The sequence below is a fragment of the Schistocerca serialis genome, chromosome 9 (genome assembly GCF_023864345.2).
Source record: "Schistocerca serialis cubense isolate TAMUIC-IGC-003099 chromosome 9, iqSchSeri2.2, whole genome shotgun sequence".
NCBI lineage: Eukaryota > Metazoa > Arthropoda > Insecta > Orthoptera > Acrididae > Schistocerca > Schistocerca serialis.
In genome coordinates, this window is record NC_064646.1 from 340,021,895 (window position 1) to 340,093,983 (window position 72,089).

A 72,089-nucleotide genomic window follows, 5' to 3' on the forward strand; every position below is an offset into this window, starting at 1 on the left:
ATATGGCTGACCTTGCTGCGATCGTGGCTTGTGCAGCGACAGTAATGATGAGAAAAATTGAAAGAGCAGACGTTGGAGGAAACGTGAACTATTTGTGGACGGACCTCGTTTCGGCAGTAATTTAATTTCGACTTTCAAAGTAGAAGACAGCATGTTTTTTCCCAACATCACTCTCTGATATTTAATATTTTTTGGCCAGCTCCTTGGTAATCAACTTCTTCTTGCTGCTATTTTTATATTCGGAATCACTAATTTCCCACGAACATGACGCTAGGTGAAAGTCTTCAGTACGATGTTAAACTGTCTCTATTGGCCGCATCTTCATAACTGATGTTTAACGATAAGAAAAACAAAAATAATAAAAAATAGACGAATTGTCCCCACGGCGCGAAGAGAATAACGGCAGGCTTTGTCTACCAGCACACTGCGCAGTGTCCTGCAATTATGTCTAAGGATTGTCCCACGTATCTCATTTTCGAATGGGAGTCAAAAGCTCTGCTATTTTGTTGAAAAAGTATGTCTATAAAAAGAAATGTCTCTAATTAGAAAACATACAAAATCGCTCAGTTGTCTGTAGACACTTTTTAGATACAAAAATAGCTCGCCTTTGTGTACTAGTCTGCAAAAGGTCATAGTAAACAGTGATAATAGCAACTATCTTTTTAAAAACAATTTAGTTTCGTGACCGAAACACAAGCGATCCCGGATGTTTGTACTTTTCAGTAAATTTCAATTTCCTTCTTTCAGAGGATACTTGAGGAGCGCCGGAACAAAACCCAATATATCCACTTTTGCTGTATTCGCGTGTTTGAACTGTAGGGGAGATACGGGAGTAATAATACATGCTGCCACAAAATAATTTTCAGCACAACGTTACATCAAGTGTTTTATGGTGTGTTTCTTCTTTTTATAGCTTGTGGAGGCATTTAGAGATCACTATTTGTTACTTTCTGTATTAACAGCAGATGTGGATTTATCGGTTTTTATTCCGGCGCTCCTCAATTACTCTCAGGTTGGGAACCAATGGCGTAGAGCAAGACAAAAGCAACGTACCCTGGGTTTCCCGACGCCTTGGTAGCGTCCTCCGCGGCGGTGGTGGAGGGTCGGTACCACAGCTGCGCAGCGCGCTACGCCGATAACGGAACTCGGGCAGCGACAACGAGCAGAATTTTACGATTGCGCAGTATTGCACAATGCGCCGCGCCTTTGTCGACGGCTAGCGTCGCGTGTGACGTCAGCGATCGGTACCGGACCCCACGGCGGACGTACGTGCGGGCGGAAATGGTGCGAAAACACGGCCGGCGGGGGGGCGCTTTGTCCGCGGATCGCCTAGAGCAGCCGCGTCTATGAAAGCCTAGAGCGGCCGCAGCTGCTAGCCTAGGCGCACAATGGCCGCTTTGTGTGCCCTCGGCTACCGGTCGCCGGCGGCCGCGTTGCGTCTGCGTAGAGTAGAGTAGACGGTGCAACAACAGGCCAGCGGGGCTCTATTATCCTAGTTTGGTCGATACGTGCTAAGCCGTAATAAAACGTAATTGTGATTTAGAAGACGATACGTACGATGGACATTCAATAATTAACGAGACAAAATGACGTAGGAGAACAGACTATTTTTACAAAACCACTTCTCGGTGCAATCACCACCAATATTAACCCGTAACTTACGGCGTGACTTTCCTGTAAAGTACATTACGAGGTGGCGGTCTATGGGACCTCTACGTTTAATCCGAGATTTAAGGCACAAATCATTTGAGACTTTTCATTTACGTTTTGTAAGGTTTATTTTTACAACTATTTAAATGTTGCTTAAACACTCCTTGTTTGTTTTATAGCACTAAATAAGCCTGCAGCGTTTTACTATTTACCACAAAAATCACATACTTTTGTATAGTTTTTTTTAAATAGTACACATAAATGGACTGTTAGAGAACTGAATTTTAAATTCTGAAAAATTGTACAATCTCTGTAGCAAGTAAATTCTCACATAAAACTAAATTACAGGGCTTTAATTTTCATATATAAATTCCACTCGACAGGTACAAAAGGAAAGTCTGCAACATCGACAGCCAGTGCAGGAATCTACATTTTTCTTATCACTACTCAGAAAATATGTGATTTTAATTCATACTTGAAGTTTATTGGAGAAACATAAATCCCCATTACAATTGTGCTGCAGTTCTTCTTCGTATTGATGCTCTTGTTTGACAGCAAAGCTGTAGTCATTGGCTATTACAAAATCGTCGATTTTTTTGTCTGTTTCTTAATCTCGATCTATTTCACTGTCACCTTCCTCCATCCACCGTCTAACAATTTCATCAAACTCGATAAAGTTAAAACTGACACGACCTTGCGAACACATTTTGTACTATACGGCACTGTATTGAAAAAAACAGGTACATAGTTCACGACGCTCGGTTTATGAGACCCTAACACCACTGAATAACACGTGTCGGCAACAAATAAAGAAGGCGATAACGCAACCGATAGCAAAACATTGTAGGGTTGGCAGTTGGAGGAGGATAGGAGGAGTGTAGAAGCATTCCGCCACAAATGATCTTTGAGAACGAGTTCGACGATTTTTGCGCCGTCTGAGAGCCCACATCTAGTGAGTTATGGGTTGAAACGTCCCAATGGTGAACTAGTTTTTTATAACTGACGCTTCGTTGTATGAACAACTTCCACGCAAAATTTTTTGACCACCTCGGCCGGCCGAGCGGTTCTAGGCGCTTCAGTATGGAACCACAAGACCACTACGGTCGCAGGTTAGAATCCTGCTTCGGGCATGGGTGTGTGGTGTCCTTAGGTTAGTTAGGTTTAGGTAGTTCTAGGGGGACTGATGACCTCAGATGTTAAATCCCATAGTGCTCAGAGCCATATGAACCATTTTTAACCACCTCATTGTTGTTGAATTTTTCTCTACGTAATGCCTCCTTGAGTGAACCAAGCAAATGAAAATCCTAGGTAGCCAAATCTCGACAACAAGGAAGGTAGTCCCCGACCAATTTTTTTTTCTTCGATGGCTGCTTTGGTCATCTGGGCCGTGTGAGGGCGAGCTTTGTCGTGCAGCAATATGACGCTTTTGCTTTGAGATTAGCGATGTTTTTCTCTCATTCTTGGCTTTACTTTGTCCATCAACATGTCAGATTAGTAGGCACTGTTTATTGTACGCCCGCCGATCCACCAAGTAATCGCAAAAAGGCACACTTTGCGCACTTCAAAAGATGGTCAGCATCATTTTTCTCGTTGATGCTTGCGTTCTGAATTTCTTTCGGACAAGCGACCTGGTGTGCTTTCATTCTATGCTTTGTCTTTTGGATTCTGGTTTAAAATGGTGAATCAAAGTTTTTTAACGCTTTAAAATCTTGTTTAGACACTGATCTTCTTCCCTTTCATAGCATTCTTTCAAATCTGTACACACTTTGAGTCTTGTTTCCTTGTGTCGTTGCGTTAACTCTTTTGAGACCCATTTTGCACTTGTTTTGCTGTACTTGACCTTGTTACTGATAACGTTATGAACTGTGCTAACACCTAGTCCAACTGCTTTTGCTTTACGTTTTGAACTTCAGTAAGAAAAACACAATTCTCTCGCGTTGTTCAACTAATGTGGAAACTTTAAGCGGACATGCCATCATTAAATGCAATATTGAGGTTGTAAACGAAACAAAACAACTTTTATTCGTCAGCTGTCCTCAGTACATCCCAGTGATGCCAATCTAATGTCTTGAAAATACAAAACTCCTCCTACAAACTGTTTCGTTTCTTCATCAATTTGTCTCTTTAATTATTGAATGTCCCCCTACATTGTTGCGAGAAGGATTTGACAGACTGAAAGACCAATTCAGAACAAAGCACCGGACTTCAAGAAGAGTGTAATAATAATTCCTGTTCCAACGAAAGCAGTAACTGATTGGTGTTAATCGAACCATCAGTATAATAATCATGGTTCGTAGACACTGACACACATGAATGGAGAAACTAGTAGAAGCCGACCACGGGGAAAGTCAGTTTGTCTTCCTTAGAAATGTAGTAACATGCGAGGGCTTACTGATCTTAGAACTTACCTTAGAAAGTAGAATGAAGAAAGACAAACACACTGTATATTTACAGCATTTGTGGTTCAAATGGCTCCAAGCACTATGGGACTTAACATCTGAGGTCATCAGTCCCCTAGACGTAGAACTACTTAAACCTAACTAACGCAGGATTCGAACTTGCGACCGTAGTAGCAGCGCGGTTCCAGTCTGAAGCGCCTAGAAGCGCTCGACCAAGCATTTGTGGATTGCGGGATAGTTTTGACGATGTTGACTAGATTATATCCTTTGAAATTTTGAAGTTGGTAGGGTGAAATACAGGGAGCGAAATGGTATTTACAACTTGTACAGAAACTAGGTTGCAGTTATGAGTGGAGGAACATGAAAGGGAAGCAGTGGTTGAAAACGAATAGGGACAGGGTTGCTGTCTATTCTATGTATACTTTGAGTGAGCGGTAATGGAAACCATATTGGAAAGGTAATTTAAATCCAGTGAGATATAATAAAAGCTTCGAGGTTTCCCGATGTCATTGTAATTCTAACAGACACGGTAAAGAACTTGGAAGAACAATGAACGGAGTGCAGAGTGTCTTGAAAAGGGAATATAAGACGCATATCAACAAAAGCAAAACAGAGGTAATGGAATGTTGCTGAGTTAAACCAGGCAATTTGTGGGTTAGATTATCAAATGAGACATTACAGACAGTAGATGTTTTTGGTTATTCGGACAGCAAAATAAGAAAATATAAAATGCAGACTGGCAACAGCGAAAACAGCGTTTCTGAGAAAAAGAAATTCGGTAACATCAAATATAAATTTAAATGTTTCTAAATTTTTATGAAGACATTTGTACGGAAATGAAATGTGGAAGATATGACAGTTCGGACAATAAGAGAATAAAAGTTTTCGAAATGTTTAGAAGAATGATGAAAATTAGATGGATAATGAGGATGTATTCAAGGGATGCAGACTGGCAACAGCGAAAACAGCGTTTCTGAGAAAAAGAAATTCGGTAACATCAAATATAAATTTAAATGTTTCTAAATTTTTATGAAGACATTTGTACGGAAATGAAATGTGGAAGATATGACAGTTCAGACAATAAGAGAATAAAAGTTTTCGAAATGTTTAGAAGAATGGTGAAAATTAGATGGATAATGAGGATTTATTCAAGGGATGCAGACTGGCAACAGCGAAAACAGCGTTTCTGAGAAAAAGAAATTCGGTAACATCAAATATAAATTTAAATGTTTCTAAATTTTTATGAAGACATTTGTACGGAAATGAAATGTGGAAGATATGACAGTTCAGACAATAAGAGAATAAAAGTTTTTGGAATGCTTAGAAGAATGATGAAAATTAGATGGATAATGAGGATGTACTCAACGGATGAGGATGTACTCAAGGGTATTGGGAAAGAAGAAATTTATGGCACAGTTGGACCAATCAGCTAGAAATTAACAGGCCACACAATGAGGTATCAAGGCAGCGTCAGTTTGGTAATCTACATTTTCACAGATATTGTGCAAGCTACCATGCAGCGAGTGGCGGATGGTATACTAAACCACATAGTAAGTAACAAACACTAACCTGTCTGACAAACTGCCTATTGGCTTCTGTCTCGGGTTCTTCGGCCGACGTTCATCTAATGATTTTTCTGACGTTTCGCCAGCACGAGTGGCTGGCATTGTCAAAGCTTCACCCTTCATTGCCGGTGGTGAACTAGAGCCGAGCTCGCGGGCACAGACTATATGTACCTGGCGCGCCAACGTCCGAGTGCTTCATACGCGGTCATTTCCGGCGCGGTTCTCCTCTTGCTACCTGCGACGGTCGTTCGCTGCAGTACGGGAAGCCAGGATCCGTTTACCTTAAGGCTTTCCTCTTTCTTGTTCAAAATGTTCGCGTTTTTTTGTATTTCTACAGCTTCTCTGAACAAGCGCGTGTGATAGTGGTTCTCTACAGCCAGAACTTCCGTGTCGGCGAATTTTATTACGTGGTCGGTCTCACTCAGTGCGTGCTCTGCCACGGCCGATTTCTCCACCTGCCGCAACCTGCAATGTCGCTTATGCTCTTTGATCCTGGTGTTAATGGATCGTCCAGTCATTCCGACATAAACTTTTCCGCATGTGCATGGTATGCGGTATATTACCGACATTGCAAGTGGGTCTCTTTCCTCCTTCGCCGATCTAAGACACTCTTTGATCTTCCTTGTCGGTTTGAAAATCGTCTTTACGCCATGTTTGCGCAATATACGGCCGATTCTGTCCGTCACTCTGAGAATGTATGGCAGAAAGGCCGTACCCGACATTTCTTTTTCTGGTTCCTTACTTCGCCGAGTGTTTGGCTCTGTTACACTTCTAATATAATTTGTGGAGTACCCATTGCTCCTCAGGACAGTTTCCAGGTGTTGAATTTCTCGTTTGAGGTGTTGCGGCTCACATATTCGTCCTGCTCTCGTTACGAGCGTACTAATCATGCCTCTTTTCTGGCTCGGGTGGTGGTTTGACAGTTTGTGCAGGTATTCGTGAGCGGATACATACCACACGGAGAGAGTTTGCAAGAACGGATCAGGAACTTCTGGACATTTTCTGTCAACTAAGTAGCAGAATGCATCGAGACGACTGGGACAAGATCGACAGCATCACTCACAGGAGCATGCAGAACGAACTCGAGCGCTGCACCGAGCGGCAGAAGAAAAAGTTTGAAAGATGCCGGAAGCAGACCGACAAGGCGACTCCCGACATGTCACACACAGTGGTCAACCTCACTGAACGACAATTGACCGAAGAAGTGTCTGTTCTTCAAAAAGGAGGGAATTTCGCTATCATCCCGAGAACTATACCTATGGAGGACATCATTGCCAACACCGAAGCAGCCATTCGTACGCTTCCTCGTGAAAGGGCAGAGGAAATACGCACTGAAACAGCCAGGATACTGCGCCGAGCGAAACCACCAGCTTGCAACCTGAAGAAAGAAGAAGTACAAGCCATTAAGAATCTCAACGCCGACAAGAGTATATTGGTACTGCCTGCCGATAAGGGGAATGCGACCGTCGTAATGAAGACCGAAGATTATGAGCAAAAGATCCGAGACCAATTAGATCCGACGACGTACCGAAAACTAAGCGCAGATCCGACGCAACGTATCACATAGAATACGAATCGATTAATCAAGGCGTCTTCTCTGCCGGCGGACATACAGAGAAACCTGCGCAACACAGAAGCCCTCCCACCTCGGCTGTATGGATAACCCAAGATCCATAAGAACAACGTTCCACTAAGACCGATCGTTCGTGCTCCTGGATCACCGACATATAACTGGCAAAACACTTGGCCTCTCTGCTCCAGCCACACGTGGGGAAGACCGACACATACATTGAGGACTCAGGACATTTCATTGAGAAGCTGAAGAAACTGAAACTTGCACCAAACGACATCCTGGTCAGCTTTGATGTTGTCTCGTTATTTACGAAAGTGCCACTGAGTAACGCTCTGGAGCACATCGGTTCCATTTTCCCGCTAGACATCAGAAAGCTCTTCCATGCATGTCTCACCACGAGCTACTTCACGTGGAATGGCGATTTCTACGAACAGCTGGAAGGCGTCGCCAGTCCAGTGGTGGCCAACTTCTTCATGGAACAATTCGAAGCACAGGCACTGGACTCGGCGACTTGCAAACCTAAGGTGTGGTACAGGTACGTCGATGATACTTTCGTGGTGTGGAGCCATGGTGAAGAACAGCTCGGTGACTTCCTAAGACACTTGAACAGCCTCCATGCCAACATAACATTTACCATGGAAGTAGAAAAGGACAAGAAACTGCCATTTCTAGATGTGCTGGTCACAAGGGACGGCGAAAACCTGGGACACAGCGTGTATCGAAAACCGACTCACACGGACCGATACCTGCACAAACTGTCAAACCACCACCCGAGCCAGAAAAGAGGCATGATTAGTACGCTCGTAACGAGAGCAGGACGAATATGTGAGCCGCAACACCTCAAACGAGAAATTCAACACCTGGAAACTGTCCTGAGGAGCAATGGGTACTCCACAAATTATATTAGAAGTGTAACAGAGCCAAACACTCGGCGAAGTAAGGAACCAGAAAAAGAAATGTCGGGTACGGCCTTTCTGCCATACATTCTCAGAGTGACGGACAGAATCGGCCGTATATTGCGCAAACATGGCGTAAAGACGATTTTCAAACCGACAAGGAAGATCAAAGAGTGTCTTAGATCGGCGAAGGAGGAAAGAGACCCACTTGCAATGTCGGTAATATACCGCATACCATGCACATGCGGAAAAGTTTATGTCGGAATGACTGGACGATCCATTAACACCAGGATCAAAGAGCATAAGCGACATTGCAGGTTGCGGCAGGTGGAGAAATCGGCCGTGGCAGAGCACGCACTGAGTGAGACCGACCACGTAATAAAATTCGCCGACACGGAAGTTCTGGCTGTAGAGAATCACTATCACACGCGCTTGTTCAGAGAAGCTGTAGAAATACAAAAAAACGCGAACATTTTGAACAAGAAAGAGGAAAGCCTTAAGGTAAACGGATCCTGGCTTCCCGTACTGCAGCGAACGACCGTCGCAGGTAGCAAGAGGAGAACCGCGCCGGAAATGACCGCGTATGAAGCACTTGGACGTTGGCGCGCCAGGTACATATAGTCTGTGCCCGCGAGCTCGGCTCTAGTTCACCACCGGCAATGAAGGGTGAAGCTTTGACAATGCCAGCCACTCGTGCTGGCGAAACGTCAGAAAAATCATTAGATGGACGTCGGCCGCAGAACCCGAGACAGAAGCCAATAGGCAGTTTGTCAACAAGTGGCCACGAAAGCCTCAACAATTTTGTACTAACCTTTCTCCCTCTATCGATAGTTTTTAAGCATCCTTATTCCGAAACATACTATTTTAAATTTCATTAGTTATTAATGCTACTGAATTGTAGCACAGTGTCGGAAGCACTGACGGATGTTTACTGTCTATGTAGGGTAGTTAGTTAATTAAAAAGCGTAGCTAAGTGCAACATTAGAATAATAGTAAAACTGTATTAGATGCGTCAGCTGCTTGATATGGGAACGTGAGTACGAGATCTGAGAAAAAACGGAACTACACTCCTGGAAATGGAAAAAAGAACACATTGACACCGGTGTGTCAGACCCACCATACTTGCTCCGGACACTGCGAGAGGGCTGTACAAGCAATGATCACACGCACGGCACAGCGGACACACCAGGAACCGCGGTGTTGGCCGTCGAATGGCGCTAGCTGCGCAGCATTTGTGCACCGCCGCCGTCAGTGTCAGCCAGTTTGCCGTGGCATACGGAGCTCCATCGCAGTCTTTAACACTGGTAGCATGCCGCGACAGCGTGGACGTGAACCGTATGTGCAGTCGACGGACTTTGAGCGAGGGCGTATAGTCGGCATGCGGGAGGCCGGGTGGACGTACCGCCGAATTGCTCAACACGTGGGGCGTGAGGTCTCCACAGTACATCGATGTTGTCGCCAGTGGTCGGCGGAAGGTGCACGTGCCCGTCGACCTGGGACCGGACCGCAGCGACGCACGGATGCACGCCAAGACCGTAGGATCCTACGCAGTGCCGTAGGGGACCGCACCGCCACTTCCCAGCAAATTAGGGACACTGTTGCTCCTGGGGTATCAGCGAGGACCATTCCCAACTGTCTCCATGAAGCTGGGCTACGGTCCCGCACACCGTTAGGCCGTCTTCCGCTCACGCCCCAACATCGTGCAGCCCGCCTCCAGTGGTGTCGCGACAGGCGTGAATGGAGGGACGAATGGAGACGTGTCGTCTTCAGCGATGAGAGTCGCTTCTGCCTTAGTGCCAATGATGGTCGTATGCGTGTTTGGCGCCGTGCAGGTGAGCGCCACAATCAGGACTGCATACGACCGAGGCACACAGGGCCAACACCCGGCAGCATGGTGTGGGGAGCGATCTCCTACACTGGCCGTACACCACTGGTGATCGTCGAGGGGACACTGAATAGTGCACAGTACATCCAAACCGTCATCGAACCCATCGTTCTACCATTCCTAGACCGGCAAGGGAACTTGCTGTTCCAACAGGACAATGCAAGTCCGCATGTATCCCGTGCCACCCAACGTGCTCTAGAAGGTGTAAGTCAACTACCCTGGCCAGCAAGATCTCCGGATCTGTCCCCCATTGAGCATGTTTGGGACTGGATGAAGCGTCGTCTCACGCGGTCTGCACGTCCAGCACGAACGCTGGTCCAACTGATGCGCCAGGTGGAAATGGCATGGCAAGCCGTTCCACAGGACTACATCCAGCATCTCTACGATCGTCTCCATGGGAGAATAGCAGCCTGCATTGCTGCGAAAGGTGGATATACACTGCACTAGTGCCGACATTGTGCACGCTCTGTTGCTTGTGTCTATGTGCCTGTGGTTCTGTCAGTGTGATCATGTGATGTATCTGACCCCAGGAATGTGTCAATAAAGTTTCCCCTTCCTGGGACAATGAATTCACGGTGTTCTTATTTCAATTTCCAGGAGTGTACAAAAATCGTACTGCTGAGGAACTGTTTGTCGCTCAGCTTTAGTTCATCACCATTCCTCATCCTTCAACGGCACTAAGTCATCAAAAGTACCCGGACACCTGACTGAAAATAACTAGTTTGTGGCACACTCCATCGGTAATGCTGGAATTCAATATGATGTTGGCCCAACCTTAGCCTTGATGACAGTTTCCACTCTCGCTGGCATACGTTCAATCAAGTGTTGGAATGTTTCTTGGGGAATGGCAGCCCATTCTTCACAGAGTGCTGCACTGAGGAGAGGTATTGATGTCAGTCGTTGAGGCCTGGCACGAAGTCGGTGTTCTAAAACATCCCAAAGGTGTTCTATAGGATTCAGATCAGGACTCTGTGCAGGTCAGTCAATTACAGGGATGTTATTATCGTGTAACCACTCTGTCACAGGTCGTGCATCATGAACAGGTGCTCGATCGAGCTGACAGATTCAATCGCCATCCCCGAATCGCTCTTCAACAGTGGGAAGCAAGAATGTCCTTAAAACATCAATGTAGGCCTGTGCTGTGATAGGAAGGGGTACAAGTCCCCTCCATGGAAACACAACCACGCCATAACACGGCAGCCTCCTAATTTTACCGTTGGCGCTACACACGCTGGCAGATGACGTTTACCGGGCATCCACCATACCCAAACCCTGCCATCGGATCGTCACGTTGTGTACCATGATCCGTCACTACACACAACGTTTGTCCACTGTTCAATCGTCCAATGTTTACGCTTCTTAGCCGGCCGGGGTCGCCAAGCGGTTCTAGGCGCTATAGTCTGCAACCGCGCGACCGCTACGGTCGCAGGTTCGAATCCTGCCTCAGTCATGGATGTGTGTGATGTCATTAGGTTAGTTAGGTTTAAGTAGTTCTAAGTTCTAGGGGACTGATGACCTCAGAAGTTAAGTCCCATAGTGCTCAGAGACATTTGAACCATTTTTTACTCTTCTTACACCAAGCGAGGCGTCGTTTGGCATTTACCGCTGAAATCCAAGAATTAGTTAAGCTTGATAAAAGGTTTGCAATGGGGAAGCCAAGTTGTCAGAAAGGACCCGGACAGAATAGCCCATCAGATATACGACAAGGAGAAGAAAGGCCCAAGACGACCAATATGTGATTGCTAAGATGAGACGACCTCAGATGGTTCAAATGGCTCTGAGTACTATGGGACTATACATCTGATGTCATCAGTCCCCTAGACGTAGAACTACTTAAGCCTAGCTAACCTAAGGACATCACACACATCCATGCCCGAGGCAGGATTTGAACCTGCGACCGTAGCAGCAGCGCGGTTCCAGACTTAAGCGTCTAGAACCGCTCGGCCACAACGGCCGGCTGTGATGGTCTGGATAGATGTCTGCTTATTACACATTACGACCCTCTTCAACTGTCGGCGGCCCTGTCAGTCGACAGGCGAGATCGGCCTGCACGTTTTTATGCTGTACTGTCCCTTCACATTTCCACTTCACTATTACATCAGAAACAGTGGACCTAGGGATGTTTAGGAGTTTGGAAATCTCCCGTACAGATGTATGATCCAAGTGACACCCAATCACCTGACCACGTTCGAAGGTCGTGAGTTCCGCGGAGCGCCCCATTCTGCTGTCTCATGATGTGTAATGACTGCTGAGGTCGCTGATATGGATTACCTGGCAGTAGGTGGCAGCACAATGCATCTAATATGAGGAACGTATGTTTTTGGGGGTGTCCGAATACTTTCGATCACACAGTGTACGTCATTACGTTGTAGTCAGTAGCTAGTCGTATACATGCGATATTATGTGAACGGTTGGTAATTTTTATACATTGATTCAAAGTAAACTGCAAGGAAAGATGGACTTTAATTACTTCAATCCTTGCATTCCAAATGAGACAACAGCATTGCCAGAATAAGATTTACGTTAGTAGCTTCTCTAATACCAAGATAGACCCACAAACTAGACTCTAACGAAATTAGATTTTCTATCATTGTTTATACAGGTTGTTTCCGTAAGAGCACGCAAAAATATGGCAGGACATAGAGATCGCCCCAGTGAACAATTTTAGGTAGGGAACCTGAGGTCGGGGAAGCCAGCTTAAGGAGATATGGAACTACACTTGTCTACCGTTCTGGCTAGTATTACTGTTTCCCAGCTTATTTACAACTAACATTTCACTTTGCCGGCCGCTGTGGCCGAGCGGTTCTAGGCGCTTCAGTCTGGAACCGCGCTGCTGCTACTGTCGCAGGTTCAAATCCTGCCTCGGGCATGGATGTGTGTGATGTCCTTAGGTTAGTTAGGTTTAAGTAGTTCTAAGTCTAGGGGACTGATGACCTCAGATGTTAAGTCCCATAGTGCTTAGAGCCGTTTTCGAACATTTCATTTCTGGATAAAAAGATGAAAAAATGACTGTTTGTATACCTCCGCGTGAGCCCTAATTTCTCGTATCTAATCTTGAATTACACTTAAAAGAGGTTGTTTTGAATCAACTGACAGGAAAGCATGTTTGATGAAAACACTAACGTATTTACATTAGGTACATGACAGTGAACAGAAAAATGAATGTAAAATCTGTATGTAGTAACGCACACTGATCAGCCAGAACATTACGACCACCTACCTAACAGCCGGTACGTCTACCTTTGGCACGGATAACAGCGGCGACCCTTCGTGGCTTACAAGCAACGAGGCCTTAGGTCGCCGGAGGGAGCTGACACCACATCTGCACACACAAGTCACCTAATTACCGTAGATTATGGGGAAGAGGCGATGAGCTCTGACGTCACATTCTAGACGTGTCTAATCGGGTTTAGATTTGACGAGCGCATCAATTGGAACTCGCCACTGTGTTCCCCGAACCATTCCATCACACTCCTGGCCTTGTCGTATGATGCATTATACTGCTGAAAAATGCCACTGCCGTCGGGAAACATGATCGTCAAGAGGGGATGTACGTGGCCTGCAACCAGTGTACGATACTCCATTGCCATTACGGTGCCTTGCACGAGTTCCATGCCCCAGCTAATTTTCAACAGAGCCTAATGGAACCGGCGCCAGCTTGTATGCGTCTCGCAGTACAGGTGTCAAATGCCCGTTCCCCTGGAAGACGACGGAATCGCGCCCTCCCGTCGGCATGATGAAGAAGGTATCAGGATGCAACGCTGTGCCGTTGTGCCAACGTCCAGTGCCGATGGTCACGTGGCAATTTCTGTCTAGTGTCAATGTGGTGATATTAACATAGGCACATGAATGGGTCCTCCTTTGCGAAGGCCCGTCGATAGGAGTTTTCGATGCGCTGTGTGTTCAGACACAGTTGTACTCTGTCCAGCATTAAAGACTAATTATAATTCCGCCATAGCTCGCCGCCTGTCCAGTTTTACCAGCCTGCCCAGCCTACGACGCCCGATATCTGTAATGCAGGGTGGCCGCCCAACTCCACGACGTCTGGACGTGGTTTCACCTTGGTTTTGCCATGTGTTAAAGACACTTACCACAACACTCCTCGAACACCCGACAAGTCGTGTAGTTTCCGAAATGCTTGTACCTAGCCTCAGGGCAATCACAATCTGCCCTCGGTCGAACTTCCCCATTCTACACACGGACAGCATGTTCACTGGTGCAACATGCACCGTGCGTGTGGCTGACTAGCAGACATTCCTCGCCAGGTGACACTGCTATCTCCTGGACGGGTTTGTACCGATAGTAGATCGGTGGTCAAATATTCTGGCTGATCAGTGTACACGTGTCATGAAATTAGTGAATGTGGAGCCCAGTATTGGATAATCACCTCGAGTTGGTTCCCCAACTGGGAAAGGAAGAATATGGATGCAAAATTCAGCTAAGTTGTGTAGTGAATTGGTGACGTAAGAAGAAATACCTGTACTGATATCATGTGCGCGCTTTCTTTACTCGATTCCGGTTGCTTAGCAATGTCTATTGGGCATTTGAGGATAGAAGTGAAGGACCTGGACAATGGAAGGTCCGGGCAAAGCGTCGGGAACTGTGGAAGCTCCAGCCTGACGACCGAGTTGATCTAACTGGGTATTTAATGTTATGACAGAGGGAAAACTGATAGGAAAAATGCGTAATTCTGTAAAATATTACACGAATTAATACCTTCTGTCATCTCAGCTGCCTCATATATTGGTATTGCAAGGTACCCATACAGTTCGTCTTCTGTGTCAAAACTGTCGTCGATGTTAGTGCAAGATCATTCACATTGCTGGTGCGACAGTCCTGCTCATCTACACCGACAATGAATTTGGCAATCTGTCTTGCATTTGCAATACATAAGCTGAAGATGCCTTTCAGGAGCCGGGATTTCGGTGTCGTAATGGGGCCAACCAATTTTTGATACCTTCCACCGCCACTATTCTATGTCGTTGGCAGCAACGTTAAGGGTAGTGCTCCAACATCGTCGACAATTTTGATACAGAAAACGAAGCCAACCTCTTTTAAATGTAATGCACCAAAAGTACAGCGCCGATTAGAGATTGGGCAGGTGGGAGCTGGTGCACAAGGCATTTTTCGTTATTATCTATTTGCTTCCTCCCGCCTTATAGGAAAATTGGTTGTTACAGACGTCTCCCACAGACAATTTGATGTACTTTCACATGGTGGAAGGGTTTTTGTTCATAATATGCACATTTTTTTAGTTGTAGAGTGTGGAAGAGCTGATCTACAGCGCGTTCTGGTAAAAATACTGGTGGCCATAAAATCAAGCCTGGCTGTTTACATTTTGTTGAAAATTTTGTCTAACGTGGTATAGAGTTGTCAACTTCGAAAAATCCATAGTTTTCTAGACATGAGCGAAAAACTGAAAGAAGTGCGAAAATACTGAGGTTTTTTGCGTTTTTTTGTTGTCGTGAAACCGACCTCCTACAAGCCAACAAACATGAAATTAGGACTCAGCACCCCACAAAACTTATATAACCATTGAAGAATAAAAATTCTGCAATTTTGTTACGGAAAAGCCACCATCTGATTGGGCCAGCACCCAAAACTGTCTTGCACTTAACTTCAGCCCAGAAGTTGAAAGATTTTTTAACCAAATTCTTTTCATTGTCTAACCCGTTTGATACACAGATTAATTTATTTGTGAGCAGAAAAAACTGTTAATATTTAGCAATATACAGGGTGTCCCAGGTATCTTGTCCACCCAAAATATCTCTGGAACAATAACAGCTATTGGAAAACGACTTTCACCGGTATCAATGTAGCGCTGGGGCCCATGAATGTACATATTTGGAAACATTCTAAAATGAAAGCATATGAGTTTTTTAACAAAAACTTATGTTTTTTTTTAAATGGTCCTCCTATATTTTTTCTTCAGCAATCCATAGCATGACAAAGCACATACACAATGGCGTTGATTGCATCGCAATATTCCCATTACATCCCGAGATATTAAGACGCGAAGTTGACGCTTGAAACACCCGACATGCGCTGCTAGCGCACGTCCTGAGGCTCAGGCGTGAATCCCATGCTGCCCGTAATCGCGATGTGATTGACATGCGTGTTATTCGTTTCGGACCTCTTGATAAGTATGGAAGTGTGCTTACGCATGTCAATCACATCGCGATTACGGGCAGCATGGGATTCACGCCTGAGCCTCAGGACGTGCGCTAGCAGCGCATGTCGGGTGTTTCAAGCGTCAACTTCGCGTCTTAATATCTCGGGATGTAATGGGAATATTGCGATGCAATCAACTCCATTGTGTATGTGCTTTGTCATGCTATGGATTGCTGAAGAAAAAATATAGGAGGACCATTTAAAAAAAAACATAAGTTTTTGTTAAAAAACTCATATGCTTTCATTTTAGAATGTTTCCAAATATGTACATTCATGGGCCCCAGCCCTACATTGATACCGGTGAAAGTCGTTTTCCAATAGCTGTTATTGTTCCAGAGATATTTTGGGTGGACAAGATACCTGGGACACCCTGTATATTCTGTTTTATGGCCCACGTTATCCGATATTTTTCTTAACATCTTGAACTGTTAAGCCTTAGAAAATATTTTCTTGTTGTGAGTCGTTTTGGATAGAGATTTTTTTCAGCACTTGCTCTAAAACAAATGTTCAAGTGAAAGTTTTATGCAGTTATACCTTATTTGAAAACAACAATAAAATATTTATATGAATAGCTTAAGGGACTCATACTAGTGGCCGGTAACCTATTTCACGAAAGGATGGTGCCAACATCGGGAGGAGAAACACGAAGGAAAGGAAAGAAACAGTGCAGAAGAGCTAGAGGTGTTTTCGCAGCTGTCAACATTACAGAATCGACCAAAAGACTCAGAAAGAAACATTATTATGTCCACAGTTTAATATCGTCTTTGGTGTTTTCTGTCCAAATGCGCACCTTACTAATAGTAAGCAATCAGAGAACAGTGAGTTCCTACTGTAGGCTACATGTAACACACGAAACGCCGTTCCGGCGCAGCTCTCGCGGCCTACCTCGTCCGCGCGGTGGGGCCTGCTGTTTCTCTTCAGCCCAAGTAATGTACATTCATGACTGGTTACCACGGTGCTACAGTTTATACTTGACATGGCCCAACTTTGGTATGCAATAGTTTAGTGGCAATGGCTTCTGAAGAAGGCCAAATTATTTTGGCTGAAACCTGGGTAAAGACTGGTTTCTATTTGCAACTGACGCTGACGTGTTAGATGTTCAGTTATCACAGTTGCTGACAGGACTGTACTGTGTTTAGAGAAGATGCCGATTACAGTTAAATTTCGTGTACTGTTAGCGGGTTGAGCTAATCTGAGATAAAAAGGAATGTCGTCTTGCAACTCCCTTGCCATTCGTACGTTACGTATGTGATTGCAGTCTTTCTCAAAGTATTCCAGTGACAAAATCTTCACGAGTGATCAGCCGAGTGGTGGCGTCACCTTGTCGTGACGTTTCTATGAGTTTCGTATTCATCATCTTCAGGCGAAGACACTGGGTGCGAAACTCATTGAAACGTTGCAACGACACCACTCGGCTGGTCTCCCGAAAATATACTATCACTGCACGTTATATGTTAGTGTGGAAATGGTCGTCTACAACGGGCAACAGTCCTGAGTTGTAATGTGGACGCGATAACGTCGCCTGTATTCTGGAACTAGGAGCCTCATGTCGAATTCTTACACAGCAGTTACGTAAGTGATGAATTTAAGAACGCAAATGGACCGCTATGTAAATAATATTTTGAGAACAAAGAACGGTTTAATTTCTACACATGTCAAAAATCGGATTTTCTTTGACGTTTTGTGGACACACTTAGCAATCCTACCCGTTGGCTATTATTAATGCTGTACTTTATTTGGTCAGTCTCATTTTGTTTGCCTGTCTGACCCACCCCTTACGACGAGTGCTTTAGTTGAGTAATTGGCTCGTCGTTGTGGCTAGTCATTTTCCACGTTTATTTATTGTAGCTACATTAAATATAGCAATTTTGAATATACGTAGTTTGTGACGCACCACACTTGTATGCATTAGACCTGACAGTGCTCTTGTGAACACATCGGAGCCGGCCGCTGTGGCCGAGCGGTTCTAGGCGCTTCAGTCCGGAACCACGCTGCTACTACGGTCGCAGGTTCGAATCCTGCCTCGGGCATGGATGTGTGTGATGTTCTTAGGTTAGTTAGGTTTAAGTAGTTCTAAGTCTAGGGGACTGATGACCTCAGATGTCCCATAGTGCTTAGAGCCATTTGAACCATTTTTAGGAGGCTGACCTAGTAATAACAAAATGGATAATTAATTTAAAACCACTTGTTTTTCTTTAAGAAAAGTCCTTTTTCGAATATGTACGAAAATTGTTGTACAACCAAGTCAGAGATGTCGCATTGTATGCAAGCATACAAAAGTTTTTTTTTTTTTGAAGCGAGTGAAAGTACACTCTACTAAAAAAAAGGAAAAAAAAGAAAGAAAGAAAGAAAAAGGCGCACAGGAAGGTATTATCCAACTGGGATGTAAGCGTACATGTACAGACAAATCAATTTTTTTTTTTGGTCATCAGTCTACTGACTGGTTTGATGCGGCCCGCCACGAATTCCTTTCCTGTGCTAACCTCTTCATCTCAGAGTAGCACTTGTAACCTACGTCCTCAATTATTTGCTTGACGTATTCCAATCTCTGTCTTCCTCTACAGTTTTTGCTCTCTACAGCTCCCTCTAGTACCATGGAAGTCATTCCCTCATGTCTTAGCAGATGTCCTATCATCCTGTCCCTTCTCCTTGTCAGTGTTTTCCACATATTCCTTTCCTCTCCGATTCTGCGTAGAACCTCCTCATTCCTTACCTTATCAGTCCACCTAATTTTCAACATTCGTCTATAGCACCACATCTCAAATGCTTCGATTCTCTTCTGTTCCGGTTTTCCCACAGTCCATGTTTCACTACCATACAATGCTGTACTCCAGACGTACATCCTCAGAAATTTCTTCCTCAAATTAAGGCCGGTATTTGATATTAGTAGACTTCTCTTGGCCAGAAATGCCTTTTTTGCCATAGCGAGTCTACTTTTGATGTCCTCCTTGCTCCGTCCATCATTGGTTATTTTACTGCCTAGGTAGCAGAATTCCTTAACTTCATTGACTTCGTGACCATCAATCCTGGTGTTAAGTTTCTCGCTGTTCTCATTTCTACTACTCCTCATTACTGTCGTCTTTCTCCGATTTACTCTCAAACCATACTGTGTACTCATTAGACTGTTCATTCCGTTCATCAGATCATTTAATTCTTCTTCACTTTCACTCAGGATAGAAATGTCATCAGCGAATCGTATCATTGATATCCTTTCACCTTGTATTTTAATTCCACTCCTGAACCTTTCTTTTATTTCCATTATTGCTTCCTCGATGTACAGATTGAAGAGTAGGGGCGAAAGGCTACAGCCTTGTCTTACATCCTTCTTAATATGAGCACTTCGTTCTTGATCGTCCACTCATGGTTGTTGTATATATTGTATATGACCCGTCTCTCCCTATAGCTTACCCCTACTTTTTTCAGAATCTCGAACAGCTTGCACCATTTTATATTGTTGTACGCTTTTTCCAGGTCGACAAATCCTATGAAAGGGTCTTGATTTTTCTTTAGCCTTGCTTCCATTATTAGCCGTAACGTCAGAATTGCCTCTCTCGTCCCTTTACTTTTCCTAAAGCCAAACTGATCGTCACCTAGCGCATTCTCAATTTTCTTTTCCATTCTTCTGTATATTATTCTCGTAAGCAGCTTCGATGCATCAGCTGTTAAGCTGATTGTGCGATAATTCTCGCATTTGTCAGCTCTTGCCGTCTTCGGAATTGTGTGGATGATGCTCTTCCGAAAGTCAGATGGTATATCGCCAGACTCATATATTCTACACACCAACGTGAATAGTCGTTTTGTTGCCACTTCCCCCAATGATTTTAGAAATTCTGATGGAATGTTATCTATCCCTTCTGCCTTATTTGACCGTAAGTCCTCCAAAGCTCTTTTAAATTCCGATTCTAATACTAGATCCCCTATCTCTTCTAAATCGACTCCTGTTTCTTCTTCTATCACATCAGACAAATCTTCACCCTCATAGAGGCTTTCAATGTATTCTTTCCACCTATCTGCTCTCTCCTCTGCATTTAACAGTGGAGTTACCGTTGCACTCCTAATGTTACCACCGTTCCTTTTAATGTCACCAAAGGTTGTTTTGACTTTCCTGTATGCTGAGTCTGTCCTGCCGACAATCATATCTTTTTCGATGTCTTCACATTTTTCCTGCAGCCATTTCGTCTTAGCTTCCCTGCACTTCCTGTTTATTTCATTCCTCAGCGACTTGTATTTCTGTATTCCTGATTTTCCCGGAACATGTTTGTACTTCCTCCTTTCATCAATCAACTGAAATATTTCTTCTGTTACCCATGGTTTCTTCGCAGATACCTTCTTTGTACCTGTGTTTTCCTTCCCAACTTCTGTGATGGCCCTTTTTAGAGATGTCCATTCCTCTTCAGCTGTACTGCCTACTGCGCTACTCCTTATTGCTGTATCTATAGCGTTAGAGAACTTCAAATGTATCTCGTCATTCCTTAGTACTTCCGTATCCCACTTCTTTGCGTATTGATTCTTCCTGACTAATGTCTTGAACTTCAGCCTACTCTTCATCACTACAATATTGTGATCTGAGTCTATGCCTGCTCCTGGGTACGCCTTACAATCCAGTATCTGATTTCGGAATCTCTGTCTGACCATGATGTAATCTAATTGAAATCTTCCCGTACATCCCGGCCTTTTCCAAGTATACCTCCTCCTCTTGTGATTCTTGAACAGGGTATTCGCTATTACTAGCTGAAACTTGTTACAGAACTCAATTAGTCTTTCTCCTCTTTCATTCCTCGTCCCAAGCCCATATTCTCCTGTAACCTTTTCTTCTACTCCTTCCCCTACAACTGCATTCCAGTCGCCCATGACTATTAGATTTTCTTCCCCCTTTACATACTGCATTACCCTTTCAATATCCTCATACACTTTCTCTATCTGTTCATCTTCAGCTTGCGACGTCGGCATGTATACCTGAACCATCGTTGTCGGTGTTGGTCTGCTGTCGATTCTGATTAGAACAACCCGGTCACTGAACTGTTCACAGTAACACACCCTCTGCCCTACCTTCCTATTCATAACGGATCCTACATCTGTTATACCATTTTCTGCTGCTGTTGTTATTACCCGATACTCATCTGACCAGAAATCCTTGTCTTCCTTCCACTTCACTTCACTGACCCCCTACTATATCTAGATTAAGCCTTTGCATTTCTCTTTTCAGATTTTCTAGTTTTCCTACCACGTTCAAGCTTCTGACATTCCACGACCCGACTCGTAGAACGTTATACTTTCGTAGATTATTCACTCTTTTTCTCATGGTAACCTCCCCCTTGGCAGTCCCCTCCCGGAGATCTGAATGGGGGACTATTCCGGAATCGTTTGCCAATGGAGAGATCATCATGACACTTCTTCAATTACAGGTCATGTGTCCTGTGGATACACGTTACGTGCCTTTAATGCAGTGGTTTCCATTGCCTTCTGCATCCTCATGTCGTTGATCATTGCTGATTCTTCCGCCTTTAGGGGCAATTTCCCACCCCTAGGACAAGAGAGTGCCCTGAACCTCTATCCGCTCCTCCGCACTCTTTGACAAGGCCGTTGACAGAATGAGGCTGATTTCTTATGCCGGAAGTCTTCGGCCAATGCTGATTATTTATCAAATTTAGGCAGTGGCGGGGATCGAACCCGGGACCGAAGACGTTTTGATTATGAATCAGAGACGCTACCCCCTCTTTTTTTTACATTTAGGGAACGTGTACAAATGAGAATTCTAGTAACTAAATGTTACAAGTAAGTGCTACAACAACAAGGTGGCTTAAAAAGTAATCAAAAGATATAAATCTCTGATGTAATTCCAACTAAAAGGCTCTTCAATATGTAACTGGTTCCACTTGAAGCCTCGCCATCGTTATCTGATATCTCCAGTAGCGCCTTTGAAGGGCATCTGCAACGGAGGCATTCTGCTTCGCTAGTGCCTCCAGCAAAACAGCATCCTTGCAGCAGTTTGTCTCTTCCTTCTCTCATGGCTGACAAGGCAGAACGTTCAGCCTTATCCGCCTCTGGGCCTAATGCAAGCTGTTATTTGGCTTGGTATTGATTGATAGAGTTCTTAGATGTCCTCGTCAGCGATATGGTGCCAAATTCTGTCCAACTGGCGCGTCAGGTTGTCAAAATGACGAGATGGTTGGAAGGCCCTGCCCATAATACTCCAAATGTTCTCTACTGGGAAGAAATTCGGCGACCTTGCTGGCCAAGGTAGGGTTGGGCAAGCACGAAGACAAGCAGGAGGAACTCTCGCCGCGTGCAGGCGGGCATTATCTTGTTGAAACGCAAGCCCAGGGTGGCTTGCCATTAAGGGCAACAAAAAGGGGCACAGAATTACCATGAAAAGAAACGGCAGCCCAGTCCATCACTCCATGTTGTCGGGCCGTATAGCGGGCGACAGTCAAGTTGGCATCCCATTGCTATCAGGGGCATCTCCAGACAGACCTCGCTGGTCATCAGGACTCAGTTCGAAGTGGGACTTGCCACTAAAATCTCGCCACTGAAGACAGTTCTACTCCAGTCATCCTGTGCTTATATTTAAGCAAGATAATGCCTGCCCCCACTTGGCGAAAGTTTGTTCTGCTTGTCTTTATGCTTGCCTGAGTTCGCCACCAAAATCGCAGGATCTCTTCCCAACTTAGAATATTTGGACCAAATGTGTAGGGCCCTCCAACCAGCTCGGGATTCCGACGAGCTAACGCGCCAAATGAGCAGAAGTCGGAACGATATCCCTCAGGAAGACATCCGACAGCTATCAGTAAATACCAATCTCAATAACTGCTTGCGTAAGGGCCAGATATAGACCATAGCGATACTGACCTGCTCAATTTGTGGAATTGTTTCTCTTGAATAGATCATCAAATTTTTCTGAAACTATAATCATTTGATTATCTGTACATGTACACCACATCTACCGACTTCCGTCCCATTGGGATAATTCCTATGCGGTGGGCCTTTTCTTGTCTTAGAGTTTACATTGTCAGTCAACGCGTCCTTTTTGTCAGGAAAAATTTCAGTATTTCATGCTGAAACAACTGAAGCGCGCTCTTTGAGATTTTCCGTTAGTTTCAAAAGGCGGATCTGAAAACATCGACTGATAAATATCGATATTTTTGTTTCCATACCCATACCTGGTCCAAGTTAACAAGCGGCGCGACAGTGATGAACCATCAATTTACTTTCATCATCTACGAATATATTTTTGAGCAATATTGTTACGCTTTTCCTACATGCACGTCCCCTTGTTTGTTATCAGCATTAAAACTGTTGTGTCATAAACGGACGTCGAATCCAAACATCAAGAAATGTTTAAAACCTTAAAAATGACACATCCTCGAAAAATAAAATAAAACGCGGTACATATACTGTTGTTGTTGTTGTGGTCTTCAGTCCTGAGACTGGTTTGATGCAGCTCTCCATGCTACTCTATCCTGTGCAAGCTTTTTCATCTCCCAGTACCTACTGCAACCTACATCCTTCTGAATCTGCTTAGTGTATTCATCTCTTGGTCTCCCTCTACGATTTTTACCCTCCACGCTGCCCTCCAATACTAAATTGGTGATCCCTTGATGCCTCAGAACATGTCCTACCAACCGATCCCTTCTTCTGGTCAAGTTGCGCCACAAACTTCTCTTCTCCCCAATCCTATTCAATACTTCCTCATTAGTTATGTGATCTACCCATCTAATCTTCAGCATTCTTCTGTGGCACCACATTTCGAAAGCTTCTATTCTCTTCATGTCCAAACTATTTATCGTCCATGTTTCACTTCCATACATGGCTACACTCCATACAAATACTTTCAGAAATGACTTCCTGACACTTAAATCAATACTGGATGATGTTAAATTTCTCTTCTTCAGAAACGCTTTCCTTGCCATTGCCAGCCTACATTTTATATCCTCTCTACTTCGACCATCATCAGTTATTTTGCTCCCCAAATAGCAAAACTCCTTTACTACTTTAAGTGCCTCATTTCCTAATCTAATTCCCTCAGCATCACCCGACTTAATTAGACTACATTCCATTATCCTTGTTTTGCTTTTGTTGATGTTCATCTTATATCCTCCTTTCAAGACACTGTCCATTCCATTCAACTGCTCTTCCAAGTCCTTTGCTGTCTCTGACAGTATGACGAAAAAACAAAATTAAATTTACATTCCTGTATCCAGAATACCCGGAATTTTAGTACTTGTGAACAATGCGTACCTCTTAATGAAATAAAGATTACAGGTCAACAAACTCCGGGTATTGCCAATAAGCCGTAACAAAATTAAATGAAGCTGCTGGTCGATTTACTGGCGAAACTAACAAATGTGCAGGTGGTCTCATTAATAAGGGTATCAGTGGTGAGAAATGTTGCCTTCCTGGTGAACGAAGTTACCCTGTCCGTTTCCACATCACTAGATGTACACATGTCTGTAAGCCGCAAATGGCTATTGGTGTAAAGAAATCACAGTTGCCAAAAGCTTACTTCTTCGAAATGAAGGTGATGGATAGGAACTGTCGGGCACAAATTTAAAGTAGCATATTGCGTTATACACTCCTGGAAATGGAAAAAAGAACACATTGACACCGGTGTGTCAGACCCACCATACTTGCTCCGGACACTGCGAGAGGGCTGTACAAGCAATGATCACACGCACGGCACAGCGGACACACCAGGAACCGCGGTGTTGGCCGTCGAATGGCGCTAGCTGCGCAGCATTTGTGCACCGCCGCCGTCAGTGTCAGCCAGTTTGCCGTGGCATACGGAGCTCCATCGCAGTCTTTAACACTCGTAGCATGCCGCGACAGCGTGGACGTGAACCGTATGTGCAGTTGATGGACTTTGAGCGAGGGCGTATAGTGGGCATGCGGGAGGCCGGGTGGATGTACCGCCGAATTGCTCAACACGTGGGGCGTGAGGTCTCCACAGTACATCGATGTTGTCGCCAGTGGTCGGCGGAAGGTGCACGTGCCCGTCGACCTGGGACCGGACGGATGCACGCCAAGACCGTAGGATCCTACGCAGTGCCGTAGGGGACCGCACCGCCACTTCCCAGCAAATTAGGGACACTGTTGCTCCTGGGGTATCGGCGAGGACCATTCGCAACCGTCTCCATGAAGCTGGGCTACGGTCCCGCACACCGTTAGGCCGTCTTCCGCTCACGCCCCAACATCGTGCAGCCCGCCTCCAGTGGTGTCACGACAGGCGTGAATGGAGGGACGAATGGAGACGTGTCGTCTTCAGCGATGAGAGTCGCTTCTGCCTTGGTGCTAATGATGGTCGTATGCGTGTTTGGCGCCGTGCAGGTGAGCGCCACAATCAGGACTGCATACGACCGAGGCACACAGGGCCAACACCCGGCATCATGGTGTGGAGAGCGATCTCCTACACTGGCCGTACACCACTGGTGATCGTCGAGGGGACACTGAATAGTGCACGGTACATCCAAACCGTCATCGAACCCATCGTTCTACCATTCCTAGACCGGCAAGGGAACTTGCTGTCCCAACAGGACAATGCACGTCCGCATGTATCCCGTGCCACCCAACGTGCTCTAGAAGGTGTAAGTCAACTACCCTGGCCAGCAAGATCTCCGGATCTGTCCCCCATTGAGCATGTTTGGGACTGGATGAAGCGTCGTCTCACGCGGTCTGCACGTCCAGCACGAACGCTGGTCCAACTGAGGCGTCAGGTGGAAATGGCATGGCAAGCCGTTCCACAGGACTACATCCAGCATCTCTACGATCGTCTCCATGGGAGAATAGCAGCCTGCATTGCTGCGAAAGGTGGATATATACTGTACTAGTGCCGACATTGTGCATGCTCTGTTGCCTGTGTCTATGTGCCTGTGGTTCTGTCAGTGTGATCATGTGATGTATCTGACCCCAGGAATGTGTCAATAAAGTTTCCCCTTCCTGGGACAATGAATTCTCGGTGTTCTTATTTCAATTTCCAGGAGTGTATTTATTTTCATTTGCTGAAGGGCTGTTCATTTGTACTATGTAGCTACTGATTAGTACCTTGTCCGTAGAAGTAAGAAGACTTCGTCGTTGGAACTACTGACTACCTATGCGGATTAACAATGGGTGGTACTTATTTCATTCAATTAATTTCATAATTACGACCGTAAATAGGCACCACATTTTAGCATGGACATCTATATAGTCTACTGTGACATAATTCAGCTGATCGGTATGGCTACAAATAGTTGCACATGTCGGCACGAATGACGCCTGCCGCTTGGGGTTTGAGACCATCCTCTGTTCCTTTCGGCAGAAGGCTGATTTGGTGTAGGCAACTAACAATGCTCGCGGGGTGCAGGCTAAGCTATTTGTAACATCGTACCCAGGGTCGATAGTGCTCCTTTGGTTTGGTACAGTGCTGAAGGACTAAATGAGAGGTTCAGACGACTCCGAGACTGTACCAGATGCGACTTTATCGACCTCCGCTATCAGGTGCAAATTTGTACGTTGCCGTTAACAGATCAGGCGTGCGCCACATGCAGGAAGCGGCTACTAGGGTAGCAGAGTACGTGTGGGGTGAGCATGGAGCCTTTTCAGGTTGGAGGGATGCCCCCTTGGAGTCAGAGACTAATTTCCCGCCGTATTCTCTGAGGATAGTCGTCCTCGCAGATCGGATATAGAAAAGATCATTAAACTGCAGGAGCTTCCAAGGAAAGGTTTCAGAATTAATATCGCGCATTGAAAGTTATGATGAACAAATGGTGTTAGGAACATTAAGTTTATTGAAACCGGAAGTGAATAGCAACAATTCTAAGCCCAGATTGGAGTATTTATAGCAACGATAGGTTAGTTACCAACGATAGCGATGTATTGATTGCAGTAAAGAATTCGATAATATCTAGCGAGGTTATCACCGATTCCAAATGTGAATTAATCTGAGTGAAGTTAAGCATCAAAGATCGGTCAAAAATAGTAATCGGATGTCTTTATAGACCGTCTGCGTCAAAGACTGTAGTGGTAGAGCGCTTCAGAGCGAAGTCGCAGAATATTGTTAGTAACTTTCCCCTGTAATAGGGGGCAACTTCAACTTGTCAGATACGAATTTGGAGAGTCGTGCTACCTCACTGGTGCCAGAGACAGGAATTCGTGTGGCATCATTTTGAATGCCTTGTCCTAAAATTACTCCGTGTAGGCAATAAGAGAACCAACACGAGAAGGAAAAGTCTTTGACTTTCTAGCTACAAAGAGACGTACTCACCGAATCAGTTAACGTAGAGGCCGATATCAGTGATCATAAGGCTTTTATAGCAACTGTGACTACGGGTATCACAAGGAATGTCAAGAAAGGTAGAAAAATATTTTTGCTCCGAAGGACTGAATTGCAGAACATCTCATTTGTCAACAACAAATATTCATTGCTAAAGATGAGGACGTGGAACACAAACGGAAAAAAATTCAAAAGCACCGTTCAATATTCCTTAGCTCCCGAGCAAGGTCTTAAGGGATGGGAAAGACACTCAGTGGTTTAACAGCTCTGTTAAAAACTGCTACGTAAACAAAGAGAGCATCACACAAACAGGAGAAGTCAAAACGTAGCAGACAAACGAAAGGTGAACGATGGGAAAATGAACGTAAGGAGATCAATGAGAGAAGTGTTCAATGACTTTGAAAGTAAAAGTTTGTCAACCGATCTCACTGAAAACCCGAAGAGCTTTTCGTGTTAAGTAAAATCAGCAAGTCGGTCGAAATCAGTCGCTCAGTGACCATACAGGCACCAAAACGGAAGATAACAGAGAAAAGGCCGATAACCTAAATTCTGTCTTCGTAATTTCTTCACCGCGGAAAGTCGTAATAATGTTCCTACTTCCGATCACGGCACGAACATCCAAATGGCAGATATTGAGATAATCGATAAGGGAACAGAAATGCAACTACAATCGCTTAATGGTGGAAAGGTATCAGGACCAGATGAGATGCCTATAAGACTCTAGAAAGGTAATGCGCAAGAGCTTTCTCCCCTTCTAGCAGCAGTTTATCGTAGTTTGTTGGTCCAACGAAGGGTACGCAGGGATTAGAAAAAACGGCTGGTCTTTCCCCTTTTGAACAAGGGTCGTAGGACAGATGCACATAATTATATGTCTGTATCGCTGAAGTCAGTCTGTTGTAGTATTACGGAACATGTTTCATGCTCAATATGACGTTTTTGGTGGACGAAAATCTCCTAAATGAAAATCGACAGGGATTCCGCTAACAGAGATCTTGCGAAACTCAGCTCACTCTGTTGTCTACGTCTACATCTACATCCATACTCCGCAAGCCACCTGACGGTGTGTGGCGGAGGCTACCTTGAGTGCCCCTATCGGTTCTCCCTTCTGTTCCAGTCTCGTATTGTTCGTGGAAAGAAGGATTGTCGGTATGCCTCTGTGTGGGCTCTAATCTCTCTGATTTTATCCTCATGGTCTCTTCGCGAGATATACGTAGGAGAGATCAATATACTGCTTGACTCCTCAGTGAAGGGATGTCCTCGAAACTTCAACGAAAGCCCGTACCGAGCTACTGAGCGCCTCTCCTGCAGAGTCTTCCACTGGAGTTTATCTATCATCTCCGTAACGCTTTCGCGGTTACTGAATGATCCTGTAACGAAGCGCGCTGCTCTCCGTTGGATCTTCTCTATCTCTTCTATCAACCCTATCTGGTACGGATCCCACACTGCTGAGCAGTATTCAAGCAGTGGGCGAACAAACGTACTGCAACCTACTTCCTTTGTTTTCGGATTGCATTTCCTTAGGATTCTTCCAATGAATCTCAGTCTGGCGTCTGCTTTACTGACGATCAACTTTATATGATCATTCCATTTTAAATCACTCCTAATGCGTACTCCCAGATAATTTATGGAATTAACACGAAAGTTGCAGATAACTGCGCCCAGGTTGCTGCTGTGTTCCTCGACTTCAGGAAGTTATTTTACGCCGTACCCGACTGCTGTCTAGTGAAAAAAAAAACGATCTTATCGAGTATCGGGCCACATTTGTGACTGGCTTCAGGACTTCCGTTGCAGACAGAACTCAGCGTGTCGCTCTTGAAGGAACAAAATCTACAAAGCACTCCGTCTTCAGGCCACAAGTGGCCCATCGGTACCATCCGACGGCCATGTCATACTCAGCTGAGGATGCAGATAGGAGGTGCGTGTGGTCAGCACACCGCTCTCCCAGTCGCTACAATGGTTTTCCGTGACCGGAGCCGCTACTATTCGGTCGAGCAGCTCCTCCATTGGCATCACGAGGCTGAATGCACCCCGAAAAACGGCAACAGCGCATGGCGGCCTGGATGGTCACCCACCCAAGTGCCGGCCACACCCGACAGCGCTTAACTTCGGTGATCTAACGGGAACCGGTGTATCAACTGCGGCAAGGCCGTTGCCCAACAAAATCTACAGTTGTAATGGTAATTTTCGGAGTATCCCAAGGAAGCCTGGTAAGACTTACTGTTTACAATGTATATAAATGATCTAGTAGAAAGCGGTGGAAGAATTTTGCGACTGTTCGCAGATGATGCGATTGTCTATAAGAAACTATCCGCGCGAGAAGACAGTATCAAATAGTTCAAATGGCTCTAAGCACTATGGGACTTAACATCTGAGGTCACCAGTCCCCTAGACTTAGAACTACGAAAACCTAATTAACCTAAGGACATCGTACACATCCACGCAAGAGGCAGGAGTAGAACCTGCGACGGTAGCAGCCGCGTGGTTCCGGACCGAAGCGCCTAGAATCGCTTGGTCACAGCGGCCGGTAAGACAGTATCGATTTGCAAAATAACCTACAGAAGACTGAAGAATGGTGCAGTCTCTGGCAGTTGAGCTTGAACGTAAATAAATACACTCCTGGAAATTGAAATAAGAACACCGTGAATTCATTGTCCCAGGAAGGGGAAACTTTATTGACACATTCCTGGGGTCAGATACATCACATGATCACACCGACAGACCCAAAGGCACATAGACACAGGCAACAGAGCATGCACAATGTCGGCACTAGTACAGTGTATATCCACCTTTCGCAGCAATGCAGGCTGCTATTCTCCCATGGAGACGATCGTAGAGATGCTGGATGTAGTCCTGTGGAACGGCTTGCCATGCAATTTCCACCTGGCGCCTCATTTGGACCAGCGTTCGTGCTGGACGTGCAGACCGCGTGAGACGACGCTTCATCCAGTCCCAAACATGCTCAATGGGGGACAGATCCGGAGATCTTGCTGGCCAGGGTAGTTGACTTACACCTTCTAGAGCACGTTGGGTGGCACGGGATACATGCGGACGTGCATTGTCCTGTTGGAACAGCAAGTTCCCTTGCCGGTCTAGGAATGGTAGAACGATGGGTTCGATGACGGTACCGTGCACTATTCTGTGTCCCCTCGACGATCACCAGTGGTGTACGGCCAGTGTAGGAGATCGCTCCCCACACCATGATGCCGGGTCTTGGCCCTGTGTGCCTCGGTCGTATGCAGTCCTGATTGTGGCGCTCACCTGCACGGCGCCAAACACGCATACGACCATCATTAGCACCAAGGCAGAAGCGACTCTCATCGCTGAAGACGACACGTCTCCATTCGTCCCTCCATTCACGCCTGTCGCGACACCACTGGAGGCGGGCTGCACGATGTTGGGGCGTGAGCGGAAGACGGCCTAACGGTGTGCGGGACCGTAGCCCAGCTTCATGGAGACGGTTGCGAATGGTCCTCGCCGATACCCCAGGAGCAACAGTGTCCCTAATTTGCTGGGAAGTGGCGGTGCGGTCCCCTACGGCACTGCGTAGGATCCTACGGTCTTGGCGTGCATCCGTGCGTCGCTGCGGTCCGGTCCCAGGTCGACGGGCACGTGCACCTTCCGCCGACCACTGGCGACAACATCGATGTACTGTGGAGACCTCACGCCCCACGTGTTGAGCAATTCGGCGGTACGTCCACCCGGCCTCCCGCATGCCCACTGTACAACCCTCGCTCAAAGTCCGTCAACTGCACATACGGTTCACGTCCACGCTGTCGCGGCATGCTACCAGTGTTAAAGACTGCGATGGAGCTCCGTATGCCACGGCAAACTGGCTGACACTGACGGCGGCGGTGCACAAATGCTGCGCAGCTAGCGCCATTCGACGGCCAACACCGCGGTTCCTGGTGTGTCCGCTGTGCCGTGCGTGTGATCATTGCTTGTACAGCCCTCACGCAGTGTCCGGAGCAAGTATGGTGGGTCTGACACACCGGTGTCAAAATTGTTCTTTTTTCCATTTCCAGGAGTGTATAATATATTGCGTACAGGAAAAGAAATCCACTACTGTACGACTACACTATTGACGGCAAATTGCTGGAAACAGTATATGCCTAACATATCTAGGCGTAAGTATTCAGTGACTTTAAATGGGGTTACCTCATAAAACAAACAGTGGGAGAAGTAGATGCCAGACAGATTCATAGGAAGATTCTTCAGGAAGAGTAACTCATCCACGAAAGAAGTGATTGATAAGACGCTTGTTCGATCCTTCCCTGAGTATTATTCATCTATCTGGGACCCTTTTATTGAGTATTATTGAAAAATCTGGGACCCATACCAGGTAGCGCAGGTAAAAGAGAGAGAGGGAGCGAGAGAGAGAGAGCGACGCGTTTCGTCACGGGATCGTTTGGTCGGCGTGAAACGTTTACAGACATGCTCAACAAAGGCAGACGTTACAATACAACGGAGGCGCTGTGTGTCAATGAGAGGTTTCCTATTGAAATTTCGAGAGAGTACTTTCCACATACATCTAGCGAATGATCACGATGAAAAAATAAATTGAGAAATTCGAATACAGAGACTTGCCAATAATAACTCTCACGCGCCATTCGCGCAAGTGGAACGGGGAAGGGGGAAGATCAGCTACTGGTAGCAGAGGTACCCTCCATCACACACCGTCAGGTGGCTTGCGAAGTATCGATGTAGATGCAGAAGTGTTGTCAGCAATAAATGAAGTTGTCTCTCAGTTGTTCCATAGTCGACAATAAGTTTAAGTGAGCGGTGATGCATGGATACGGTTTACTTAGAATTTTGCGCATTGTGAGGTTTAAAATCATAGTGAATAGTGTGGCGTGCACAGTATTCATGGCTTGATTATGTGTTGTGATATTTCAGCGAGATCACCAATAAAACCAGACATCTTATTGTCAACGTAACAAGTCGTTTGATCTCAACATTGCTTTTCCCAGCTAATAATCGTCACTTTGCTACAGAAATCTCCACCTGAGGTTTGAGTAGCAATGTCGTCTGTAAAGTAGTGTAAATGGCACTAAATTGCAGATCGTTTATCAAATTTATACTACTGTTATATGAGGTGGAAGCACTTCTCTTTAGCAAAATGAACAGTTTGTCACGGAATACTACACGCGTACAACACAGACGTGTTTTTCCTGTTAAAATATTTCATAAAAGTAGTGCGAAATAATCAGGCCTCGTACATCAGCAGATAAGAATTTATATATCGTAACGTGCTGTCTGCACTGTATTTAATGATTCAATTTAAGTTGAATTTGTCTTTTCAAAGTAGTAATTATTTATAACCAACAACATTTGTGTCTGATAAAATTTCTATTGAAAACTGCCGCTGCAATATTTTACTAAGATGGCGGCTGACATGAGACAATCACTTATCGATTGTCGCGTCAGAACCTATTTTACCACAAACAAATGATATACATTAAATCATTTTGCTTTAGTCTCATTATGCATTAACATTTGAAAATATTATCAATGAAAATTGCTTATTACTTTTCTACCATTTACTAATAAACTGCGCTGTAAACGCTAACGCTAATGGCTGCGCTCATTAGTAGCTTAGCGGAATAATTAACACTTATATAGGATGGGAATTACAATGGATTAAACTCTGAAATAAATTAAAATCATTTCACATCCAAAGTAACTATTTAGCAAATATTAATTAACGACACATTACAGTTTCTTACAGACCTCAGTGCTACATCAATCGCGTCCAGTCAGTTCAATGGTTCGAAGAAGAAGCCTCATTCATCTACAATTATCACAAATAAACAAAGATGATTTGCACTGTCTATTTTCCATGAACATGGAGATATTATTGACACAGAAAATTAAATTATTACACAAATTATAATTACTTATTATTATTTTTAGTGTCGATGAAGTCCTTTTGATTGATAACACGATAATGTTCGATCAAATTCCACACACAATTCTGTCGTGAAAATTATTCTGAGTAAAATATAGTCGTGGATATTACGATAGGGAGAAAAAGCGACCGATTTTCCTAAGTTATTTATACCTCTTAACGAACAAAGACCGAAAACGGAAGTGAGAAAATCGAAAGTAAAAACTTTTATCGAATTCATGGCAACCTGACAAAAAATACAATTTCATAAGTGGAACTGATAGCATAAAAGGAATGTTTCGAACGGACTGAGTGTCATTATACCCATGGTTGTTTGTTATAAAGCAGTTACACGCGATCTTTGTTCAGTCACGTATAACACATTGCAGTCATCATGACATTCATGATTCAGTAATTTCAAAAACTTTCTTGAATCCGCAAAAATGCATATGAATTTTGAGTGGCATGAAGAAGCAATTGACGAGTCATAATATTATGACAGACAAAACTAAGAGGGTAAAACAACTCGTCAATGAAACTCTTGCACTATTAGTACATATTAATTGCGTTAACTTGAAATTAAAATGTTTTTTTTACCTATTATTTTGCGCATTACATATAAATTCAACGCTGTTTTTGATTACTTATAGCAGTTTAGAGTACAGTCAGATGTCAAAACTTTGCGAGAAAATTTTGAGAGGGCCCTAAAAATGCGACCTATATTTATCAAAGAAACCAAAATGATTTACTTTCAGAAGAAAACTAGGGTATACAGTTTTACGGTATGCATAAATGTGTGTGAGCGAGAGCAGGATATAGTTTTCACATCAATCGATTTGAAAATCAGTGTCGAAGCTTGTGATAGTGGTCCAGAATTGCAAAATATAGGAAATATTGTCCGTACCAAATTTTTAAAGGCATCAAAACAATTGACTGAGATAATAAGGTTTTTCGAGGGGACCAATAGAAAATAAGGTAAATGGGGGGAAAACATAACATTTGGGAATGTAAAAACATGTTACCTTGTTTATAACATTGGCCGAGGAGTCGACATAGGGTCTGAGCATAGCTTGTTGGTTGCGTATACGGAAATCAAATCGAAAACAAATCAGGGTAAACACCAAGGACAGGACGCACAGTGCAGTATGAAGTTCAGCCAAAAATCCTGAAACTTGTCAGTATGCACTGAAAGGCAGCAACAGATTTGAAATACTTGACGAAACAATAGAAGAAGTCAATGAAAGTAATACAAAAGGCATAAGTTTACTCTAGACGGACTTACGAAGAATTAGAACAGGGCTACAGGGAGATACAGAAGAGATAAGAGGCTGTATTTGCGGTCAGAAAGAAAAACAACATCCGCAAGGGAAGGGGAATCAGCTGCGGACAGTAGCTCTTCACGAAATCAACAGTAACATTATCGCTGGACCACGTATATAGTGCAGGGTTGTAAAGAATATTTCGGCGACCTATTGAGCTGTTCTGGATTGAAAAACAAACTAGAGAAAACATGCCCTGCAGCAGATGAACCTCTTGCAAATGACCAGCGTACCAAGAGATAACCAACAGTTTGAAAAGATTCAAAAACATAAAATCGGCTTGAACTGACGGAATACTAATGGAATTGCTGACATAGGGCGATCACAGTCTTCATGAAAAATTCTTCCATCTTATTCATAAAATTTGTCGAGATGGAAAAGTACCGGATGCATGGAAGAAATGAATCACAATGAAAGGCATAAACGAAACTGCAAGAAATGTAGAGGAATTTCTCTGCTGGACACAACACAGAAAGTATTGTCACGCACTATATTGCAAATACTCACCCATTATACCGAGGTCGCAACGGAGGAGTACCCTGTTCAAGAAACTAAATGAAATCGCCATGAAAATACGTTTAAAAATTAATGGAAAAAAGACAGAATACATGAGGACACAAAGGGAAAACATGACTACAGAAGAACGTGATGACATTCACATTGGAAACTACACTTTCAAGAACACTCCAAACTTCAAATACCTTGGTATACACATAAATGAGTGCAACAGAAGACATGCCGATACGAAATTAGACTACGGAACATAAAGAAAGCTTACATTTCCCTCAGACCGTTTATATCCTGCAAACTTCGGACTAGGAAAACCAAGCTGAAATGATACAACATAGTCATCAGACAGTCTGCAGAAACACTGTAGATGTTCCAGTCTGGTCACGGGGCACACTCCCAACGTCGAAAGAAAAACGACCTTTTCTAACAAGCCTTGTAGTAAGTGTAAGAACACAGTGATCTTTGGCATCAGAGAAATGTTTTGTAACTGTGCTGCAGAAGCGAGAAACCCCGAGTAACCAGGTAAAGGAGGGACTCATCAGTATCTTGCACAGACTCTTCTTCAGATTTTTGCACCTTGTCTCTGGGAGATGTGCCAGCCCACACGCCTGTCACAATCTGCGTAATGGTGTGTAGGTCACACGGAACTCCGCCTCTTTCTGCGACGTAGAAGTGCAGCTGAGTCTTCGCTGAGAGCTTCAAAAATGTTACTACTTCCAGGAGTGAGGCACACTTTACACGACGTGTGTGAAGACCACATCTGATGGCTGCTGTGAGGAGAACAGGTGTTATAATCCTCTTCAACGCTATACGCTAGCAATGTACTGAAGGGGCGCGAACACGAATGTACGTTTTCGTGCTTTCCCACGACACGGCCAGTAGTCGCCACACACTCATTTGCTGACGGCGTGCAGGGAAAACGTGAATTCCAAATCGCCGCTGTCGGCCGCATACCCGACGATACGTTTAGCGTTCCGTCTCGTTTTGTCAGCACTAATTCACTTTCCTATATAGAGGAAAAAAATCAGTTCTGCGAACCAAGCCGCAAGTTGTGGCTGAAACGTTGTCCTACACATTATTTTATATAAATACATATTTTTCTGCGATATATAAGGAGCTGACAAGGAGAAACTTTTTCAGTTTGCTTTCCAGATTAGCTCTGCTATCTATCAGGCACTTAACATCATTGCGTTATTCATTAATTCTGATAGCAGCACTGTCCTCTTTTTGTGCTAAAGACAACCTTAATGTAGAATAATAAATGTCATTTTTTCTTCTGGTATTGTAATTATGCACACCATCGTTCCGTTTGAAACAGTGGATTATTTACAACAGACTTAATGAGAGGATAAATATATTGTGAGGCGGTAGTCGAAATAGCTAATTCCTTAAACAGCTGTCTACAAAATGATACGCGAAAACCCACTCATCGAAACCTCACTTTCAGTTGACCTAGAATCATTAAATTTGGCAAGAAACAACGTTTCACATCACAAGAAAAGGAAAAAAAAACTTCTAAAATTATTAATTTATGAGTATATCACATGAAAAAACTATTTTTAATCTTATTTGTCAATTAGTCTGTCCGTCTGTTAAGGTCCCTTTTTCTTTGCAGCAGGCTGGTGAATCACTTTCAGTGTTACATTTTGTGTCACATACTGTTACCTATAACTCCTTGCCGGTGTACAAAATGCAAACTTCCAAGTGAATGTAATCAAAAGCTTTAGTTATTTATGTCACATATTTTTACCACTCGCAAGCTCTCTCATCTAAACCTGTAGGGCCGTTGAACCATAATTATGAAGTTCGGCAAGACTAAAGTTTTCACAGTGCATCTGAAGTAAAGAAATCTGAAACTTGTTAATTTGTAATTATATTACATTAATATGTCTTTTTTTCATCTGAACATACACAAAATTCACCATCCGTCAATAATATAAAAGATGAGCATGACCGGAAGTAAACATGAAATGTAAGTCGTAGTCATGTTTTAGTAACTCAATACAAAATGTTTTATTAAATCTCTCTGTCTCTCTTTCACTCACTCTCTCTCTCTCTCTCTCTCTCTCTCTCTCTCTCTCTCTCTCTCTCTAAGTTCCCTGCTTGCTTCTTTTTGTACGTCTGGGTTAGCCTGAGGAACTATTGTAGAGATTTTAATACGGTCTGTGACCAATATCTTGCCCTTATCGGTGTCGATAACAGGCAAAAAATCATTGAGATTCTCGATACTCGGGATGGGTGAACTACAGTTTGTACAACAGTGTCCTCAATGCGCGAGTACTACTCACACTTAGCCAATACCCCGTTGTGTCTGTGTTTTTTTTTTTTAGTTTAAATTCTCATTCATATGAATATTTGAAGTTCCAGCCATATCTTTTATTTCCTTATCATTTGTTTTATTTATCGTTGGTGTAGTAACTAGATGCAGGAAACTGAAGGCGGTGTGCGTCTTTGAAACTGAGTATGGACCATTTGCAGAGAACTACTCAGTAATACTTTTAAGAACATTATTTATCATTTCTAATGTTGTTGTATATACGTTTGAATCGAAAAAAAACCACTGTAATCAGCAAAAAGAACTAATTCTGCTTGTTATATATTAGAAGATCGTTTACTTATATGAGAAACAACAGCGAACCTAAGATAGAGCCTTAGCAAACCCATACATCATTTCTCCCCTGCCAGAATAATGTGCTCGGATTACATTAGTTGAATTAGTAACGAAGTACAACTTTCCGCATCCCATTGGGTACGTATATGATCCATTGGCTGTTATACTATCAATTCCGTAAAATCTCAGTTTATATAGGAGGATATTAGGAGTTACGTTGCCGAATGCTTTACATAGATCACAGAAAATATCAAATTGTGCTACTTTGTTACATACTGAAGTGAGGTAGAGATGGTCACATATACAGATGGCGGTAGTTCAAAAATGGTTCAAATGGCTCTGAGCACTATGGGACTTAACATCTGAGGTCATCAGTCCCCTAGACTTAGACCTACTTAAACCTAACTAACCTAAGGACATCACACACATCCATGGCCGAGGCAGGATTCGAACCTGCGACCGTACTCCTAATATCGTGTCGACCGTAGCAGCAGCGCGGTTCCCGCCTGAAGCGTCTAGAACCGCTCGGCCACAGCTGCTGGCGTGGCGGTAGTATGGCGTACGAAAAGTATAAAGGGGCAATGCACTGGTGGGACTGCCATTCGTACTCAGTTGATTTATGTGGAAAGGTGTTCGATGTGAGTATGGTCGCACTACGGCAATTAACAAACTTTGAACGCGGAGTGGTAGTTGGGGTAAACACATGGGACACTCCACTTCGGAAATCTTTAGCAAATTCAATATTCTGAGTTTCACAGTGGCAGGAGTGTACCGAGAATATCAAATTTCAGACACGCGCAACATATTGGCCGACGTGCTTCCCTTAACGACCGAGAGCTGCAGCGTTTGCATGGAGGCGTCAGTGTTAAGAGACAAGTAACATTGGCTGCAATAGCCACAGAAATCTGTGTGGGACGTACGACGAACATATCCGTTACGACAGTGCGGCGAAACTTGGCGTTAATGGGCTACGGCAGCAAACTACTGACGCGGCTGCCTTTGCTAACAGTACGACATCGCCTGCAGCGCCTATCCTGCGCAGCGCTCGTGACCACATCGGCTGGACCCTAGACGACTGGAAAACCGTGGCCTGGTCAAATGAGATCCGACTTCAGCTGGTGAGAGCTGATGGTAGAATAAAGGTCGATTCACACTTAACGGAACGTCTCTGTCACGTCCGTCACGTCAAAACATTCTTCCCTGTGTTTCTAATGGCTGTGTTCACACTCTACGTCTGCGTCCCGGAACGTCTCCGTCACGTCAACGTCACGCATTCTTTCGGAGAATGTTTCCCGTCATGACGGTGAGTTGAAGTGATGTAAATCTCTGGTTTTCGAAGGACTGCCTCCATGTTTTTACTCGGCCCCTGTTTATATATTTTGGAAAGCGGGAGGTTAGGCAGATGTGGTTCGAAAACTTTGCTTGTACCTAACATGTAAGAATCAATTTTTTATAGTTCCGAGTTTCTCTTTGTTATTTATTCTAATTACAAGTAAGCTCCGGTGTTTTCTATTGTATTTATTATTTTGTTTAGATAATGGAGTTCGACGAGTATTTGATTGAATTAGTTCGTTCTCATTCAGAGCTATATAATATGACTGATAGGAGATATAGTGATTCCGTTTGTAAAGAAACACTGTGGAAGGAAATTGGAGAAGAGATGGGGCGTCCAGGTAAATGAAACGCAATTTAATTTTACTTTCTACTAAGGATTGTTAAGTGGTACGTAGTTAGTATGTGCGAAAGTTTTCGCTACAACGATGAATATTTGAGTGGAGTACCGTGTGCAGCGTTCCACGGTAAAAACATTATATACTGTACAAGGTGTTTTTTAAAACTTACAAACTCCAGCAACGTAAATACACTGGTGTTGACCGAATTTATGTTGTATTGACGTGCACCTAGCATTTCAGGATCTTTAAATTATGTACTGCACGTGGATGCTGTATACACGTAACGGAGAATAGTTCCAGTCAGTTTTATTGGGCTGTATATTTCCAGTATTTATCTGAGGGAGTAGCACAAAGTAATTTAGCAGACGCTTTTGTGCTGTGCAGTGTATAAAGCCTCAAAGTAAAATATATCGTATCTAATGTAACACTGTTGCTATAATTTCGAAATATTGCAGTAATTTAATATTTATGTAAATAACACACCATATAGAAAATCTGGCAATGCACATGGGCCACTCGTATTCTTTAAATTACAAAAGTGTTATTGCTCTATACGTTTGATCAGAATGAAACAACACTTCTTTTATGTAAAACAGACACATTGTGACTGAGTAATTACCAAAAAACCTTTTAATGGGATGACAGAATATACAATCACTTACTACATTGATTCATGTGAAAAGGAAATAAATGGACATTCATTCTTGTACCTAGTACGTAAAGAATCTCTTACCTTATTCTCATATATATTTGGAGCTAGAAAAAGATCACAGGATACAAATATGTTTGTTAGCAGTTTTGTAAATTACTAGATAAGGCGTACAAAGTTTCTTCAGCTTTGTGTAGGCTGTAATTGAACATTTTGTAGATAGTGTTTACTCATGAAAATTTTTGAACAAAAGTATGTTTTTATAGAAACCTGGATGATTTCCAAGAAATGGTGTCTATTGCCTATGTGCTGATTAACAGCATAGCAAATGAAAAGTACCTCATATTATTGGGAAGCTGTTGTAAAAATAAATGAAAGCAAACCGTGTTTGTGTCCCCGTTAAAAGTTTGGGAAGTCCCTAATTATTTTTTTAAAAAGCGTTAGACTACTCCAAGCACTCTATTAACAGCTGTATATGTTGTCTTATTTCAGGTCCTGAATGCAAGCGACGATGGGTGTCACTGAGAGACCAATTTAGAAAATGTGTTATTAAAAAACCAAATAGTGGACAAGCTGCCATACCCAAGAAGCCATGGAAGTATGAGGAGATTATGGCTTTCCTGCGCCCATACATGCTGGAGCGGCAAACAGTTTCTAACATAACTGTTGATATTTGTTCAGAGGATGAATCAAACAGTGAGGTGTCATCACCTATTCCGGACATTGAAAATAACAGTGATTTGAGGTCAGAGACAAGCAGGCCTGTCATGCAAAAGCGTAGTCAAAGTGGCAATAAGAGGAGAACTACAGACTCTGCATCTGCTTCTCTGATGAATTATATTCCAGCGACACAGCCAAAGGAAGATCACATTGACAGTTTTCTTTCAGGGATATGTGCCAGTGTAAAGAGATTGTCCCCATTGCGGCAAATACAAGCTAAAGACGAAATTTACAGAATAGTGTCTGATCTAGAAAGGGATCAAGTGTGTGAAAATATTAGTAGTGATACATCGTGAACAGTGCTGTTTGTTACACAGTTTGGAAGCACTTCTATGTATAAGTTGATTAAATAAAACGTCTCTTCACAGTGTAGTTCTGTCTTAACAACCGAATAATGCAAACAATCACCTGTTACACCCAAAGTATTTTTTGTTGTGTTTGTGACTTATTTATGCTGATGACTAGAATTTTAGAGAACCAAGCAGCCAAGTCAGAGGTGACTTAACACGAAATTAATAGGAAATTTTCTTTCAGGGTTTTGGTTAGGCTACGCCTTCTCATTTTTTGATGGTGTGTGTGTGTGTGGCGGGGGGAAGGGGGGGGGGGAGGAAGGAGGTGAGAGATGAATATACAGGGTGATTCAAAAAGAATACCTCAACTTTAAAAATGTGTATTTAATGAAAGAAACATAATATAACCTTCTGTTATACATCATTACAAAGAGTATTTAAAAAGGTTTTTTTTCACTCAAAAACAAGTTCAGAGATGTTCAATATGGCCCCCTCCAGACACACGAGCAATATCAACCCGATGCTCCAACTCGTTCCACACTCTCTGTAGCATATCAGGCGTAACAGTTTGGATAGCTGCTGTTATTTCTCGTTTCAAATCATCAATGGTGGCTGCGAGAGGTGGCCGAAACACCATATCCTTAACATACCCCCATAAGCAAAAATCGCAGGGGGTAAGATCAGGACTTCTTGGAGGCCAGTGATGACGTGCTGTGTCACGGGCTGCCTGGCGGCCGATCCATCGCCTCGGGTAGTTGACGTTCAGGTAGTTACGGACAGATAAGTGCCAATGTGGTGGCGCTCCATCCTGCTGAAATATGAATTGTTGTGTTTCTTGTTCGAGCTGAGGGAACAGCCAATTCTCTAACATCTCCAGATACTGTAGTCCAGTTACAGTAGCACCTTCGAAGAAAAAGGGACCAAAAACTTTATTGGCTGAAATGGCGAACAAATGTACAACTAAATGAAACTTTATAGCTCCTTTAATTCGCCGACAGATAGTGCTTAGCTCTGCCTTTTGTCGTTGCAGAGTTTTAAATTCCTAAAGTTGTGGTATTCTTTTTGAATCACCCTGTATACTTATTAATCATGTTAAGCCCTTACAGTGACAACCAATATTTTACTATGATATCAATTACTGTTCTGAATGAGAGCTACTGTTACATATGAAGGAACAGAAGCTTATCTGGTTATACTATTTAGATTTAAAATTTCAATAGTGTTGTAGGCAGCCAAAATCTGGTGTATCCTATTAGACATGTTTCCTATGGAGAACAGCATCATAGTAAATGAATGAATAGCTCACTGATAATTTATATGAAACTTTTTCGGTAATACCTGTATCAGGAATAAGAACTTGATTTTTTTCTTCATCTAAGTGAAACAAGAATCCAGGTAAGCTCTTTATTAACAACTTTATTAACAAATTTTGGCATTTTATGAAGATCCGAAACTATGCCGATAATAAACCAATAGACTACAAAAGCGCCTCTGGCGAGTGTATTATGAACCACCACACGACGTTGTGTCGACGTTGACGTGCCGTCTAGTGTGAATGCTCAGAAATTTCTCTGACCGTCGACGGTCCAAAACGTGACGGTGACGTTCCGTTAAGTGTGAATCCTCCTTTAGAGTGTGGCGCAGACCCCCCGAAGTCATGGATCCAAGTTGTCAACGAGGCCCTGTGCAAGCTGGTGGTGGCTCCATAATGGTGTGGGCTGTGTTGACATCGAACAGACTGGAGTCTTTGGTCCGACTGAGCCGATGATTGACTGGAAATGGTTATGTTCGACTATCTGGAGATCATTTGCAGCCTTTTTGGTTTTCAAGTTCGCAAACAACGATGGAATTTTTATGAATGAAGATGCTCTACGTATGATCCACAATTGTTCGCTATTGGTTTGAAGAACATTCTGGACATTTTCAGAGTATGATGTGGCCATTCAGATCACCGAATATGAATCCCATCAAACATCTATGGCACATAACTGAGGGGACAGTTTGTTGCGGAAAATCCTACACCGACAGTACGATCGCAATGATGGACGGCTATAGAGGTATGGCTCAGAATTTCTGCACGGGATTTCCAGCGACTTGTTGGGTCAATAACATGTCGGGTTGCAGCACTACGCCAGCAAAAGGAGGTTAGACACGATATTAGGAGTTCTCGCGACTTTTGTCAGCTCAGTGTATAATACATGTGAAATTTAGTTTGTGAACTTGTAAATGTCATTCTGAGTTGAGCAAGTCTTTTGAAATACATACTATGATTTTGAAAGGGGACAGTAGGTACCACTTTCATTAAAACTGTGTGCAATTTGTGCCACAACCTCGTTTCCCTCCTATGTGAGTCTGTAGCTGAGGACACGATTGTTTTGAAACAGAGAGGATGGCAGCGACACTCGGTTTTAGTGCAAACTCAGCTTTGCAACTGCTTGGGTCAGGGCCAGAGAAACAGCTCAATGGTGGGGAATGGACGCATCGCCCTGGCGCAAGGTGCGGCTGTTGGTAACAGGAGCCTCCTCTTTCGCGCACCAGTCACCGGGATGCAGGGGAAACGTTAGCGGTAGCATTTTTCCTGGCACCAGTCCCGCTCATTCACCATTCTTCCACATCCGCCAATTTCACGTCCGCCGCCAAAAGATACACTCTAAGACGAAAAGAAAAACGATGCACCACAAAGAAATTACCAGAATTGAATGGAAATCGATAGGTGTGATGAACATGTAGAGACAAACAAATGATTGCAATTACAGAACAGTGGGATGATTTATTCAAGAGAAGAGGTTCACAAAGTGAGTAAGTATTGGTCCACCTCTGGCTTGGCGTTGATTAATAGAGTTAATGTCCCCATGAGGGATATAGTGCTAAATTATGTCCAGGTGACACGTTAGATCGTCAAAACCCCAGCTGTTTGGAGGACCGTGTCCACAACGCTCCAAACATTCTCAAATGGGGAAAAAGCCGGCGGCCCTTGACGGCCAAGACAGAGTTTGGCAAGGACGAAGGCAACTAGTAGGAACGCTCACCGTGTGCGAGAAGACACTGGAGAGAAGTTTAAGTAGACCTCATCTTTCAGATGTAGAAACACACATATCAATTTTCATTTACCTCACACAACTTCTTTTTGGTGCTGCGATTTTTAATGGAAAAAGCTGGCACTCGCGGAACACACCAGAGTGGAGAGAGACAGTTTCCCTGTGGCTCACGCAAGGGATCGACGCTGGACACTTTTCGTTTAGACGTTGAAGAGGACACTTGAGGCTGAGATCTGGTGGAAAGCAGATCTGTTTGTGCCACAGTGTGACATTCGGTCGTGTCGGCATTAGATTCTGCGTGGTGAACGGCTTCTACGATATTCTAACTTTTTCCGATTGCGTTATGGAATTGAGGATAGAGTACGAGTTTTCACTCGTTATTTCGCGTGCGTTAATGTGTAAATCATCACGTTGGGCTCAGAACTGTTTTGACTTGGTGAATATTTCTTGAGTTGTGATCACGAAATAGACCTAATTTCGCATATCTTTGAAGATTATTTAGTTTGGGGATTTTGCTACCATTCACAAAACGCTCTCAATGTAACTTTATTGCACTGGACAAAGGTATTTTCGGTGACTTATTTTAAAAAATCTTTATAGGACCACTATCTGTTTATTTGAGACGTACTCTGTTGAATAAACATTATTCAACATAGTTCTGTGGTCTACATCGATTACAGACTTTAGAATAGAACCCCGTCTTCAGCTTTGTATTTCTGTGTATTTTATTAATTCACAATTCTAGCCAATCCATAGAGTATTTGACTGCAGGATCACAGCTATAGATTATTATTTGCAGCGAGTTAGCTGCTGGGCATGAAAGCAGACGTGCGCGGCTATACACTATGACGACATCAAACTATTCGTTTTTAAACGGCGTCGTGCATAGCCCAACTAACTTATGTGCGAGCAACCACACATGCTTTCCTCGTATTGACTGCTGGTCAGAGAACAACTATTCACCAGCAGAAAACCAAGGTAACGTCGTAAGGTCCAGGCATTCAAAGAAATCAGTGAAACAGAAATCGTTATCTGCTCTGAAAACTCTATGAAGCTAACGATAAGAAAGGGTAGGTTAAATTGTGTTGGCGATGGTGTGTTCGTTACAGTTACAAGTAGTTTATTTTGTTGTGAAATTGAATCAGGTAGTTGTCAGGTAGTGCGGATAAAGGCTATACTAGACAACCGGAATAAATTATTAATTGGTTCCTTTTACCAACACTACGACTCAAATTACACTGTTCCTGAAAGGTTTATGGAAAATATGAGTCTCATTTCGGATAGGTACCCGACTCATACAGTTATATTTGGTGGTGGCGTCAACCTACACCTCAAAATGTTAGCGAAAATGTTTGTTTGACGTTGGTTGAGGGCATAAAACATAGTCCGAAAATCTAGTAAATGTTTTCTCCGAAAATTATTTTGAGCATTTAGTTCCAGAGTCCGCATGAGCTGTAAATGGTTCCGATAACATACTAGACCTCCTAGTTACAAACAATCCTAAGCAAACAGATGGATACAGGGATTAGTGCCGATAAGGTCGTTGTAGGGAGTCTGAATACCGTAACATCCAAATTCATCAAAAGAAAGCAAAATATATTTTTAGAAAAAGGAGATAAATTTCGTTAGATGCCTTCCTAAGAGATAGTCTCCTTTGTTTCCAAAATAGCTATTTAGTCGTCGACCAGACGTGACTTGCATCCAAAGAAGCAGTATTGACACCAGTGAAGAGTTTTATACCAATTAAAGTAATAACACATAGAACAGATTCTCTCTCGCCCCTCCATGATACACGAAACAGGTAAGGACACTGTTGCAGAAGCAACGAGAAAAAGCATGCCAGATTTAAAACAAATCAAAACTTCCAAGACTGGCGAAATACAAAAGCTAGAGAGTTAGCATGGACTTCAAAGCGACATGCATTTAATAGTTTTCAGAAGTTCTGTCTGAAAACCCAAAAATATTCTGGTCGTATCTAAAGTATACCAGCAACAAGACAGAGTCAGTACTTTTCACTGCATGATAACAATGGTTATGTTACTGGTGATACCACTCACAATTGCGGTTTTCCGAAATTCCTTCATAACAGAATATGCAGTAAATATCTAGAATTTTAATCAAAAACAGCTGTTATCTACAGTAATGTAGAAGTAAAGACTATCGGTTTAGTAAAGCAACTTAAGACGCTTAATATGAGTAAAAGAAAGTTTCCCAGTCCTGATTATATACCAATTAGGTTCCTTTCGAAGTATGCTGATGAAATATTTCGATTTTTAGCAGCCATACGTAACAGCTCGTTCGACTAAAGATTCGTACCTAAAGACTGAGAAGTTGCACAGTTACACCAATATACAAAAAAGAAAATAGAAGCAATCTTCTGAAATATAGGCTCATATCACGGACACTGATTTGCACTAAGAATTCTGCTCCTATAATTTAATTCTATATTATGCAAGATTTTGAAGGAAACTATCTATTGACACATAACCAAAACGGATTCAGAAAAATATTTCCTCTGATACAGATCTCGCTCTTAATTCACACAAAGTTATGAGCGTTATTAACAGGAATCCTCAAGTTCACTGCATATTTTTGATTTCCAGAAGACTTTTAAAACCATTCCTCACAAGTTACTTCTAACCAAATTCTGTTCCTAAAGAGTACTCTCACGACTGTACGATTGTAATTGTGATTTCTTGTGAGAAAGGTCACAGTTTTTAGCAACTGATTGGAAGTCATCAATAGAAACCGAAGTTTTATCTGAAGGTTCTCCAAGGAAGCGTTATAGGTCCTCTGCTCTTCACGATTTAGAAGACAACCTGTGACGCCCTCTTAGATTGTTTGCAGGTGCTGCTGGTCATTTATCCTAAAGTAAGGTCATCTGAAAATAAAATCGAAATGCAAAATGGTTTATGCAAGACATCTACATGTTGAGGAAAGTGGCGGTTAGAAGATAAAAACAAATTTCAAAATCATTTACACAAGATACCTGCATCGTGCGAGGAGTGGCTGTTTATCCTGAACAATAAAAAGTTTTAGTTCCTCCACTTGAGTATTAAAAATAATTCCGTAAAATGTCAGTTACACGATAAAAGACAAATTTAAAGTTTTACCATTCAACTAAATACCAAGAGATTAAAATTATTATAGCTTACATTGGATCCATCACACAGAAATTTTTGTATGAACGACTAATCAACATTTCTGCAATTTGTTGACGTAAAACTTAGAAGATGCAACAAATCTACTGTAGAGATTGTCCATACTTCGCTTGTCTGTTCTCTTTTAGAGTATGGCTGCGTTGTATGGGGTCAGTACCAGAGAGCATTGATGGAAGGCATCGAAGAAGATCAAAGAAGGGTAGCTCGTTTTGTATTATCATGAAGGAGGAGGGAGAGTGTTAGCGATATGGTATGCAAGTAGGGGTGGCAGTCATTGAAACAAAGACGTTTCCGTTACTACAAGATCTCTACACCAAATTTCAGTCACCAGCCTTCTCCTAAGAATGCGAAAATATTTTGTTAACAACGACCTTTACAGAGAGAAACAAACATGGCAATAAAAAAGGACACATCTGAGCTCGCACAGAAACATTTAAACGGTCATTTTTCCACGTGCTATTCGGGAGTGGAACGGTTGTGAAATAGTCAAAATCGTTGTATGAACCCTCTGGCAAATACTTACGGAGACGTTGTACGTGAAATTCAATGAAATTTGACGTTTTCTGTTTTCTACTCCATAATGTACTTTGGATTTCCCTGAATATTTTGGTATATAATACATTAAAATCAGACAATTGTGAGACCTTCAAATAATATTTTGAATGTTGACATGTGACTGTCAAATTTCGCGGCTACACATATACTGTCAAAGTTGAGCAGTCATATCTTGGGAACTACACAGTCTAGAAGGCTGTGAATTGCTTTGTTTTGTGCCTACTGCTACGTCTCAGAAGTAGGCATTACGAATTGTTTCTGACTAGTTTTCGTTGAAAATATTGTGATTGTCGGATATTTTTGTAGGAAGCTAGCTTCTATTTATTTTTATTCACAAATAAAATGACTAAGCGTAAAAGTAACTTCAAGAAACGCAAATTTACTGGTAACAGATATGTGAGACCTGCATTTTCTTCAGAAGTACTTGAAAACACGTGTGCTAGCAGTGAAGGAAACCACGATAATGTTTCTGAAGGGACCATACCCCCTAGTGCACCAAAAAGGAAAGTAACTTTAGAAACAGGTGACAGTGGTAAATATTATGGAAAATGTCATTATTGATCTACAAATCCTTGCACTAGTTCTTTCTGAAACTATATTTTTCTGTCTTTGTGGTGGTGAAGTTAAACTTTAGTAGGATATTGGAGCTAAATAAGTGTTACGTCCAAATTAATTATTAAATGTCAGAAGTGTAAAAACGAAAGAGCATTTCATACTTCATCAAAGTGTTCAGGTAATAAATTATATGAAACTAATGTGAGACCTATGGCCTTAGATGCATTGGTAAAGGTGCAAGGGCTGGAAACGTTCTCTGCACTGTTGAATTTGCCAAAACCGCCTTCTAGGTATACGAAATATGTAACAGCAATTGGGGATTCTGTAAATGCTGTGGCTGAAGATTCAGTGGTTGCTGCTACATCAGAAGCTGTTGAACAAAATGAGGGTGACACAGACATCAGCATTGCTGTGGATGGACCCTGGTAAAAGGGTGGGTTTAGTTCTAAACATGGTTTTACATCTGCAATAAGTATTGACACTGGAAAAGTTTTGGATTTTGAAGTTCTCAGTAAGTACTGCCAAGGTTGTACAATGAACCATAATAACAGATTACTTCATAAGCAGCAGCGTATAAAAAATTATGATGGCACAAGTGGAGGAATGGAGGTAAAAGTAGCAGTTAACATTTTCCAGCGCTCACAGAAGCACAGAGGTGTCAGGTATGTGAATTACTTAGGTGATGGAGACGTCAAGGCTTTCATTGCAGTACAAAACAGTAAGCCATATGATGTTCATATACAAAAAATTGAGTGTGTAGATGTCAACAAAAGGATGAGAACACGTCTGCGTAACATAAAAACCAAGCTGTGTAACACAAGACTGCCTGCCTGCCTGCTGGAAGACTAATGGACAAAGAAATTGATGAATTAGAGGAATATTATGGGAAGGCCATTAGAGACAACTGTGACAATTTAGAGAAGATGAAAAGAACTGTGTGGAGCACTTTCTTTCATCGGAAATCAACTGATGAAAAACCATGTCTTGCTTTGTGTCCACCTCCACCAAACACTTAGTGTAAATATAGGCAAGCTGAATTTTCTGGCACCCTGCATGAATTTACATAAACATTCTCTTCCTTTGGCAGTAATGGAGGCAATCAAACCTATTTACAGAGATTTGTAAAATCCTGAGCTACTAAAGAAGTGTTTACATGGGAAGACCCAGAATGTGAATGAGTCCTTCGATAATGTTGTGTGGTGCTGTGTCCCTAAAAATGTATTTGTTGGCCTTATGATTGATACTGTAATAATTTTTAATAATGGGGACTATGAAAGACTTAAGGTTCTGGAGGAGTTAGGGGTAAGATTTGGACAGAAGACAGCTAAAGGACTGCGGGAACAGGATGAGCTTCGTGTACATGAAGCAGAGTTAGCTGCTCACGAAGCAAGAAAGAAATGGAGGAGGCAGGCACTGGGCTGTTGTGATAATGAAGAAGACACAGACAATGCGCCAGGGCAATTCTAGTGCATAAAAGACGCAGAAAAGTAAGTCTGTATAAGAACTTGAGATTAAAAAAAGTTTTAAACCTCAGTATCTCTGAACTATATTTTTTGCAATAAATGACCCGTTTACTAAAAAAGTACTGATGGTAGAGATATGAAATTTTCGCAGCTTTCCAAGTGTGAGATTCAACACACATGGAACTAGAATGATTAAAATATCCTCAGTTGTTTTGTTTTTATGTTCATTTATTTACAAAATTCTGTCAAAAAATTGAGTGTTTGAAAAAAAAAGCATGCCCCACAATACAATTTTAGTAATAATTCAAGTTCAGCGTATCTAGAAATGTGCATTAAATAATTCTGGAAAATTGTAACTTGGTGTCTTAAAAAGTTTCCAAGATAATGAGTCACAAAATTCGATAATTTGACATTGGCGGCGTAGGACATACAATGTCCCTTTAAGTGTGAGTGTCAGGTGCCGATGAAGTATAAGTAAATGCTTTACAAGAAGTACTTTACACACATACTGACACATGCATCGGAGATCTGAGCAATGACAAGAAGAGAGGCGAGCAGAATCCAAGCCAGTGGAATGAAATTAGTACGAAGTGCATTGGGGAAAACGAGGAGAGATAGAGAGATGAAGATGTTAGGAACGAAATTGGAGTGGAAAAGTTTAATGAGAGAAGTGAGAAGAAAAGGTTAAAATGGTTTGGACATGAAATGAGAATAGAAGAGGGAAGAATATCAAAACGAATAATGGAGGCCAAGTTTCAGGGCAAATGGCCAAGAGGAAGACCCAGAGCAAGATGGATTATCTCAATCAAGAAATATTTAAGATGAAGAAATTTGGACTGGAACGAAACAGTTATAGAAGAAGAATGGTGAAAAGACAGAGAAAAGTAGAGGAGTACCATTAATGTCTCAACCTGGCCTGGTGCTGGACAAAGGGGAAACGAATGCGATGAAGAAAACTCGACGTCTTATAAGTCTGAGGATATGTTAGAGATAAAGAGCTTAGGTGAATTACTCTGTACTGAAGGATGGTGATGAAGACATTGATGAGGATGATGATGATGACATTGATGAGCACGACAACGAAAATTCTTTAATTCGAATTTTAAATCACAGCAAATTTCTATCCCGCTATTTGAAAGTAGCACAGAAAATCTGTATCAGCGGAGGGGCGGTGACTCATATCAGTTTCACGGTTAATAGCAAAATAAGACGCTTTGAAATTTTACGGTAAGTGGTGCTGGGTACCAGTTAATGTCAAGGCCTTTTTCAACCTAATGCTGAACTCATACGTCGGTCTGCGTGACTGGGCAGTAGTCGAGTAGGGTATTTCAAAATCATTTTTTTCTAATGGCGATGGGGTGGAGGGTGGGACTGGAGGGCATTTACCCTTTCCCCCAGGCTGCTTACGCCCACAGAAAAATAAATATGTGTGTAAACATATCATCGTGTACATTGTTTGTAAAATGATCGTGTTACTGCTCATACGTTTGTCCTATGGCAAATCTCTTGTTTTTCAGATTTTACAGTAAATATAGCGAAGTAAGAAGATCCGTGATCACGGAGTTTCAGGTCACAAAATATTAGATCGTAACTAAAGAAATTTAAAAAAGAATTGTTTATGAATATTCGCGTAGTTTTGTTCCCAACAAATTCAGTCATCTAATAGTGGCAATTGGTACTTAAATATTTGTGAGCAGTAAAGGCTGAAATATTTGATCACAAATTACGAGGGGTAATCGAGTCAAAGCTATGATTGTCATCTCGAAGAAAAACAAGCTGTGTGGATGAAACTTGGTGGTGAAGTTACTTGTCTACGCACTCAGCCTTCAATGTGACATCTTATCCAATAACAGATGACTTAGGACATACTTTTGTTGTAAAAGTCCTTATTCTGGCTGTTCGGGAAACATCCGAAAATCACCACCTTGCAAGGGAACCGTCAGACCTGTTCATGACTGAGTGCGTGGCTAATGGCTTTTCATGCAACGGCCTCTAGTTTCCGAGAAAATCAATGAGTTTTATACGTTACCTCCTATAATACCTGTATAATACGGTCGCCAATTATCCCGGCCCACACATTCCGGCTGCACTGATGCCGATGATTCACTGTCACCATACCATGGGGGTTCTGCATACTATCCCACAGAAGACTGTTATGAAAGTTGAAGATATCACTACGCGCAAACGTGGCCTCATCTGTGAATCAGATGGATGTACAAATATCGGTTTGCCTGGTGAAGAAACAGATATGTGGAAAGTCTGTCGCTAGTAAGCCCTGCACACGCTGTAAGTGATAAGGGTAGTAACAACTGTCATGCTGAAAGTTCCACAGCCGGCCGTAGTGGCCGTGCGGTTCTAGGCGCTACAGTCTGGAACCGCGTGACCGCTACGGTCGCAGGTTCGGATCCTGCCTCGGGCATGGATGTGTGTGATGTCCTTAGGTTAGTTAGGTTTAATTAGTTCTAAGTTCTAGGCGACTGATGACCTCAGAAGTTAAGTCCCATAATGCTCAGAGCCATTTGAACCATTTTTTGAAAGTTCCACACGGTCGTCTGGCTTACTCTTTACTGGCGGGCCAACTACCTGGTACTGACATGGCAGTCGCCTTCCACAGTGTTAATCACATTTTCCTCCAAGTCTGGTGTCCGAACATTTCGTGTGCGTCCTTCATGACTTCCAGCTTCCTGAAACGTTCCTCTCTCAGACAAACGGCGAAAAGCTGTTGCAAACATTAAATGCTGTGGTGGTTGTCGGTGGCGTAGGTCTCCTTGCTGCCTGCTGCCCGTTGCCATTTGTCTTTCCGTAAGTTAACACCATGTCGGCAGGCTCTCGATTCAAATACGGAACCATTGTGTACAACGCTGTATTACATCGACTACAAGGTGAGTCAGAAAAAGTGAATCATTAAGTCCCATAGTGCTCAGAGTCAAAAAGTGAATCAGACTCAACATTAACAGTTACTACATCAGGAGAGGGCGCTAGGGCATGACGTATGTGAAACAGTAGCACCCGCTAGGAGGAAACCAAGCATACTGTAACTGTGGCTGCGTGATGCTGCTCGTATTAGACCGCAGTCTCTGTAACAATGTAAGATTGAATAAATGGTCTCTAGCATGGAAACCATGTATTTCCGGTCAGTTTTGGAACTCTCACCAACAGCAGAGATAATTAAGGCTTCGAATCACGTTTTTAAATGTTTGTATGCTGCATTATCATTTGCTTTCACTATAAATACCAACGATCTTCCAATTGTACTTCTGATGAATATGTACGGCAGTACTTCCAAACGTGAAATGTCATTGGAATCAGAAGTAGAACAACCGAATGTAAAAGTTATTAACGAATCTGTGGGGAAAGATACACCGGTAACTATTAAAACAAGCTTGTTTACATTATATAAAAGTCACCAAAATAATGCAGCAGCTCGCACATAGAAAATACCATATCACGCTTAAGACGACATAGTGCACGACAAACACAATTCATAATGGGAATCGTTTCCCCAAACGTGTCGTTTCTGTGACTGGTAGCAGCAAATGCTCTTGTCTAACAAAAACAAACGTATTATTCCGTGCTAGCAGACGACTAGTATCACCCATCCTCACGTTGCAAAACATGGAGGTTAAGTGTTCAAGTGGTTTCAAATATGGCGCAACCTTGGCCAGGCTAAGTTTTTTATATAGGTCGTTGAGAAAATGAACTACCGCAAGGTACCGCACTCTATTTACGGGCTGTGCTATTTTGTTTTGTGTTCTTTAGTGGCATGCTTCGGCACTGTGGCACGCGAATTTCAGTGGGAATGACAGCAGATATGTATTTTCATGCTCAAAAGTATCCAGACGAAATAATTGCGTTCCGCCTGTTTTGCATGCAGCCCATCTAACGTAACCTAGCTGTAGTTGTTCTAATCTCTTTTCGGTGGAGTCGTGCGAGTATAGAACAAGGTTACCACAACAGACCCCTTAGAGAACACTCTTTTGGCAGTCAATCCAGATGTAAATTGTAACCATAATACAACAAATATTAGGAAACATTATTCTAGTTGAGACAGATGGTTCAGATGGTTCAGATGGCTCTGAGCACTATAGGACTTAACTGCTGTGGTCATCAGTCCCCTAGAACTTAGAACTACTTAAACTTAACTAACCTAAGGACGTCACACACATCCACGCCCGAGGCAGGATTCGAACCTGCGACCGTAGCAGTCGCGCGGTTCCAGACTGTAGCGCCTAGAACCGCTCGGCTACTCCGGCCGGCTAGTTGAGACAGCCCGTAATGCTCGACAATTCAACTTTATTACAATATCTGGCATTTCACAATTATTACTGTACTCATTAGAGTCTGAGACATCTCGCTCTAGCACGTAAACCATTCAGTAAGCCTTAACCAACGCTAACTATTTTTATGAACAACAGATTTTTAGGAAATATGTGGCATCTCGAAGTTCAATGAGAATTCAAAGTATTTTGTTCTCTAAAAGGTTTTATACCAGTCCGAAGTGAGTAGTTTTGCATACGATGGTTACTGAACTTATGAGTTAAAAGCGCTCTACGGAAGTCTCAACATTAACTGCCTTATCACCACTAATTTCACTGCTCCCATGGTGGCAAGTGGCATTAAAGGGGTTGTGCAAATATGGAAATAGCGCAAGAAAAGCATTCTTGAGCATAAATGCAGGTGCTGGTCATTTCTGCAGGTTGCGCTGTTGTATTTGACCACGGACGACACCAGTGCGGTGTCCTGAATATGTTGCGTCATTTGTAGTCAGAACAGTCGGAGCTCAGTAAATTCAACAACATGAAGGGTGTTCCATAAGCTGATTCCTGCAGGACGAGCTGGAATCCCAAAACAGCTAATCAGTAGTGCAAATGACTGTCTACAGGAATTGAGGTGCCAAAGCCAAAACATCTGGACAACGGAGTAATGGAAGAATGTCGTTTGGTCGGATGAGTCTTCTTTCACACTGCATTTATCCATCCCGAGAAGACTAGAAGCTATTTTGAATGTGAACGGGATTCCTACTCCGTATCAGGCACTCTAATGTGTTGCCGAGTTTACGTCCAAGAGCAAGACCAAGCGCGGTTCGACGGCTGCTGTGACCGAGCGGTTCTAGGCGCTTCAGTCCAGAACCACGCGGCTACTACGGTCGCAGGTTCGAATTCTGCCTCGGGCATGGATGTGTGTGATGTCCTTATGTTAGTTACGTTTACGTAGTTCCAAGTCTGGGGGACTGATGACCTCAGATGTTAAGGCTCATGGCGCTTAGACCCATTTGACCCATTTTGAACTAGGCGGGGTTCGGTGGCGATTTGCGCGGCCATTGGTGGTATTCCATGGGCCCCACGGATACTCTCCAAGGTCGCATTATTGCCAAGGACCATGTGACCATTTGGGCTGATCTGGTCCATCCTATGGCAAAATGTCTGTTCTCCATTGGCGATGCTGTCTTCCAACACGACAGGGCCCCTGTTCACACAACTCGCGTTCTCCAGCACTTGTATTGTGAGCACGAGGATGAGTCGTCGCGTCTTCTCGAGCCATCAGAGTCAGCAGGTCACAATACTGTGAAGCCTTTGTGGTCTACTGTTGACAAGTGTGCGTGATCGATAACTCATCTACATTATCGTTACCTGAACTTGACACTATTTTCCAGAAAGACTGGTATAAAATTCCTTTAAAAACTATAAAGGACCTACATTTATCCGCCCCGAGAAGACTAGAAGCTATTTTGAATGCGAACGGGATTCCTACTCCGTATCAGGCACTCTAATGTGTTGCCGAGTTTACGCCAAAGAGCAAAACCAAGCGGGGTTCGACGGCCGCTGTGACCGAGCGGTTCTAGGCGCTTCAGTCTGGAACCACGCGGCTACTACGGTCGCAGGTTCGAATTCTGCCTCGGGCATGGATGTGTGTGATGTCCTTATGTTAGTTACGTTTACGTAGTTCCAAGTCTAGGGGACTGATGACCTCAGATGTTAAGGCCCATGGCGCTTAGACCCATTTGAACCATTTTGAACTAGGCGGGGTTCGGTGGCGATTTGCGCGGCCATTGGTGGTATTCCATGGGCCCCACGGATACTCTCCAAGGTCGCATTATTGCCAAGGATCATGTGACCATTTGGGCTGATCTGGTCCATCCTATGGCACAATGTCTGTTCTCTAGTGGCGATGCTGTGTTCCAACACGACAGGGCCCCTGTTCACACAACTCGCGTTCTCCAGCACTTGTATTGTGAGCACGAGGATGAGTCGTCGCGTCTTCTCGAGCCATCAGAGTCAGCAGGTCACAATACTGTGAAGCCTTTGCGGCCTACTGTTGACAAGTGTGCGTGATCGATAACTCATCTACATTATCGTTACCTGAACTTGACACTATTTTCCAGAAAGACTGGTATAAAATTCCTTTAAAAACCATAAAGGACCTACATTTATCCACCCCGAGAAGACTAGAAGCTATTTTGAATGCCAACGAGATTCCTACTCCGTATCAGGCACTCTAATGTGTTGTGGTTCCGTTTTTGTTTACTCCTGTTTGTGTAGTACGAAAGTCATCCATCACCTTTTTTATCTAACACTAAGTGGCACGACTTATCAAGGCATTCAAGAGCAGTTACTTGTGCACATGTTGAACTTAAAATGTCAAGGCGAACCTTTTGTTCTGGATCTAAATTCAAAGCTAACACCATTGTTAACTCTGCAAAGCTTTCGTGCTTGACCCAGACTCAATCACAGCAACGGTCACGTTGCTGATGGTGCATAAAGGGAGGTGGAATACCGAAGTTTTGAGCAGTATCAGTCAGCAAGTCTGAAGATGAAAGTAAATGACGAAAATGAACTGAACCGGGAATCCTGTCAATGCCCTGATCTCCCTTTTACTTAAGCACGAGCGACGTTTTATATACAGGGTGTTTCAAAATGAACATACCGGTTTTAAGGCTTTGTAGCATTTATTACATTCAGCTTACATTATTATAAATAATGCATTAAATGAAAGAGCAACTCAAACAGTTTTTCTTACAACTATTCAATGTGAGCATTATTCGTCACACAGCACACATCGAGCTGATGGGCGAGCTCTTCCCAAATCTTGATCGGTGTGCCTGGGGCCAGTGTTGCAACAACTGTTTCAGTCCTGTTTGTGATATCAGGAACCCCAGCTTGTAGCGGAGGTGCATACACATGACCCTTTATGAACTCCAAATGTAAAAACGCTTGACATCGGATCAGGTGACCGTGGAGGCCCTGAGAAACAAGCTCTGTCACCCCGCCCTTGCAGCCAACTTCGTTTAATCAATCGGGTAGTGTCTCATGCCAGTGAGACGGCGCACCATCTTGCTACCAAATAAAGTTCTGTGATTCAGCTTCTTCCAGTATAAAGAAAGAGCCATTGTTCTAATCCATAAACATAAGAAGCACCAGCTACGCTTCACAGCAAAAGAAAGGCTTTTAAACTTTCCGTTGGTAAATGACACAAGAAACAATTTAGGGGAGTCTCGTTGCAACTGTACCATCTCGTGGCGATTTGGTGACCCCCAGATACACACATTATGTGTATGTTCACATTTCCACTTAAGTGAAATGTCGAGTCATCACTGCAGAAGACACAATCTAGAAAAGCTTCATCGTCATGCACCAACATTTTGTTTGTAAAGTTCGTATGTAAGCCGTAGTCTGTAGGCGTTAGAGCTTGTAACGGGTCTACAAATAAAAATATCTGAGCTGCTCTTTCATTTGATGTACTATTTATAATTGTAAGTTGAATATAATAAATGCTATAAAGTATTAAAACCAGTATATTCGTTTTGAAGCACCCTATACTTCCATTTACAAGAAATAAAGTGTGCTCGTTTTTAAAACTGAAATAAAACGAGGTAAAGATTTGTGACGAGGATTCGAACTCGGCACCTAATCGGAATGTTAACTAAGTAAAATCATATGTTAGATATAGAATTTTTTCACTAATTGCCAGATTTGAAATGACGATACGAACGTTTTTCTTCCTGGCCTGGATCCAACCAGACATCTACCGCCATTGTTTTCTAACCGTGAATAAACGTTAAATATCGATTGTTTGTTCACCAGTAGCGAGATGTGCGCATGCTTCACTAGAAATAACAACGAAAAATCGTGTGCTGACTGTGAGTCTAACCCCACACACGTCACGAAGACATAACTTCCAAATTCTTTTTCACCAGTAGCTAGGAGTGGCGTGTTTGAACTTAATGCAAAGTTCATTGTTCGGTTGGGAGATGAAACCGGAACCTATCTTCATAGTTGACAACGAATGAAGTGACATTAGAAATGAACATTATTTTTCCACCGGTTGTTAGAAGTGTACATGCTAGAGCTTGAAATGAAATGATGAATATTTTTATGCTGGACTAGGATTCCAATTCAAATGTGCCTTTCCTGGAGACATAGAAGAGTTTGCACTCTTGCATAAAACAACGAAATGACGTATCCGTTTCTTCCGAGGAGGGGCCAAACACCGCAAAGAATAGATGAGAATTCGAATTACAGTCCAGCACAAAAATTTTCAGCACCTCAAGTTCAAATAAAATGACAGCACTGTGACTTTACATGACCATTAGTTAATTAAATAAAATAAAAGTAATAGTGCACGAAAGGTTATTGGTGACAGTTTGTGTGCCGCGACTTTCGTCTCTACGGCAACATCAGATGGGTCTGCCCCTGTCGGTAGCGAAGGGATACCACTCTTTAATATGGATTCTGAAGTACAGTACAACCTGACGTTCTTCACTTGGCATTACCCTAGATGAAAGAGACCTGTTTGTGCTTCTTAAAAACAAACACCTGAAGTGAGAAGCGAACCTATACGTTCTGCATATGAAACAAACCAGACCACTGGCAGGCTTATCACTGTGTTGCCAGGCAACATACGCGGCACTGTCAGAGTTCTGACTTCCAAACTCAATGGAAATGGATTCCAGCCTGTTCAGTACATTCATTTACTAGTCCAGTCGTAATTTTGTTTGACCGCATCGACATTCACCAGCTGCCTCGGTTAATTAGTGCATACTTTCGGCATGCTTAGTATCCCAGAAATACCAAAAATTGGATGATATATTACATTGAAATAACTGCAAAACCAGTTTAAATGTCGTTTTACCTGCTGAACGGTTATTGTTAATTTCCGGTGCTAACGGTAAAAGGAAATTACAAATTAGACATGGTGAATGAAACCCTGCTCGCTATTGACACGGAAACTTTGCTAGTCTGTTGTTAGCGAGAGGTAAACACGTTTCTTGTCCTCATAACCGCGACAGTAAGCTGTTTGGAAATTTTGGCTACTTCAAAAAATTTGTTAGTTCGAGAACTGCTGCTGCAGCATATGAAGTTACCAGAAGTCCGATTATTACTGCCATTATTACTATTATTTTCTTCGTTCAGCTGATGTTTCAGGCGTGTTTGCAAGAAGCAATCGTGATTTGGGTCAGTTCTACAATTATTGGTTGGTTGCATTAAAATTAAATTATGCTGGGAATTGGTAGAAAGTACGCTGCTTGACATTTTATTTCAGTATATAAGCTTACTCCTGCTTTATTGCCTTCATCAGAACATTTCATGACGTTGTAGATGGACATATATCAGAGTAAACTAATTATTGCTGTCTATAGATGTTCGATGCAGTATTTATTTATTTCCGGCGACGTTTTGAAGTTGTTTAAGAATTAGCTGTTGCACGTATATTTTAATACACTTTTTGTTATTTAATAGTCGTAAAAATTCAAGTTTAGCAGTCTAACCGTCACCACCCTCTCATAACCCAGTCGATTAATTAATTTTAAAGTAATTTTAAATCTGGGCGGCTGGTCACAATTTCATAGCACTTGTCACGCTAAGATATGCCACACTGCAGAGAGAGGTAGCAACGCTGGAATTAAAACACTTTCCATAGTATCGTCTGCTATCGTTCTTCGTTGTTGCCGCAAACTGTAGGCTCGTAATCCATCTCCAAGCTAGATTTTGAAAAGCAAATTCTTATATTGGTGTATGGGATACTCAGGTCCATTTTCTTAAATTATATGAGCACTCGTTGTGTTTCTACTATTGAATAGATATATTTTTTCGTTATTTCACTTCACAATACAATGCTAACCCAGCACTTACATAACTCATACTCTGGACTCGCACAGAACAAGAACAACGATTTAACTATAATAGTATGTTGCAAATAAAATACTATGGTATTTTGATGTAGTCAGGCAGACTAATCGTTGGAACATACATTACAAAAACAAAGTACAAATAATTATTTATCACAGTCTGTCTTTTTAAGAAGCCCATAATGTTGACATTTATACGTTTTCGTATACCTATTTGGTAGCGGATTTCTGGGATTTTAACTTGTGAATCAGTCATTTCGTATTATTCAAGATCCGTTAGTGCGTTTTATTTCACCATAACGAGTTTTATTACAACAGTTAATTGTTTACTCAAAGATACATATCAAACAACTGGCTGTAAAACTTGAATTTCTACGAATATTAAATAATAAACAACCTATTGTAATAAATGTGCAACAGCATATTATTGAACAACTTTAAATCGTCACAGAAAAAATGATTAAATATTGCATTCAACAACTACAGACAGCAATAATTAGTTTACTCAAAGTTGACATGTGTCCATCTACACCAAGGCGCCAAAGAAACTAATTTAGGCATGCGCATTCAAATACAGAGGTATGTAAACAAGCAGAGTATGTCGTTGCGGTCGGCAACGCCTATGTAAGAGAGCAAGCGTATGGCGCAGTTATCAGATCGGTTACTGCTGCTACAATCGCAGGTTATCAAGATTTGAGTGAAATTGAACTTTATGTTATAGTCCGCACACGAGCGATGGGACGCAGTATCTCCGAGGTAGCGATGATGTGGGGATTTTCGAGTACGACAATTTCACGAGTGTACCGTGATTATCAGGAATCCGGTAAAACATAAAATCTCCGACATCGCTAGGGCCAAAAAAGGATCCTGCGACAACGGGATCAACGACGACTGAACAGAATCGCTCAACTTGACAGAAGTGCGACACTTCCGCAAATTGCTGTAGATTTCAATGCTGGGCCATCAACAAGTGTCAACGAAACATCATCGATATGGCCTTTCGGAATCGAAGGTCCACTCGTTTACCCTTGCTGAGTTCATGACACGAAGCTTTACGCCTCACCCGGGCCCGTCAATACCGACATTGGACTGTTTATGACTGTTGATACCTGGTCGGACGAGTCTCGTTTCAAATTGTATGCAGCAGATGGACGTGTACGGGTGTGGAGACAACCCCATGAATCCATGTACCCTGCATGTCAGCAGGGGACTGTTCCAGCTGGTGGGGCTCTGTAATGGTGTGGGGCGTGTGCAGTTGGAGTGATATGGACTCCTGATACGTCTAGATACGACTCTGACAGGTGACACGTACGCAGGCATCCTGTCTGATCACATTCATCCATTCATGTCCATTGTACATTCCGACGGACTTGGGAAATTCCCGCAGGACAGTGCGACCTATACATGTCCAGAATTGCTACAGACCGGGTCCACGAACACTCTTCTGAGTTTCAACACTTCCGCTGGCCATCAAACTCCCCATACATGAACATTATTGAGCATATCTGGAATGCCTTGCAACTTGCTGTTCAGAAGAAATCTCCACCCTCTAGTACTCTTACGGATTTATGGGTAGCCCTGCAGGATTCATAGTGTGAGTTCCCTCCAGCACTACTTCAGATATTAGCCAAGTCCACGCCACGTCGTTTTGCGGCCTGCGTGCTCGCGGGGGACCTACACGATATTAGGCAGGTATACCAGTTTCTTTGGCTCTTCAGTCTGTAAGCTATTACAAAGACACATAAAAAATTTAGCTCAGATCGACACAGACAAGAGAAGAAGGCATAGTTACCTGAAAAAAGCCTCGCTCTCGCTTATTCTAAATCACTTGAAATAACAAAGCCTTCTATTTGTTTCAGCCACAGACTATTTGTTTGATATTGTTGATCTGAGTATGCAGTTCATACAGTCGTTTCCACACAGTATTTCGTTTCTATACGTTTCATTACACTTGTTAGTAAACAACTTAAAACATTTGTTCAATTACAAGGCGCATATTCGTCGGTGATAAAATACTTTCAAATGATTCACACACACAAGAAAGAAATGATATTCCTTAAGTAACGCTGCCAAGTAATTTAAGCAAGAAAGCAGTGCAAAAGATCAGCTGTTTTTAGCTGCAATAAACTCCAGTTATTGTATTGTAGAGCAAATTGATATTTTCACGAAGTTGATTTAAAGGTAGTATCCGCTTCATCAGTGTAAAAAAAAATATACACAGTTGTATCCAACACAGCGACTTAAACATTTTTTTTCGGGCCTTCTGCCTCTCCTCTATCCCGTCCTTCCACTCGCCATGAGTGCCTTCTCATCCTGGCTTCGATACCGTTTCCTTAATGTGTCGTATTATTGGCAGAACGATAAATAAAAAGTATCTGTCTTCGTTTTTTGGTCTTGTCTAGATGGCAGTCGCAGCACAGTGACGGCTTTAAAATTCGTCTTCGTGGAGATTGGTGTACCCCTTCATTGCACGGTTATTCATGATTCGTCCGGCGCATCGGTTTCCCGAGGTTTCTTTGCTAAAATTAGCTTCTCCTAACTCTGAACACGCTACTCGGCGGAAACTGCACACCACTATCCGTTCTGCTCCACATGACGATGAACGTGTCGTAGAACAGTACAAATTACATTAATCGCTTCTTCTGTTAGAAGGAAATGTTGACAGAGTTAAAAATAATAAAAAAGATAGACGGCTTCTCCTGTCGCGACGACAAAGTTTTCCTATACGAAAGCTTCCAAACAAAATTAAAGAACTTCTGATCTGAGTATCGGACGGGAAATGTCTCTTCGCTTTCCTAAAGCCATAAAAAAACGACGTATAGGAAAGAATAAATCAACAATGGGTAACTATTAAGGTGTTTCGATTCAAAATGGTCAGCCGGTGTGGCCGTGCGGTTCTAGGCGCTTCAGTCTGGAACCGCGTGACCGCTACGGTCGCAGGTTCGGATCCTGCCTCAGGCATGGATGTGTGTGATATCCTTAGGTTAGTTAGGTTTAATTAGTTCTAAGTTCTAGGCGACTGATGACCTCAGAAGTTAAGTCGCATAGTGCTCAGAGCCATTTGAACCATTTGAATCAAAATGGCCAGTAAGTTTCATGTATTTTTAAAGTTTGGCAAAGTTTTTCTTATATTGTTTTATCTTCATTAGGTTGTGGTGTTGAAGGACGAGCTGTAGCCGGAAATCTACTTTGCTTTTTTTTCAGTCAAGATGTAATGTACTGTCTGGCTTTTTAGCCAGATTGCAGCATATCTTTCGTACACTGATCAGCAAGAACATTACTTACGGCTGCCAACCTACTACCGATATAACCCCGTACAGTGTAGTGTAACGACGTATAGATTTGTTTAAATGATTTTCATTTGACATATGACCATGTGCAGGCTTCGTCACCTACGTCAGTTACAACAACTTCAAAATTATTTAAACTCTTTTTAAAATTTGTCTCTGAATGGTCCTTTAACGAAACTGTAATTAAAACATCATCATTTGATTCGTATGCGCAGAATTACGTCACTCAGTCCTATTGGTTTGCGCAAACTTTTTCTCAATTTAGATGTCGTTTTGTTTCTTCTCAGAAGTTATATTAACGCAAGTTATCTGATTTAATAAATATTAGAACCACATTGCATAAACTTTCAAGACTCAAACTCGCGATGAATGTTGTCAAAATTAATGATCTTGTCAAATAGATTATTAATTCATTCACATAGTTCTTCATAAATAAATTCTCGGAACACGTATAGTAGTATACACTACTTTATTACCTTCATACATATAGACGTGAACCTGAGCCTTGACAAGATAAGACTGAACACTTACACATGATTAAACTTTCTATGACGTCACTGTTGTACAAAACATTAAAAAATCATAATTTTTCAATTTTGAGAAGCACGACGCAACAACTCGGTTTCAGGATCTTCTGTTGCTTTTTGGCTGTCGACCCGCGACGTATAGTGGCCAGAAATTTTGTCTCTGGTCCCGGCAACGAAGATGCTGTCTTCGTTCGTTGCGCCGCCCTCTCCGTACATGAAACATAAAAAATAAATACAAACTTTAGACAATTCACAACCATTACAAATATTACAAAAAATACATAAACAAAAACTAAATTAAACCTATATTCACCGGCAAACTGGGCTGACACTGGTGGAGGGGTGACGCTTCAATTTCGCGTCCCACTACAACAGGCGATAGCAGCGTCAGCTGGCGAGGAATGACTGTTAGTCAGTCACACACACGTTGCATGTAGTACCAGTGAGCATGATGTCCGTGTGTAGAATGGGGAAGGCGCGCGATCTATCTGAGTGTGACCGAGCGCAGATTGTGATGGCCCGGAGGCTCGGCTCGAGCCTTTCGAAAATTGCGCGGCTTGCCGGGTATTCGAGAAGTGCCGTGCTGAGTGTCTTCAACGCGCGGTGAAATCGAGATGAAGCCACATCCAGACGTCATAGGGTTGGGCGTCCACCCCTCATTACAGACGTCGGACGTCTTAGGCTGGGTAGACTAGTAAGACAGGACAGGCGGCGAACCGTAGCGGAACTAGCATCACATTTCAGTGCTGGGCAAAGTAAAAGTGTGTCTGAACACACACTCCCAAGGACGAACCTACACATTCGACGACCCCTGTATGTGCCAAAGTTAACACCACGACGGCGACAACTACGACTGAAATGGGCACGTGACAATCTGAACTGGAGGTAGGCGCAGTCGCAGAGCGTTGCATGGTCTGATGAATCCCGATACCATCTTCGTCATGCCGATGGGAAGGTTCGAATCCGTCGTCCTCCAGGGCAACAGCTACTTGACGCCTGTACGGCGCAAGGCAGACAAGCTGGCGGCGCCTCCATTATGCTCTGGGGAAAACTCACGTGGGCATCCATAGATCCAGTGGAGCTCGTGCAAGATACTTTGACGCCAAGAAGTATCGCACACTGGTTGCAGACACCCCTTCATGACTATCATGTTTCCTGACGGCAGTGGCATTTTTCAGTAAGATCCACATCTTTAAGCCAACTTCAATTACTAGAATCAGAGTGTTAAGATGTCTGTAAAATGCATATACAAAGTTCCACGGCAATACTCAAAATAAGTCAAGCGCTACATCGACAAAAGTGCGCTGGCCCAAATTCAGTTATTTGAGCTGCAGGAGAATAGCGTACTGAACTGTCGTTCTGCGCATCCGAATGATCACTCCATAGTTATTTATACCCTATGCTATTCAACAGAGTAACATGTCGCAGAATTTTTACTGATGCACTGCACTGGTGTTTTAGGGTTAGCAAGACTATGCCTTATAGGAATTGCTTCGGGATTTCGGTGTCAGCGTTCTTTAATTTGTTGTAAATGGGGAGCAATGTAGACTTCATTTGGGCCTGGAAAGCCCGGAAAACTGTGCTAGAATGCCATATTGACCCGGCGACTCGTCTAGGAGTCTCTTCTCAACAGCAGTTACTACGTGGTCATCATCAATCTCTGCTGTACGATTCCGAGGCGCCACAGTATTAAATCTGCTTTGAAGATTTTGTAACAGGTCGTCTTGTACCTCGTAACTAACAACACTGTCGAACATAAGGGCAACAAACTCATCATAAATTTCCTTTGTAATTTCGTTCTGCGTTGTAAAAACAATCCCATCCTTTTTTTTTAATTTCTGTGATCATATTTCTATGTCCTTTCTTCCTTCCGCGTATAAAATGAAGTATAGAAGTTTCTTCTTGGAAAACAGCACCCTGTATTTTCGCAAGAATTTCGAAACCTTTTAACTGTTTCTGCTTCAAAGCCAAATTTTGGATCTGATTCTCTTAATTTCAGTATAATTTGCAATGACTGATGCGTCGAGTTTGTAGAGATCACGCAGGCATTAGAAAGAAAATTCTGCTGTGTTCTTGTACTAGAAACACTTTTCCCGCGAATAATCTGTTAATTTCGGCTTTGCACATTTAAGTCAAGTCAGAGCAGAGTCACAGGAAGTGAATTTGCTTTCACATTACTGTCACATTTTGCTGAAACGCTTGCGGCATTCAGCAGGCTGCAAATGTGAGACGTTTTGTTTTCGGTAACTTCTAGTTCGGTACTTGCCATGTTTCTCCATGTTAATTGAACATTTAAATGCAGAATGATTAGTAAAGCTGGTGGACCATACTTCCGTTTGCAAGGTGATGCTCTTTAAGTGTCAGATATGTACCATGTAAGAGCCTTGCCGAGCAGTCAGTGATGAACGTAAAACCAGTCGCCTCGCCGTTTCTGCACTCCAAAGTGTCGATTAAAATGAGTTCTTTAATGCCGTATTCTGATTCAGCAGACAGGTTAAAATTAAGGACTTGATCTTGGGGACTCAAGACAATTAAAATCGCCAGCTAAAATAATATTATCCTGGTGCACTCTGATACGCAACAGACCAGGGTTACCCAATTAACAGTCGGCAGAGCACTTCAAGCGAAACACAAAGGTCGAGTCTCGGCCCGGCACACAGTTTTAATCTACTAGGAAGTTTCATATCAGCGCACACTCCGCTGCAGACCGAAAATTTCATTCTGGGACCAGTATTATTAAGAGGTAAATACAATGTTCATACCAATAATCCCTACCTTGTGGACGATATGTAATATAATATAATCTTGAAACAGCAACGAACTAAACCTGTAGAACTCGGTTAATTGATAGGAATATCTGAAATTGTCAGATTCTAGTGTAATCAGCAGATAATGAAATCGTGTTTTAACGAGAGCCTAATTTTGAATTATCAGCTAAAACACTTCAGACAAAGTTTAGCTTATCTTGTATACAGCTATTATTCATTCGTATGATCAACATATGTACCGATATTCACTAATTTTCGAGACAGTTAGGAAATTTCGTGGAGAACTGTCAGTCAGAATCTATAAACTAATAACTGAAACTTACTTTCCATTTAACTGTCAGAATTTCTGTTAATACTGATACAATGGTCTGTTTCATTAAACGTTGAAAACATGATAGAAATGCGTTACCTAATTATTTACTGTGTAATTAACAAAACGGTAGATTGTGTAGTTTGTATGGCATATCTGATCTATTTTCATGGGATAAAAGCGACAGCCGGCTAATCTGCTTATACGAATCGAATAATAGCAATTGTAACATTTCCATCGCTATGTTAAATTAATTAGCTGTGGTGATGTTTAAATGTAACTCGTAAAATCTGTACTGACAACAATGTTACTATCGTCATGGCATGTACGAGGGTAAGTCAATTATTATCCGCAAAGTAGTTATAAAATTTTATTGTAATCAAAATGGAAACTTACAAGAACATCTTTTTTCGACATAGTCTCCTTGCGTTTCAACCTACTTGGTCTATCGTTGTACAAGCTTCCTGATGCTCTCATAAAAGAAGGTTCTCGGTTGAGCTGCGAGCCAGGAATGCACCACTTCTTTCACTGCTTCGTCCGAGGCAAATCGACGGCCTGTTTGTGTGGTCCAAACAAGTGACAGAAGGGGAAAGATCCGGACTATATGGAGGATGATCCAGCAGTTCAAATTTGAGTTTCTGGAGCGTTTCAGCAGTATGCGAACGGGCATTGTCGTGCAACAACACATCTTTTGACAGGAAACCTGGGCGTTTGCTTCGAATTGCAGACTTTAGCCTGGCAGTAAGCATCTCACTGTAACGTACCCCGTTTATTGTTGTACCCCTTTCCTCAAACCAAATATTTTTTGCAAATGTCCAAGCGCTTTTGTTTATGCACTGTGTGAGTAGTTTTGGGACCCATCTTGCATAAACTTTATGAAACCCAAGTCTGTTGTGGATGATTTCGTAGGCAGAACCGTGACTAATTTTCAGACGATGTGCCACTTCGTTAGTAGTTAATCGTCTGTCTAAGAGAATCATTTCGCGTGAACGCTCAATGGCTTCTTCATTTGTGGCGGTAAACGGTCGTCCGGCTCCATCATGCGTAACACTTGTGCGACCATTTCAGAATTTTTCAGACCATTCGTAGACACTCCGTTGTGGCAAAACACTGTTCCCGTACTGTACCAAAAGTCTTCAATGAATTTCGGTCCCTGATGCGCCTTCCGACCATAAGAAACGGATCCCTTAACTTTGTTCTTCTTTGGTGCAAATAGACAGCGGAGCAGCCATGATTAACAGCACGGCAGCGATAACGAAACTAACCTAGCAGCTTGCAAATTGCAAAGACATAACAACAAATAAAGCATGCGTCATCAACGTAAAACGACAGTACTACCAAAACAAACAAAATATAACTAAATTGCGGATAGTAGTTGACTTACGCTCGTATACAAGAGATAGAATTTTGGGAGGTGGTGCTCACTGTTAATCGGAGGTTTGGAGAAATAAATTTGTAATAAGTTTTCGGATATACTTGTTACTTATTTCACATAACAGGCTGATTGAATATAAAAAGTGAAACAAATTCTCGGCAAGAACGCTAGGACAACGAGCAAATCTCAAGTATTCTACATTACTGAGTTGCACCACCCACATATATTGTTCTTAGTTCGTCAAGCTACTGACTGCAATAACTTCACGTTATTAGCATTTTCATTTAAAGAAGAATTTGTTATGTCTTAAAGTGATCGGAATATTTAAATAACATGAAAATAAATAGTAATGTAAAAATTCCGAAGAGAGAAACAGTCTCATTTTAAAAAAAAAGAAACGCTGCTCCACTGCGATGTTTTCTGCTAGCAGATGGGGAATATACACTGACGATCCGGATGTAGGCGTTGACAGGCGTTATGGGCGTTGACATACGTCACCGGGGACAGATGACGTATGTCAACGCTTGTAAGCAGCTAAGGGTGTTAATTTCACTGTAATTTCGTAAAGTGTTTTATAAGTTCAACTCTTTCATTACACGCAGTCAGTATGAAACCCGTAAATAAGTATGAGATTCGTATCTGCCTCCCAATACTTGGTCTATGAGAGGTAACCGTTCTTGAGAGGAGACTGGCAGTGCCTCTCTGAAAGTTAACTGCGTTCCTCTCGTTTTATCTACCGTGGTCTCATCTGGCCGGTTCTTCTCAAACGAAGATCTGAAAGTGTCTTTTGCGGTTGTACGAGGGACCCCTGGAGCGCCTTTGCGGGGAGCCATACTTGTTTTCAGAATGAGATTTTCACTCTGCAGCGGAGTGTGCGCTGATATGAAACTTCCTGCCAGATTAAAACTGAAAATCTCATTCTGGAAACATCCCCCAGGCTGTGGCTAAGCCATGTCTCCGCAGTATCCTTTCTTTCAGGGGTGCTAGTTCTGCAAGGTTCGCAGGAGGCTTCTGTAAAGTTCGGAAGGTAGGAGAGGAGATACTGGCAGAAGTAAAGTTGTGAGTACCGGGCGTGAGTCGTGCTTCGGTAGCTCAGATGGTAGAGCACTTGCCCGCGAAAGGCAAAGGTCCCGAGTTCGAGTCTCGGTCGGGCACACAGTTTCAATCTGCCAGGAAGTTTCATACTTGTTTTGCTTCCGCGGTGTTGGCTGAACTATCAAAAATGGTTCAAATGGCTTTGAGCACTATGGGAGTTAACATCTGAGGTCATCAGTCCCCTAGAACTTAGAACTACTGAAACCTAACTAACCTAGGACATCACACACATCCATGCCCGAGTCAGGATTCGAACCTGCGACCGTAGCAGTCGCACGGTTCCGGACTGAAGCGCCTAGAACCGCTCGGCCACCACGGCCGGCGCTGGACTATCGCTGGCTGGTGTATGAAGTGGAAGTTTCCTCTGAATTTTCATTTAATATCTGAGCTACCTGTTTGACCTTTTCGCGCATTAGTCGGACAATTTGATCAGCAGCGTGATGCGCGAACGTTCGTTTCTTATCTTTTCTCGGGGAGCGACTTTTCGGTGAGCTGGCAGATTTTTCTGCTGCAACATCCTGTTCAGTTTCAGTGACGTTCTCGTCAGCAGACAGTCCACCCGATTTCGGAATTCTTTCCTGAACTGACTCGTTTAGGACTTCCTAAAAGAGTGCTCGGTCGGTTGCGGTGCGGCCGGAATTACATCCGCTACTTCAGTCACTTCCACTGGAATGCCGTTAGCGGTAGCATCGTCAATTTGAGGAGTGAACAGAAGGGGGGCGGCGCGTGGGAGTCCAGTGACAGCCGCCACGTACTTTTTCGGCACAGAGAGCACGGCCGCAGGTGAGGCAGCTTCGCCGGCCGGCAGCTGCGCCACGCGCCGTTGTACGTCTGCACTGGGCACGCACGTGACCCGTTGAGCCGCCCTCTACGCACGTTCTCGGCTGTCCTTCATACATTAACAATAGCTCGGTAGCCACAAACGTTAATGGAAAATGAAATATATTCCTGTAGTTCTAATTTTAGTTGTCTGGTACCATTAAGCAACGGAACCTTAAGTGAAATCGACCACTTTTCGGGAATATTACTGATTGTTTTCCCGTAAGACGATACTACTACAGGTCTTTTCTTGCCTGGGACTTCAAATGATGAGTCAAAAACCCTTACTGTTCTTCCACCGAAACCGGAATGGGTAACACTAACTTCACCAATGTTTCCGTCAGAGTGCTTGAATTTAAAGGTTCCACCACTAGATTCGACAAGTCTGTCACAAACGTCGTCATTTATCAGTTTGACATGTACCGCGCTACTCAGGATCGGGAAATGGATACCAACAGTGTCATCACAAATTATCTTCACAACTACTTGAAGAAAAGTTTTAAATACATAGGGGTCCGCTCTAGTAATGTTTGCATCAAAGGTGAACTTCGAAGTATGTGTTCTATTTCGTTGATTCATAACTGCATATTCTATCCACACAAACACAAAAACCACAGCGGAAAGTTGCAATACGCGCTTAGACTAATCTTTGTCAAAGATTTTGTCAAGCTTCTTTGACCAAAGTGTTTCTCTGGAGCTATTACACTATGGTCAAATTTGTCGAGAGTGGATGATGAAAAGTTGTCTCTACAGCAGCGTTTAATGTAATATATGTCTGACTTGTGTCAACTCTTGGGGGCGACCTGAATTGTTATATTACTCTGAAATATCAGATACGCCAAGATTACGTGTAAATCTTGTTTGATTACCGGTTTCGACAGATCTGTGCTGTCACCGTCGGACATTGTAGCACTTTAACAGTTCATGATCTCGCAAGTTTGTAAAGATCTTGAGCTTCTATTCGAGTATTATAACATCCGACGGTGACAGTACAGATCTGTCGAAACCGCTAAACAGTTAAAAGATTTACAAGCGACCTAGGCGTACCTGATATTTCAGAATAATATTTAATATAATGCTGGCGGCAAGCGCATTTCGTGAAAGGAAAGAGCAGAGGAAATCACTGTGGATGAAACCAAGAATGGCGAGAAGAAAATCTCAAAAGTGTTCACCAGAAGTTGTTTCGTGAGCTACAATGTGATCATATAAGAATGGAAGAACAAATATTTCTATTTGTCCGCATCTAAGTAGCCTCTCGTATCTGCAAACAAGATATTTAAAAACCTCGATTTCTCCGAAAGATCTTCTCATGGTTACGTTAGGATTTTTAGCAACGGGCGGGAGGTACTCGCGCTCCACAATATACTATCCAGAAAGATGTGAACCAAGATATAAATCACTTACGGAGGAATTTATGAAGGTTATTTTACGTTATTTAGAGTAACAAATAAATAAATATTTTTTAATTCTGCACACTTTTTATTGAGAACATTTTTAGTTCATCGCCAAGACATCTCAGATAATTTAATTTCTTTCTTAGATCATCCACAGCGCAGCCACTTCGAATACAGCTGATGGCTGTAGCTTTTTCTTTGTGACAGTCTAACCGCTGATTGTTTTTTGGAATTAGTGTGTTTGATGTTATGAAGAATGGCATATTCTTCATACTTGAAAACTTCAATGTGCTGGTCAAAGCTTTCCTAGTACACTGTAAAAGATTTGATCAAAGGGCTTTGATCAAAGACCTTTGCCAAAGAAACCTTACAGTGTATTATGGGCCTGAATGAGAGAGAGCGAAATGCCCGCAGCCAAAGCCAAGACTGCACTTTGTCGCTGCCCAGAAATTCTAACTTTGTGAAACATCAGATTCAGTAATGTCATTCAGTACTCCTCCTCGCCGGATAATGCGCAGTTGACGCAGTGGGTTCCATAACTATACTGTAATATTTATTTCGTGTGGAAGC

General features: G+C 42.8%; 1 protein-coding gene and 1 pseudogene across 1 annotated transcript; one reads left to right on the top strand and one right to left on the bottom strand.

The window, feature by feature from the left end:
- Positions 1–29,423: 29,423 nt before the first annotated feature.
- On the bottom strand, positions 29,424–29,541 carry LOC126420203 (5S ribosomal RNA; annotated as a pseudogene).
- Positions 29,542–39,008: 9,467 nt separating this feature from the next.
- Positions 39,009–41,049, top strand: LOC126419605 (uncharacterized). Its single transcript, XM_050086794.1, has 3 exons — positions 39,009–39,014; positions 39,246–39,384; positions 40,526–41,049. Exons 1-3 carry the CDS (start codon positions 39,009–39,011, stop codon positions 41,047–41,049), a joined length of 669 nt encoding a protein of 222 aa, XP_049942751.1.
- Positions 41,050–72,089: the final 31,040 nt, after the last annotated feature.

What these genes read in the sequence shown, in the direction of transcription:
- LOC126419605 (XM_050086794.1), top strand. An exon ending in AGAAGAGATGGGGCGTCCAG is followed by an intron (nt 39,385 to 40,525) that starts GTAAATGAAACG and finishes GTCTTATTTCAG; the next exon opens with GTCCTGAATGCAAGCGACGA.